The sequence below is a fragment of the Dendrobates tinctorius genome, unplaced genomic scaffold (assembly GCF_039654945.1).
Source record: "Dendrobates tinctorius isolate UK_male_01 unplaced genomic scaffold, ASM3965494v1 ptg000022l, whole genome shotgun sequence".
NCBI lineage: Eukaryota > Metazoa > Chordata > Amphibia > Anura > Dendrobatidae > Dendrobates > Dendrobates tinctorius.
Genome location: NW_027361690.1, coordinates 9,548,521 through 9,609,468, shown reverse-complemented (window position 1 = coordinate 9,609,468; position 60,948 = coordinate 9,548,521). Strand labels below are relative to the sequence as shown.

Genomic DNA, 60,948 nt, shown 5'->3' with positions numbered 1-60,948 from the left:
ATATCACACCCACACATGCACAGGAGCACTTTACTGTCTTTGATTATATCTTGAAGCCAAGAAAAAATTCGCTACTGTTGATTACATCATAAAGCCAAGTATTAATTGGTTTAGTATGTACTCCTGATGAACCTACTGAGAAAGGCGTCCAGTCTTCACTTATCCTGTAACGAGCCATGCCACATAACTTAGGATAAATGTCAAAACCAGAATCTCAATTTTCAGACACTGTTTCGGGCTACTGCCCCAGTGCAAAGTGTTAGAGGCGTCTGACCTGGATCCAAGAAGTAACATGTCAGTTTCTGCAAGGAGAAACGATAAGTATGCCGAGATGAGGAGACTTAGAGCCGCAATGTTCCTCTGGGAAATATGCTAACTGTCTCTTCAGAGAGAAGAGGACTAGAACTCTAGCGCCACCTATTGGATATTGCCAAGAGAAGCATTGCAGCTTTATGTCTCCTCATCTCGGCATATTTAACATGTCAGTCTCCGCAATGAGAAACAATACTTCTTGGATCCCGTATTATTGTGTGGGAATTATAAGATAATGAATCAATAAAATAAAATAAAAACCTCAGAACCAGGATATTTTATGGTTTTTAATCAATATAGCACACGCACACAAAACTGCATCCTCTCGGCAAATTTAAAAGTAAGAATAATAAAACAAATGAACAAACAGTGGCTAAAAGTAAAAATTCCCAGTAATGTCTTCCTCATTCTTCTCAGGTTGTGCGCCCATGATCAGGAACAGCAGCGTTTTGGGCATTTCCGCCGAGTCCAAAAACACGGCATTCTACATTACAAGCACAGTGAATGGGACTTACAGAAATCTCAGGCCCACTGTGCTTCTTTTTAACGCTGCATAAACTCACCTGACCAAGAAACTGTCATTAGATGCCGTAAATCCGCATAGTTCCAGAAGACATGTGCGTACTGTAGAACGCAACGTTTTGGAAGCATCAAAAATACGGAGCATCCTAAACGCTACTATTCCTGATCGTGGGCTCGCAGTCTCACCGAGTCAAGTTGTTACTAATTCCCTACTGCCTTTCTTCCCCTCACCATCTTCTGAAAGGAACAACTGGAAGTGTTTAACATTACCAGTAGTCTGTAATCTTACCCACCTTGGAACAACAAGTGGTGGCGGCGAAGGTTGTACAGGAGAGTTGTTAGGCAAGAAAACCCTACAAGCAATCCTTGCTTCTCCAGCGCTGCCACTCCGCTGGTCTGTATATACAGGGCTGCAGCAGTGATGTCACTTCTACAATGTGTCCCATGCAGGGACTAAGCGGTGAGCATAGGACTGTTTAGACCAATGATTGTCTGCAGTGGTCACATGTCGTATACATGACAACATCGCTGCAGCCCTTTCTACAAAAGACTGTCGAGGAGCAGCAGGAGTGGCGCCTGAGTAGGTGAGCACTGCCGGTTTTGTTCTTTTACGCTATAAATGATGGCACCAGTTATTCATTAAAAACAAGGCCATTTAACGCAATTATTTGTCAAGATTTAAGGACGACAAATTCATTACCATGTTATTTTTACAGTAACATCCACTCCATATTGCCAGTAAAACACTGCGGCTGAGCAGTTATTTTCAGAAACAGTCTTCAGAAATATTTCGCGTCCCTCCCAACCTCACCGGTAAGTCAAGCGCACAAAATTATATTGCAAATAATCTGCTACAAGGTATGTCTGCAGTGAAAAATAATATAGCTGTATAGAGATCAGAAAGGCCGTGACCTGATTGTGAATGCGACCTAATGAGGACACCGAATAGTTGTGAACAAAAGAGTCAGGACTTGATTTCAGTGCAATATAGTAATAAAATATCGGCTATGGATTGCATTTTATAGGAAGTCTCTTAGATATTCTGTTGGTGGGTCTTCAATCAGCTTCCACTGAATGGTAGGTCACACGGGAATGATACTTATCACTCAATGTTGATAGGAAGAAGTTGCATAGGAGTCGTCCTCTTCATGCCTAGAAACAAAGAAATAAACGTGTAAATCATAGAAAAGATGTGTATCAGGATCCGCTGGAGCAGACAGCAATGCAATCCTAGTTAGCAGATGCTAGGACTCCAATGCATCATTTTTTTATTTCCTCCTTCAATATAAGGTAAGATGTTAATAGTTTACAGAATGACATGCCAGAGTAAGGCCGGAGTCACACTAGCGATAAAATCGGACGAATGCAATGCGATAAAAATAAATAAATAAAATCGCATTGCATTCGTCCCAATGTTATTCTATGGTGCTGCTCCCATCATGCGTTTTTTTTATCTGATCCGTTCCTCGGACCGAGACAATCGCAGCATGCTGCGATTGTCACCGATTTTCGGATCGGATTCGACAATGCAAGTCTATGGATGCGATTAAAAAATCGCATTGAAAACGCACCACACGTGTGACTTGCATATAAATCGCAAGACTTCTCCAGGTCAACAGGAAAGAGCATCAGGCATTGGATGTCAATTTGATGCTTAGATGCGAATAAAATCGGTTCATCGCCGGAAAATCGGAGGACAGACGGATCCCTGGACAAGAAATCTTTGTGAGATTTCATACCGTAAAAATCGGATCGAATTTTTATTCGTTGTTTGTGACTCCAGCCTAAGGCTTACATTGGCATGTCACTTTCCACAAGGAGAAACATTATCCCTTAGATCCCAGTCAGAAGCCTCTCATACAGCTAAATCAGACCTCATGGTTTGCACTGAGGAGGGGCAACACCCCGAAACACGTCTGCAAATTGAGATTCTGGTTTGGCTTTTATCCCAAGTCATGTGGCAAGGCTCGTTTAAGGCTCGATATTGACTTTTAGGATTGCTACTTCAAATAGCAAACAGTTCAAGTCTTCTTCCTCTCTGAAGAGGTAATTTGCAGATCATAGAAGGAACTTCATAGCCTTAGAGGTTTTCCATCTTAAATAGGGACACCATCCAAGTGAAAATTTTCAGCAACTACTTTAGCTTCCCAAACCCCCAACAGTGTGTTATATACAGGGTGGGCCATTTATATGGATACACCTGGGTGGGCAGACTTCAAAATGGCTGCCATGGTCACCACCCATCTTGAATAGTTTCCCCCTCCCATATACTAATGTGCCACAAACAGGAAGTTGATATCACCAACCATTCCCATTTTAATTTAGGTGTATCCATATAAATGGCCCACCCTGTACATGTATTGAGTAGTTGTAATGTGGCAGCCAGCATGCAGTTTGCTTACTTATGATCACGTCGACTAGATTCTCTTTTACTTCTCTCAATGTTCCTTTGAGAAAAGTGGATTAGAATCTAGTTGGCATGGGACTGCTAGAACACAAAATACATACTTGAAGTCACGTGACAATAAACAGGGATAAACGGTGTGCATATTATACACTCTTAGGATTCAGCAAGTGGCAGTGGTTGAGGAACGTTTACCCCTATAAACAGAATAACCTCTAAGGTTAACACACTGCGTTCCTTCTGTAATCTGTTAAGAATATTTATACTGAAGAAGGAGAAAATAAAAAATGCTGACAAAATGCATGTTTGGCCCCAAAATCCACAAGATGGACACTGACTGGTATTACGGTATATAGACAAGCGCCAAAAACTAAGTTGGAGCAGTATATATCAAATATATGGGACAAGAATCATAAGATGACCCCAATGATATTACTTTTCATTTGGTGTTATCGCACTCCTTCACATGTACATGGATACCACACATATTCATTATGCACATGTCTTTTTTCTGGCGGCACAGATGACTAGGGCCAATATAAGTCTATGGGTCCGTGAAAAACATGAAAAGCACAGGGATGGCATCTGCTTAACATTGCAAAGTATAGGAGAAGCTTTGTACTTTCATTCTGTTTTATAAACAGAAAAACACAAGTGACACCGGTACTGTTGGTACCGGATTTATAGGCATGTGTGAAGAAGGGGAGTAAGAGACACTTTTACTACCATTGAGTCATCTAATTTTACAGGTGTGCATGATTTTTCCCCAGTGAAATAAGTGATCTGTTGGTCTGGTTTCAGTAAACCTTGTGTTTTAGACAAAGATTTAAAAAGTTTAAGCATAAACGTTTGAGGAGAGCTAACACAGGAGTTTTTCTTTAGGGTCCTCGATTAAAAGATTGATGGAAATTCATCTGTACTGGCTCCTATCTTCCCTAACTCACTGGCCAAGGTAAGATTGCTCCAGGTCTTTAAATGCTCGGCACTTATAAGGACAACGTATAAAGACTTACACCCAGCAGTAAGAAAAAACCTTCAACAAATATTCCAGCTGAAAGACTGATGGATGTTATCAATTCTTGTTCAACAAAGTGGCCAGCACATGAAAGCTATGGAAGAGTGACATTTACACATGGCTCTTACAATGTTGGTCTTCCAGTAGATTTATACACTCTCATTCATTTGATCCGGTCTAGTCTGCTACAGAAAAGCCTGTACAAATAGGATTAGAATTAGATATGAGCTCAGGTGAACACATGCTATAAACAGTATATTGCTTTCTATGTAAGTATTAATGACTGCGAGATGGACATGCTAAGGTGCACTCAAAATACTGAAGAATTAGGAACCCATGGGGATCTGTAAAGAGCTAAAGGGGAGATGACCGGCACAGATTAGTAAGAAATACTGTAATTCTGAGATACAAAGCTGGCTTTAAGACCCACACATTTTATATTACCAGAGAAGCAGGCAATCCGCACCACTGAACCAACCAAGCCAACAGCGGGAACAAAAACACTACAGGCTTACGTGCCCGGACACATGGGTGCTCAATTCAGAAAGAAAGAACCAAAAGTCCATGCACAAAGAATGAATGGGATGGCACTCGCTGTCCTATAAAATCCATGATTTACTGAAGCATTAAAAAATCTTCAGCAGGGGAGCAATGTGTGGGATACAAAGACGACGGCAGTTTCACCTGACTGCGCTTCTACGGGTCATAGTACCAACTTAAGGAGTATTTCCGCCAAAGCATTTATCACCTATCTGCTGGGTGGGTGATATATCTCAGATCTGTGAAATTCCTGACTACTGGAAAACACCTGGATTACCAAGATAGGAACCCGCAGCAGTGTGACTATTTGTGAGAAAAGGGATGCAGTTCTCTGGACAGCACAGCTGGATGGTTGGGAGTACTGCAGCACAAAAGAAAAAAAAGAAAGAAATGAACTGGCATACAGAGCTAAAGGTGTGGCCCCTTAAAAGGGAATGTCACCCTTTTTTTGGGCTATGAGCTGCCGGCATTGACATCAGGCGCTTATCTACAGCATTCTGTATAGAAAACTGATGACAGGTTCACTTTAAAGATTTGTTCACATTGAATATCCTCTACTCAATGGCTGATGGGCTGCCAGTTATCTATGGGGGAAGAGACATCTCAGCAATCAGATTCTAAGCAATCAATGGACTGTCCTTCTAATGCATGACACCTCAAGACTTGCCTGTCTACGAGAGAGCATCTCTTTATTGCAGCTTTATGACACTGGCTGAAAAATGGATGACCATAGAACGGAAATTAAATCAATATTTTGCCAGTTGCATTGGTACAGATTTTATACAGTACATATAATTTGCCGAGGAAAAAGAAAGCCAAGCATCCGATTCACAATAGTGAGAAATCAACAAAGGAGACATCAAGGCCTACTAGGCAGAGGAGAGTGCAGGACTGTAGGCAAAATGCCAAAAAACACTCAGCAAAACATGATGGAGGTTTTAAATAGGAAGCACTAAAAAGGAACTCACGGCAGGGTCCACTCCCGCCTTTCTTCTTTATTGTATGCACTCATCTGCCTCCTCTTACAAAGTGGTTCAATTAGACTTATCTGGACATCTGGTCCTCCAGCCTCTCAGCCAGTCCCTACATGACACATCCATACTGCAGATGACAATGAATGGCTGGAATACAAGTGGGTAAGTACGACACTGCTCACACAGTACAGAGGTAAATGGCTCCTGCTCACCTGGTGAGCATCTGGATGAACATAAGAGATCAGACGCTTATCAAATCACTTATGTGATATTAGACAAGATAGAATAAGTGTGCATCTACACAAGACAGGAAGAAATACAAGGTCTGTTTCAATTCCACCGAACCTCAAAGTATATGTCAGACTTGACACAAATGTGCCTTGGAGAGAACACAGCATGACGGGCATCTCTGCCGATGGCACAAGTGAGGAGCAGTCATCCTCCTGTCAGCTGTGTAATGAATGAATTAGCTAAATTACAGCCTATCACTTCTCTGAATGCCTCCACCTCCGATAATCGCTGACAGGCATTTATATAGGAATGATTATCAAGGCGACACAGCAAGGTAATCAGCACATGTGTCTGAAGACTTCTAGGTGTAGACGTGACAGTCACCATTTGTATCACACATTCAGCAACATACCATAGCGACAAAGCAGACACATCCTGCACTGTATTAGATGGCACTGGCCCGATCCCACAAATGTAGGGTAAGAGAACGGTCTTGCTACCTCATTCCCTAATCAAAGTTAAAGCTGCTTTTGGTGTCCATGCCAGTCTGATATACCATATTTTTCAGATTATAAGATGCAATTTTTCCCCTCCAAATTTGGGGGGAAAATGGGGGTGCGTCTTATAATGCATGAATATACCTTACCGGTACAGTTGCTGCAGGCTGGGATGAGGGGGTGACCGGCGATGCTGCGGGTGCCTGGGGGTGTTCGGCGCTGCGAGGGTGTCAGGCGGTGCTGCTGCAGTGTCTCCGGTGCTCTACCGTCATTTTGTGAGAGGCTCTGGCAGTTCCACGGTTTCCTGTGTGGTGGACTCCGGGAAAATGCCACCAGGGTTAGCGCATGCACAGATGGAGATCTCGGCACCAAGATCCCGGGAGATTACATCTCATCTCCCGAGATCTTGGTGCCGAGATCTCCATCTGCGCATGCGCCGCCCCCCCCCCACAGCTATTTTCCTGGAGTCCACCTCACAGGAAACCATGGAACTGCTGGGGCTCTGGCCTTTCACAAAATGTCAGCAGAGCCCCGGCAGCACCGGAGACACCGCAGCAGCACCAGAGACACCCGCAGCAGCACTGCCGAACACACCCGTAGCACCGCCGGGCACCCGCAGTATCGGACACCTGCAGCAGCACCAGAATGCACATGAAGTACTGTGTATAGTACACAAAATAAGCCCTCACATGGCCATTTTGACCGAAAAATAAAAAAGTTATGGCTCTGAGAAGGAGGGGAGCGAAAAACGAAAACCAAATAGCTCTGGTCATGAAGGGGTTAAAAAACAAGTGTTACTAGTTTACTTTTATCAATAAACAAAATGCAAAGTGAATGAACAAAATTCGAAATATAAATCAAATCAATATTTGGTGTGACCACCCTTTGCCTCTAAAACAGTATTTGAAATGCTCGGGCTAGGAGTGCTCTACATGGAAGCATTACAGGGGAAAAATGCCATATTTCTAACAAGGGAAACAAAGCCAAGCTACTCAAGCGTGAAATTATTGGAAATGAAGTGAAGAAAAATGGCAGTATCTGCTCTGGACCGAGGAGTCAGAACAATGCAGTCTGTTTGCCAAATGAGTGGGGCACGGTACAATAAGAATGTCTGCAGGCAACAGTGCAGGATTGTGCAAGTTCCTAGCAGGTCTGGGGCTGCATTTCAGCAAATACAGATGGGGACTTATGAAAGATGAATGTTGTCCTCAATGCTGACAAATACTTATTTCATCATGCAGTACCATCAGGAGGAGTCGCAAAGGCTCAGAATTTATTCTGCAAGACAACAGCCCCAAACATACAGCTAATGTCCTGAGGAACCATCGTCAGCATAAAGAAGAACATGGAGCCCTGGAATTGAAGATACGGCCCCACAGAGCCCTGATCTCAGCCACCGTCTGGGATTACTCGGAGACAGAAGGATGTGTGTAAGCCGACATCCACAGAAAATCCGTGGTTAGCTCTCCAAGAGGTTTGGACCAACCTGCAAGATTCCTTCAAACACTGTGTGCATGAGCACCTAGAAGATTTTGCCTTCAAAACAGAATCAAAAGGAGGTCACGCCAAATCATCATTTGATTGACATTTCTCTTTTGTTCATCCACTTTGCATTTTGTAAATTGATGAAAATAAATTAATACATCTACAGGGTGGGCCATTTATATGGATACACCTAAATTAAATGGGAATGGTTGGTGATATCAGCTTCCTGTTTGCTGCACATTAGTATATGGGAGGGGGGAACTTTTCAAGATGGGTGGTGACCATGGCGGCCATTTTGAAGTTGGCCATTTTGGATCGAACTTTATTTTTTCCAATGGGAAGAGGGTCATGTGACACATCAAACTTATTGAGAATGTCACAAGAAAAACAATGGTGTGCTTGGTTTTCACGTAACTTTATTCTTTCATGAGTTATTTGCAAGTTTATGACCAGTTATAAAATGTGTTCAAAGTGCTGCCCATTGTGTTGGAGCAATGCAACCCTCTTCTCCCACTCTTGACACACTGACAGCAACACCGCAGAGTGGGCCGGGCTCTACACTCATATATAATTTGTTATAACTAACCGTAGTCAGTTACTATGCCCGGGCTCTTCAGCTAGTTATAGAAATAAAAAGGTCAGCATGCCAGGCAGAAAACAAGCCCAAAAGTTACAGGTCTTAGAAAACATTTTTTTTTTTTTAATAAATTTCTCACCACTAAAAGGGAATATGTCAGCAAGTTCTTGCTATTTCATCTGAAAGCAACATAATATAGCACAAGTGAGCCAAATTCCAAGGATATGTCACTTATTGGGATGTGTTGTAGTTTCAATACAATCAGAAGATGATCAGCAGAGGACTAGGTCTCATGTGCAGGTCAGTCAGTCTAATCTGACCCCGCCCCCACCACTGATTGTCAGTTTGCTGACACAATGTACATAGGAAGCTGCCAATCAGGGGTGTGGGCGGGGTTATACACAACTTAGCATTCTGACCACTTCAACAGAGAAAACAGGGATTCTATCAAAGCTTCACCAAGCAGCCTACTAAGGGACACATCACTGGAATCAAACTCACTTGCAATATAATATGCAGCTCTCAGATGACATAGTAAAATTTGCTGATATATTGCCTTTAAATACATCTTTTTTTTTTTTTTAAAAAGTATTTTTCTTTGGTTGTAATCATTGTTACTTGGAGAATCATATTGCCAGGTCATTTTTACTACACAAAAGAATGCCATAAAATCAAAAATATATATGTATATTTACAATTCACATTTATTTTCGAGTGCATTGTTTGGTAAAATTAATGACATCATTCAAAACTACAGTTCGTTTGACAAAAAAAAAAAAAAAGCCCGTGTCTAGGGAAAATAAGAAGTTATAGCTCGGAATAAAAGGAGGGAAAAAAAAAGCAAAATAGACCTCATAAACAGAAAATTGCTCAGTCAGGAAAGGGTTGAGTGGTTTTAAGTGAGTCTGTCTATACTGCAAATCTTTTTTTAATAAACAATTGTAATGTTCTGCAATATTCTCTGTATGAGGTGTGTAGTTTGTCAGGTAGGAGAGCAGGATGACGAGACAAAGACGCCACCATCGCATTATTCACTTCTATGGCGGCAGATAAGTCTAAGCTTTGGGAAATGTGGGACAGGTCTGTAATAACATTAGCATATTAGCTGGTATGGGTATTAGAATATAAATGAACAATTTACAGTCAATTGTATCCAAAATTCCTTTTTTTTTCTTGGTCCATTAAAGAAGACATATGGTGACTCACAGGCATGAATTCATATATAAGTAATCTATGCTCTAATCACTTACATTATGCATACGTATGCTGGACACAAGGCACGAAGAGATCAGACATCACCTCAGGCATTAAACTCAAATATTAACTGTTCTCCTTTCTGGGGTGAATAATACACTAGCAATTGCTACCATCTATATCAGCAGAGCCACTGAAATCAATGATTGTCTGCAGTGAGGTCAATGTGACGTCACCGCTGCAGCCAAACATCGGAGACTGGGGCAGCAACAGAGACAGAATGACGGAACTGGGAAAAGTGAGTAAAGCACAGCTAGTTTGTTTCACAATGATCTGTACATTCAGGGAAACATTTTCTGAAAGGTGACAATGTCTTTAGTGTATGTGGACACACCAAAATATCTGCTGCAAATACTGATGTGTTGGAAGCAAAAACAGTGTGTAACATACACGCAGTTTTGCCATGCTTTTCTACTCGGCTTTGTGTGCATTTTTGAGGTGTATTCTTCTAAGTCATAAAAACGTGTGAAAAATGCGGCAAGGACACTGAAACAATTGACGGCTGGAGGTTTGAAGCAGTTTCATATCTGCAAGGAAAAAATAAGCAGCGAGTATGAAATTTCTGAAATCTCATTCACTTTGCTGGTACTGTAAAATGCTGCATTTGTAAGCAGAAGAAAAAAAACACGTGTGCACATACCCTTAATGAACTTGTAAAACAGTACTTCAGAAAACTCGTCCTACTTCATGAGTTACCCCAACTGTGATCACTTCCACGGCCAGGGAGAGCAATCTACTAGTCTTCCGTGTAATGTACTAATGCTGATTGCCCCAAACCAAGCACCTCTTAACTTTGGCTAATAGAAGACTTCAGTCTGAACTTCAACATGCGCTATTAACAAAAAAGCATACAATAAACTTGGTTTAAAGGCCTCCATATACAATATAGGCAGCCAAACTCACCAACAATCTAGTGTGTATGAGGGCCTCCTAAATCTCCCAGACAGATGATGTCTAGGGGAATGATAAGATCCCAAGTGTGGGAATTTTAACGGTCTACCCTTTTCATCAGTAGGAGATAAGCCTTCGCTAGAGTACACACACACACACAACAATAAGAAATACTAAATACCAGGGCTGTGGAGTCGGAGCTCATTTTGGTGGAGTCGGTATAAAATGGTCCGACTCCTAAAATATATCATAAATTGGGTACAGTAGTTCAATGCAGAATGTGCAGAATATTTTTTCATAGGAATTTGGGAAATTCCTGATCTAAGGCTACATTCACACACAGCATTTTTGCTGCGTTTTTTGAGGATACGTTTTTCAGCTGCAAAAGCAGATCAGCTTTTTAAAAAACCGCATCACCTGAAAGGTTTTTGAGCTCATAGATAATGTTTTCAATAGCAAAAGCAAATTAGAAATCTGGTTTATCCATTTATCCATATCTGTCTATCCATATCTTATCTGTACCAAAAAGAATGAAAGCCGGGTAGCACACAGACTAACACTTTTTTTTTAGCACCAGCCAGGTACACCTCATAGCTGCCCAAAAGGACACCCAGGACAGGCATTGCTCGTCTTCAGTAACACATCAACATCAATTGATAGTTGGAATAAATAGACTGCATTCACCACATCTTAAGGTGCAGGCTTTATTTTCAAGTGTAGGGGTGTGCAGTATAAGGTTCTGCAGCAGCTGAGGTGTGCAGTATGAGATTCTGCGGAACAGTATGAGGTTCTGCCCCCCCCAGTTATGATCCTGGCTAAAACCGTTTCTCATAGATATGGCGAACCCTCAGGTAACAATAAATGAAGGTCAATGGACACAGGTGGCTGAATTGAAGGAATTGCTTAATCACCTATTTACCGTTACTAAAAAATTACAAGCTGAGGATTTAACTCCTGGCATTTTCATAAGGGTGTGGAAGAACTTGCTATTTTGCCTGTCCCAAAGAGGAGATTTAATCGCAGATGGCATTTCTGCTTCAATGAAATGGAGAGAGACACAGCTATTGGAAAATAAAATTTTTCTGGCAGCTGTTTATGTGGACCCAAGTCATCGTATATTGCTTGATGATCAACAGCTTACTAAAGGAAAAGAAGCTCTGACTGAGGTAGCAGTTAGGATGAGTGGCCTACAGGAGGACTGCCAGGCGCAAGAGGACTTGGGTCCTGACAGTGCTACTGCTACCATATCTTCATCCTCATCAGATGAGTTTGACTTTGACAAGTATTTGGATGACATGGAGCAGGCAAAGCGTTGCTGCAAGGAAAAAGATTTCACTCCGTCTCCTATAGCAAGCAGATTGACCATATTTCAGCAAAATGTTTCACTTGCTCTCAAAGAAAAATTCAACCATTCATCAAAACTGACTGTGCGTGAGGCAATTCCTTTATACCCGGAAATTGTTAGAGATGTTGGCCATGTGGTTACGGCTTTGCCTCCAACCCAAGTTAGTGTAGAGAGGTTGTTCTCTGGCCATAAAATTATTAGGTCAGATTTTAGGTCATCTATGAAGGAGGATCTGAAGGAGGCAATTCTATTTCTTAGAACAAATTCATAGACTGCACAAATGTTATTTAGTATGTTTTTGTTGAAAACTGTTTTTTGCCACTTACATAGTTTATTACATAGTGATAGAGATTATATATATATATATATATATATATATATATATATATATATATATACACACACATACATACATACATACACTATAAAAAAATAATAATAAAGTAAAGTGCAATAGGCAAAGATTGGCAATGGAGACTGTACCTTTAAAGGTCCGCCGGTCCAAGAACAGCACAGCCCCGACGTGCGTTTCGGATACAGCGATCCATCAACGAAGGATCGCTGTATCCGAAACGCACGTCGGGGCTGTGCTGTACTTGGACCGGCGGACCTTAAAGGTACAGTCTCCATTGCCAATCCTTGCCTATTGCACTTTACTTTATTAGCGCTTTGGCTCTTTTTTGCATAAATATACTGCCATCTTCTATTTGGCCCCACTTTGCACCTTAGTATATAATGCGAGCGCCCTACATATATATGTGTTAGGTTTCTGTCCATCTTGTGTCTACCACTATGTCATTTTCTCTACATAACTGTTAGCTTTGCATAATAAATTTTTTCACCACTTTTTTGCACTATATATTTTGTACACACATTTGTGAGTCTAGTGTTGCATTATTTTTCACAAAGGATTTATTTATATTTATTTTTTACTTTCATTATAGTATGCAAAAAATTTTTTATTCACCATACACATTATGCCCATTGAATTTTGGCATTTTTTGTATGTTATTTCTTTTATTTAGTATATTTATACATTTTCTCGACACACATTTTTTTCTTTTAATATATATATATATATATATACACTCACTGGCCACTTTATTAGGTACACCATGCTAGTAAGGGGTTGGACCCCTTTTGCCTTCAGAACTGCCTCAATTCTTCGTGGCAGAGATTCAACAAGGTGCTGGAAGCATTCCTCAGAGATTTTGGACCATATTGACATGATGGCATCACACAGTTGGCGCAGATTTGTCGGCTGCACATCCCTGATGCGAATCTCCCGTTCCACCACATCCCAAAGATGCTCTATTGGATTGAGATCTGGTGACTGAGGAGGCCATTTGAGTACAGTAAACTCATTGTCATGTTCAAGAAACCAATCTGAGATGATTCGAGCTTTATGACATGGCGCATTATCCTGCTGAAAGTAGCCATCAGATGTTGGGTACATTGTGGTCATAAAGGGATGGACATGGTCAGCAACAATACTCAGGTAGGCTGTGGCGTTGCAACGATGCTCAATTGGTACCAAGGGGCCCAAAGAGTGCCCAGAAAAAATTCCCCACACCATGACACCACCACCACCAGCCTGAACCGTTGATACAAGGCAGGATGGATCCATGCTTTCATGTTGTTTACGCCAAATTCTGACCCTACCATCCGAATGTCGCAGCAGAAATCGAGACTCATCAGACCAGGCAACGTTTTTCCAATCTTCTACTGTCCAATTTCGATGAGCTTGTGCAAATTGTAGCCTCAGTTTCCTGTTCTTAGCTGAGAGGAGTGGTACCCAGTGTGGTCTTCTGCTGCTGTAGCCCATCTGCCTCAAAGTTCGACGCACTGTGCGTTCAGAGATGCTCTTCTGCCTACCTTGGTTGTAACGGGTGGCAATTTGAGTCACTGTTGCCTTTCTATCAGCTCGAACCAGTCTGCCCATTCTCCTCTGACCTCTGGCATCAACATGGCATTTCCGGCCACAGAACTGCCGCTCACTGGATTTTTTTTCTTTTTCGGACCATTCTCTGTAAACCCTAGAGATGGTTGTGCGTGAAAATCCCAGTAGATCAGCAGTTTCTGAAATTCTCAGACCAGCCCTTCTGGCACCAACAATCATGCCACGTTCAAAGGCACTCAAATCACCTTTCTTCCCCATACTGATGCTCGGTTTGAACTGCAGGAGATTGTCTTGACCATGTCTACATGCCTAAATGCACTGAGTTGCCGCCATGTGATTGGCTGATTAGAAATTAAGTCTTAACACACAGTTGGACAGGTGTACCTAATAAAGTGGCCAGTGAGTGTATATATTTTTTTTTTTTTTTTTTTTTTTTTTTTTTTTTAAGGTTGGCGTAGTGGATTCTATACATATTTTGATTTATGTTACACATGCTTTTAATATAGACCATTTACTATGTATTTTTATTTTGCATGTGTTTTTCATCTATATACCCTGTAAATGTTTGGTCCGCCGAGTTATTTGTATTCATCATTATCCATTCTGATTAATTATATAAATCCAAGTACCGGCACGTTCTGTTTTTTAGTACTATTGTATACCAATTATGTCTAATAAAGGTTGATTATTTTATTCTGTACATCTCTGATGGACTGCAGTGGCTACCAGTAATCTTGGCAACAAGTACTAGACTACTGAATTAGAAATCCCTTCTTTCTAATAAATAAATTGCAAAGTGCTTGTAAAAACAATGTTAGCCATTAATGAAGCTTAGACAATGCCGTTAGCTGTGCCCATACAGCTGAGACAGACCTCGGATGCAGCCATTGGAGAATTTAAGCTTGTATCTGCTCTCCCCTAATACATTAGGGGTCCAAGAAGGAGACCACTTGTATGATAAAAAGAAAATCCATACATATGTATATTATTTTTATAAGTGCCCTCATAATAATTACCTGAGGTATTCCTCTTCTTTCAGCCTTTTGGCTGCCTGTGTGGATCTCTTTATCTGCAAGTCCAATCTTTGAAGGAAGTCTTTGGCAGATAGCTCTTCATCTTGTGTAACCACAGGCCGGCCCGATACAGGAGAGGTGGGTGGAGAAGTGCGATTTGCCGGAGGTGACACCTCTTCTTCAACCAGCGCACCACTGTCCTCTGGACAGTCATTTTCTGGTGAGTCCAACAAGTTAAGTCCGTTAAATAGAGAAGGCTTCTCTAATATCACTGGGATATTTAGTGACTGCCTCAGGAAAATACAATCAGTAGAAAACAGTTTGTTTGCCCTTTTCACCTGTTCCATCTGAAAAATAATGGAGAAAACAGTGTGGAATTACCATTTATTGCAGAATAAATTGTAACTTTAACGTTTAGCAACAGGTTTTGCTTTTTTTTTTTTTCTTCGTTTTTTTAAAATATGTTGTAACTGCTGAAACTATTTGCAGTAGAGGTCTGCATAACGAGACCCCCACTGATCGCTCAGCCCCTGTATGAATGTGCCTTGTACAGGCTCATTAGAAGGTCTACCAGCCTGGACACTGGTCCGTGCCCGAACATCCCTTCCGGTGGCATTACACGATTGCCATGGCAAGCTACTGTTTCTCAGTCGTGCTATAGCTGGCAATTCAGGATATATGGCTTTTCAAGGTTTACATTTTTCTGTTTCAATAGGAATTCTGTGTGTAAAAATAACAAGATGGGCATAAGGCCACGTGCACACGTTGAGTATTGGGTGAGGTTTTTACCTCAGTATGTGGAACAATCCGGAAAAGTATAGTAGAAACACGTCACCACTTCTGGATTTATCACCCAATACTCAACATGCGCACGTGGCCTTAATTATCCACGTGGCTTTAGCATTTCTGCTCAGTGTTTGTTGAGATGACAGCCGCCATCACGACTACGGCACATACCTGCTGCAACCAATCACTGTGCTCTGCAGTCTGTGCCATCGCCTACACTGGCATCACCACGGAGCTCAGAGAATAACTTCAGCTGTAGTAACGTCACTGCTGCCATGTCAACTACGAAGTAATTAAACCAAGCTCTCTGACGCCCACACATCGCTTCTACTGAAGAAAATACTAATAATAAAGTGCATCTACGCATGGACATGAAATGCCCTATTTTTAGTCCATATAATGTAGCGTCTCACATCCATATTTCAATACACTCGTCTGTATGAGCGCTTATCCAAAAGAGTAAACAAGAAAAACAAAGCACTGGCTTTATCAGAGCTTGGAAACATACTTTTATTTTGCTTTGGAATATTTTTATTTCAAGATCTAATTGATTAAAATGTACAAAGGTACATAATATGACAAATAAAAAACCCTATCCCTGTGCTGAGAATCTTATAAATGTGCCCCTGCTATGTACTGCGCAATGGCAGTATCAGACCATGTCCCTGTATGGTCAGACCATACCACATCTCCTGGGCAGGGGAGGAACCAAAGAGCACAGGACAGCATGATCACAGCTGATGCTTTCTGTAAAAATACTTTTCCCTCCCTGTTTAAAAACACATTTTACATCACTGAAGGAATCAGCTGTGATCCCATGCCATCTTGCCTGTATACTCTCTTCTCCTTCCTCCCCTGGCCAGCATCTTTGCTACGTTTGGACAATGAACTGGAGCAGTTCTGCAGTGTCAGACACAGCCATTATACAGTACACAGCAGGGACACACACATTTAGAAGATTATCTCAGCACGGGGACATTTTATTTATTCCCATCCAATTGTGCAGCTTGTATTTACTCCAATATCTATTAATTAAAATTTAGTTTATTCATGGGAATGCCTCTTAAGTAAGTTATTTCAATTACGTAAGTAAATTCACAAAATCCTCAACACAATCACTGTATAAACGAGTGGGACAGGACAAAAATGATTGCTTGAAGCTGTACATTTGAATGTGACATCAGAATAAAAAGCAGACCTGAAAGAAGACCCATCACCAAATCCAAAGTGGACGGTTTCGCAGTTATCTTATTTCTGCCATTCCTGAGCATATTGTTTTGTTATTTTTTTAAATCTATCATATGGGCCTTTAGATTTGGTGCATTACTATCCTGTGAACCATGCCCCTTTAGCAAAGACTAACATGTAGCACTAAATAAAAAGGCCCATATCTCTGCAACCGTAAGGTGGATTTAAAAAACAAAATACATAGCAGAATACTAAAGGGAGCAAGTAACGATAATGTAAAGTATGACGTAAGATTACCCCGATTATCACATTGCAGAATCTTCTATTCACATACTGAACACTGCTATGTCAGTGGTGTGGGTTTGACCCCCCTTCCTTTCCCCTCTTGTTAGCCTGCCAGCAGCTTGTAACACTCTCACACACGCTGCAGATGTGACCCCCTCCACCCCTCAGCACACTCATTGTAATGTGAAACTCCAGTGTGAGCTCCTTCCCACCTCACAGCAGGGGGTCTCTGTCTCCAAAATGTGCTAAGCTACTGTCAGACAATAATGAGAATCTAATCATTTGGTCATAAAACACTGCGAGTTTATCATAAAAATATGAAAGTTACATCTCTGCGACGTGCGCCGACTAAGCTTCATAGCCCATGTTTTCACTGTTCCAGCGCCAACAGAGCCAGAGAAATGGATTTCTCCTGAACGGTGTGAAGTAACTAGTTTTAATTTGGTTTTGGAGGAATTCCAGCGACAAGCTGGAAAAGATGATACTATGTGCGTTTCTATACAAGGTACCCTCTGCGAGTTATGATTATTATAAGTTTTTTAGCCAGATAGTAACCAGGGCTGTGGAGTCGGAGTCGGAGTCATGGAGTCGGAGTCGGTGCTCATTTTGGTGGAGTCGGAATAAAATGGACTGACTCCTAAAATATATAATAAATTGGGTACAGTAATTCAATGCAGGATGTGCTGAATATTTTTTCATAGGAGTTTGGGAAAGTTATGAAATGTCCTATAAATGGCTGTTATATTCCTGATCTAAGGCTACATTCACACACAGCGTTTTTCCTGTGTTTTTTGAGGATACGTTTTTCAGCTGCAAAAGCTGATCATCTTTTTAAAAAACTGCATCACCTGAAAGGTTTTTGAGCTCATAGATAATGTTTTCAATAGCAAAAGCAGATTAGAAATCTGCTCTATCCATATCTGTCTATCCATATCATATCTGTACCAAAAAGAATGAAAACCGGGTAGTACACCAATATATATTCTGTTCTATCTAAATATCTTGATTATTGGATCATAAAAATGATTAAATGTCTGAGGTTCACATTGTACTACAATAAATTTTTCACTTAAATATAAGCAATGTGTGTGGGAGTCGGAGTCGTGGAGTCGGAGTTGGTGTAATGGAAATTGAGGAGTCGGAGTCGCAGGTTTGGCTTATCGACTCCACAGCCCTAATAGTAACTGTGAAAGCAGGGGGAGGACTGTCACAAGCCAGCCCCTTTAGTGATGTCACAAGCCCAAAGGTATAAGGTATTTTCCCCTCCCCCCCATTCACTCAAGTTTGGGATGCCGTGGCAATAGGATCTCAAATGCATGGTACCGTTTGGCTCCTCCTACCAGCCTGGTTTTGCCTAAGATGACCTAAGCATAATGTGTGTGTTCATTTTCTGTTTTCAGCCTCCTTTTTATTTGTAATCGTATTGTACATATTTTAATTGTCTCCCATTGTAAGCTTTTTTATATCTCTGTAAACACTGCCTACTTTTTGGAGCAAATATAAAATTTATTAGTTCTGTCTCCTTGCTCTGTGACGAATTCACGTGCCTATAAGCTAATTACGCTACTAATTTGGGTTTGCTTTCTACCACTTTATTAATTTTAAATATTAATAGAGAAAATCAGAAGCTGGTGGCAGCGAAGTGTGTTTTGGTTGGGTGGGCTAGCTGGCAGTGACAGAAGGGGTTTTATAAGCTGATTGTGTGGCTGCAACCAAAGCATTTATAATTCCCCTCGCTGCAGCATGCCTAATAGCCAATGCGCAACAAGTAGCTCAACCGGCGACTAATTATCCTAGGTGCAGTTCTCTAACTGACCTGAGGGTAAGGGGGGCACCGGAGAGCTGCGATTTCCACAGCGGAACTGGGAAGTGGGATATACATAAATACCAACAGCTTAGTGTGGCAGTGATGGGATAACTAAGATAAGCCCCCCTGCACATGTGATAGCCGTGTGCGGCCAAAGGTCACACCCCTAATCATGACAGAGGAGCAGAAATAAAATGAAAGCAAAAATATGATCACTCCAGACCTAGCGACAAGGTCCCTTTTAAGTGAACCTGTCAGCAGTTTTGGCCGATATAAGATACGGCCATCACCTTTCAGGGCTTATCTACAGCATTCTATAATGTTGTATATAAGCCCCCAACCAGACCTGGAAGAACTGAAAAATAACTCACCTGTGGGGCGGTCCGGTCCGAGGGATGTCTCAGGTCTTGGTCTAGCGCTTCCCATCTTCTTATGATCGCCGCCCTCCTGTTCGATTCTTGTGGCCGACGCGACCCTGCATCATCCATACGGGCTCCCCAGCACCGCGCTCCTGCGCAGGTGTACTTCTCTACACTGTTGAGAGCAGAGCAAAGTACTGCAGTGAGCCCCCTTTGACCTTTTCCGACACCTGCGCACTGCAGTACTTTGCTCTGCCCTCAACAGGACAGATAAGTATGTCTGTGCAGGAGCGTGATGCTGGGGAGCCTGCGTGGATGATGCAGCGACGCGTAATCCACAACAAGGAGGATGGCGGCAATCATAAGATTAGAGGCGCCGAACCAAGATTAGCGAGACCCATGGGTCCGACTGTCCCGCAGGTAAGTATAATAAAACTTATTTTTCAGTTCTTCAAGGTCGGGTTGGGGCTTATATACAATATTAAAGAATGCATTGTATAAGCCCTGAAAGGTGGTGGCCGCATGTTATATCCGTCAAAACTGCTGACAGGTTCCCTTTAAGAAAAGTCCACCCTTCCCATTTTTCAATTTAACAAATATTTACTAAATCCCAGTTAAATTACCTTTTTAATGTTTTAAAAATCAAAGCTCAAGCAATTTTTCATCAAATCGACTGGTTGCCAGCACTCACCACTAGGGGGAGCTTGCATACACTTTAGAAGGCCACTTAATGAATACCTTGCCAATCAATACCTTGTCCTGGACAATAGTACCAGTGACACATGGATCTCTGCCCGGTTCGGTGGCCCTAAATGGGTCTGTCTCAACTTTACTGCTTTGCGCCAGGAATTGGACGTTGGCACCATCTCTTTAGGCATGACAGTCACAACAGGTCAGAAATTAGTCTAGTTACACCTTTATGGACCATTTATTGGATGTTAGGAAAGGGTAGAGGGGCTTTATGTATGTCATTTAACTTTGTGGTACAAAAAAAAGTCCAACACCTGCAGCTGGAGAAGGGTGGGAGTGCTGACATGAGCTCTTGGGTTTCTTACTGCCTTGGATTTAACAGCATTTATTCCTCTAAGCACTTAATAGGACAAGATTTACAGCTTATTGTGGCTTTGAACTCCCTGTATGATGACAGGTAGGGGCATGCTGCTCTTTTTGTCTCGCACCGAAATGGAAAGTTATTTACTGCTGTCAACATGAAACCCGACAAATGCTCAGAAACGGAACGTTCTACACCTGGATGCACAATGGTAAGAACAGCAGGACTGAGGAGATTACACAATCAACACCTCCTGGAAAATACCTGACATGTCTGTGGGAAAAGCAAGTACAATCTTCAGCACTAATGGCCATATAGAGAATCCAAGAATACACAAGAAGTTCAAAAATAATACAGGTCACCATCAAAATGACAGCACTGAAAGCACAGCTCCGCCATAAGCAGCTGCACTACCAAGCAGTTGCATATATATTCTAATTTCAAGCCACTTTTCATTTTTAAAAGCGGTTTCTCCAACAACAGAAAGTGTAGCAAATTATATGTTTCAATCTACACTGCTCAAAAAAAATAAAGGGAACACTTAAACAATAGAATATAACTCCAAGTAAATCAAACGTCTGTAAAATCAAACTGTCCACTTAGGAAGCAACACTGATTGACAATCAATTTCACATGCTGTTGTGCAAATGGAATAGACAACAGATGAAAATTATTGGCAATTATCAAGACACCCTCAATAAAGGAGTGGTTCTGCAGGTGGGGACCACAGACCACATCTCAGTATCAATGCTTTCTGGCTGATGTTTTGGTCACTTGAATGTTGGTTGTGCTTTCACACTCGTGGAAGCATGAGACAGATTCTACAACCCACACAAGTGGCTCAGGTAGTGCAGCTCATCCAGGATGGCACATCAGTGCGAGCTGTGGCAAGAAGGTTTACTGTGTCTGTCACCGTAGTGTCCAGAGGCTGGAGGCACTACCAGGCGACAGGCCAGTACACAAGGAGACGTGGAGGGGGCTGTAGGAGGGCAACAACCCAGCAGCAGGACCTCAAAAGAAATGCAACCCCACACCATTACTGACCCACTGCCAAACCGCTCGTGCTGAAGGATGTTGCAGGCAGCAGATCGCTCTCCACGGCATCTCCAGACTCTCACATGTACTCAGTGTGAACCTGCTTTCATCTGTGAAGAGCACAGGGCGCCAGTGGCGAATTTGCCAATCCTGGTGTTCTGTGGCAAATGCCAAGCGTCCTGCACGGTGTTGGGCTGTGAGCACAACCCCCATCTGTGGACGTCAGGCCCTCAGACCATCCTCATGGGGTCTGTTTCTAACAGTTTGTGTAGACACATGCACATTTGTGGCCTGCTGGAGGTCATTTTGCAGGGCTCTGGCAGTACTCCTCTGTTCCTCCTTGCACAAAGGTGGAGGTAGTGGTCCTGCTGCTGGGTTGTTGACCTCCTACGGCCCCCTCCACGTCTCCTGGTGTACTGGCCTGTCTCCTGGTGTACTGGCCCGTCTCCTGGTGTACTGGCCCGTCTCCTGGTGTACTGGCCCGTCTCCTGGTAGCACCTCCAGCCTCTTGACACTACGCTGACAGACACAGCAAACCTTCTTGCCACAGCTCCCATTGATGTGCCATCCTGGATGAGCTGCACTACCTGAGCCGCTTGTGTGGGTTATAGAGTCCGTCTCATGCTACCACGAATGTGAAAGCACAACCAACATTCAAAAGTGACCAAAACATCAGCCAGAAAGCATTGGTACTGAGATGTGGTCTGTGGTCCCCACCTGCAGAACCACTCCTTTATTGAGTGTGTCTTGATAATTGCCAATAATTTCCATCTGTTGTCTATTCCATTTGCACAACAGCATGTAAATACTTATGTCCCAAAAAAATGAGAAAGGTATTCAAGGAGTGATACCTTTAATGGCTAACCAGAGAAATTATATTTGCAAGCTTGCTAATATAATTTCTCTGGTTAGCCATTAAAGTTATCACTCCTTGAATACCTCTCTCATTTTTTTGGGACATAAGTATTTACATCGATTTTTCTGGCTAACACGGTACCACAATATTATTATGTATTGTACACAACAGCATGTGAAATTGATTGTCAATCAGTGTTGCTTGCTAAGTGGACAGTTTGATGTAACAGAAGTTTGATTTACTTGGAGTTATACTCTGTTGTTTAAGTGTTCCCTTTATTTTTTTGAGCAGTGTAGTTTTTTAGGGGGATGCCTAAAAAAAGCAGGACACTGAAGAAACAGAGACCATACGTAAACCTAAGTGACTTTGTCTCGTTATAGTGAATGGTTCTGTTGGGGGTTCCTTTTGGATTGTTTCTTTTGGAGATCCAGACAGAAAACACAATGCAAGTTCTGTGTAGAGCACAGGATAAATGTGAACTTAAAATGATCAAAAAATATTAGGTAGCCCAAAATGATTAAATAGAACTTAAAAGTTAATTCCATAAACAAGCCCCCACTCAGGTCTGTCATCTTTAAGGAGTTTCCATTTTTCTGGTAGCAGAAAGGCAATGGAAAAGACACATTGCACCCCCCCCCCCCCCAAAAAAAAAAAAAACCCATTCTCCCAAAGCCAAATGGTCAGTCCTCCTTTCTGAGCCCCACAGCATGCCCAGACATGAGTTAATTTCTCTTCTCCATAGCAGAGCTATTAGCTTGTAAAGTTTAGGTAATTATTTACTTCACTGCACTCAAACAAGCAACACTCTCATTCAAATCTGCCCTCACCTTTACATCCCTTGTATCTTTCTTTATCCCACAACCCCAAACAGCTGTTCAGTACTTTTAACTCTCTCCTCCGCCTACCACTGCCCCCTCCATCTTCCCTAATCTCTGCTGAGGACTTTGGTCTATCTTCTTTTTGAAGTGTGTGGCAAACAGGCAAGTCTTTATTGTTCAACTACCACAACCCCTTTGTATACCAGACGAATGCCCAAACCCCATAATCTCCTTATCCAACATCACTGAAGGGGAGCTTGCTCATCTTCTCTCCAAACCACACCTCACCACTTGTGCACTCGACTCCATACCATCCCACCTCCTCCCCAACCTCACCACCACTCTTATCCCATCCCTAACCCACCTCTTCAACCTATCACTAACTTCTGGTACCTTCCCTTCTGCTTTCAAACATGCCACAATCACACCTATCGTTAACAAGCCAACCCTCGACCCAAGCGCTATGTCCAGCTATCACTGCTCCCATTCGCTTCCAAACTCCTGGAACAGCACGTCCATGCTGAACTTTCCTCCCACCTAACTTGCTCTTTGACAATCTACAATCTGGTTTCCGTCCCCATCGTTCCACTGACAGTCCTGACCAATAACCTACTTACAGCCAAAGCTAACGGACTATACTCCTCCTCCTAGACCTGTCCTCTGCTTTCAACACAGTTTAACACTGCCTCCTACTACAGATCCTCTCCTCCTTTGGCATCAAAGACCTCGCCCTATCCTGGCTTTCCTCATACCTTTCCAACCGCACATTCAGAGTCTCCCACTCTAACTCCTCATCCCACCCTCTCTCTGTTGGAGTCCCCCAAGGCTCTGTTCTAGGACCCCTACTCTTCTCAATCTATACACTTGGCCTAGGGCAACTCATAAAATCCCATGGATTCCAGTACCACCTTTATGAGGAAGATACTCAGATCTACCTCTCTGGCCCAGACGTCACCTCTCTGCTGTCCAGAATCCCGGAATGTCTATCAGCCATATCCTCCTTCTCCTCTCGCTTCCTCAAACTCAATGTGGACAAATCTGAACTGATAATCTTTCCCCCATCTCACAAATCTTCCTTACCTGACCTAACAATTGACATCACGCTTTCCCCCGTACCAGAGGTCCGCTGCCTCGGAGTAACCCTTGACGCTGCCCTGTCCTTCAAACCGCACATCCAAGCTCTCTCCACCTCCTGTCGCCTCCAGCTCAAAAATATTTCCAGAATCCGTCCCTTCCTCAACCCTCAATCTACTAAAATGCTTGTGCATGCCCTCATCATCTCCCGTCTAGACTACTGCAACATCCTTTTCTGTGACCTCCCTGCTAACACCCTCGCACCTCCCCAGTCCATCCTTAACTCTGCTGCCAGACTAATCTCTCTCCTCGCTACTCCTTCGCTTCTCCCCTCTGCAAATCTCTTCATTGGCTCCCATTCCCTCAGCATATCCAATTCAAATTACTAATATTGACCTACAAGGCTATCTAAAATCTGTCTCCTCCATATATCTCTGAACTAATCTCCCGATATCTTCCCTCACGTAATCTCCGGTCCTCCCAAGACCTCCTTCTCTCCACACTTATTTGTTTCTCACCCAACCGCCTCCAAAACTTCTCCCAAATATCCCTCGTCCTCTGGAATTCTTTGCCCCCACATGTCCGACTATCAACCACACTCGGATCCTTCAGACGGAACCTGAAAACCCATCTCTTCAGGAAAGCTTACAGCGTGCAATGATCCCCACTGCCCCCCACCACTACTGGAGCTATTGCCTCACCATCACTGGAGCTGCTGCAACCCCCCCCCCCCCCCCAACCTACTGTCTCCTTCCCCACCATCCCATAGAATGTAAGCCCAAAAGGGCAGGGTCCTCTCTCCCCTCTATATCAGTCTGTGATTGTTAGTTTGTTTACTGTAAGTGATACCTGTAATTTGTATGTAACCCCTTCTCTGTAATTTGTATGTAACCCCTTCTCATGTACAGCACCATGGAACCAATGGTGCTTCATAAATAAAAAATATTTACGTTATAGTTCAATTAGGTGTTACCAGATTTCTTCTTTTGGGGGCGTGTACCTCTTCCCCTGCATGACGGTGACCAATCATAAGCAGGCAGCATCATGAATGGGCGCGCGATGGACCGGGGGGCAGGTGAATATCGCCAGTGCGGGGGTCCTGAGCCAGCGGTGACATCGGCACCTGGTCCCCAGCGACGGAGAGGCGAGTATGTCATTTTTTTTTTTATTTGCAGCAGGAGCAGCATATGGGGGCCTAATCTATGGAACATCTTATGGGGCCATTACCTTTATGGAGCATAATATGGGGCATATTATTCTATGGCGCATCTTATGGGGCCATTATTAACCTTTGTGCAGCGTTATATGGGGTGTATTTTGTATGGAGTATTTTATGGGGCCATCATGAACTGTATGAAGCATTATATGGGGCTTCTGATTCAATATGGATATTCAAAAACATTTAACCTACTGATGTCTCAATTAATTTTACTTTTATTGGTATCTATTTTTATTTTTGAAATTTACCAGTAGCTGCTGCATTTCCCACCCTAGGCTTATACGCAAGTCAATAAGTTTTCCCCAGGTTTTTGTGGCAAAATTAGGGGGGGGTCAGCTTATACACGAGTATATACGGTATATAAATTTATTTGCATTTTGCAGTGATTAATAAGTATTTGATCCCTCTGGCAAACAATACTTAATACTTGGTGGCAAAACAAACCCTTGTTGGCAAGCACAGCAGTCAGACGTTTTTTGTAGTTGATGGTGAGGTTTGTGCACGTCAGGAGGAATTTTGGTCCACTCCTCTTTGTGCATCATATCTAAAACATTAAAATTTTGAGGCTGTCGCTTGGCAACTTGGAGCTTCAACTCCCTCCATAAGTTTTCTATGGGATTGAGGTCTGGAGACTGGCTACACCACTCCATGACCTTAATGTGCTTCTTTTAGAGATGCTCCTTTGTTGCCTTGGCTGTATGGAACCCATTTTTAAAGTCCTGGTGGAAGGAAGGAGGTTGTCATTCAGGGTTTTACGGTACATGGCTCCATCCATTCTCCCATTGATGCGGTGAAGTAGTCCTGTTCCCTTAGCAGAGAAACACCAAAACAATGCTTCCACCTCCATGCTTGACAGTGGGGACGGTGTTCTTTCGGTCACAGGCAGCATTTCTCTTCCTCCAATTAATAAAAAATAACCTTGACATGTTTGGTGTCTATGAACTCATAATGACCTGGAGAATCATAATGGCAGGTCAGTTTTAGCATTTAATGAACATGGTATTTAAAAAAAAAAAAAAAAAGTTATGGCACTGGGAAGAAGGAGAGCAAAAAATGAAAATACCTCTGGTCATGAAGTGGTTAACAATAGATGTAAAACATTTCACCTACTGGTCCTAATAAGAAAAAAAATTGGATGTGCTTGTCCTGGTCTATAGTTCGATCAGCTAATGCTTGCTTCACAATGGTGCTATTAATTTGACTATTCTGTATTATAGGTACTCTGCCAATGTTTTTGCTACCTAATTACCTAATCTGAGAGAGGCATAATGTAGGGAGAGAGACCCTGGTTCCAGCAGTTGTGACAGTTTTTAGACGCAGCCGAGCTCAAAAAGAAAACCCTGTCCACATATGGCTCTGCATTTATAGTGTCTATTGACAGTGAGCTGCTTATCACAGGAGAAGGCAGAGTCAGTCTAGCAGTCCAGCAATAATATGCTGGTGATAAAGCCTTCAGTGTAAAGCCCCCGTCACACATAGCAATCTCACCAGCGAAATCGCTTCTGAGTCACAAGTTTTGTGACACAACAGCGATCTCACCAGCGAAATCGCTGCATGTGACACCTATGAGCGACTGACCCCCCCGCCAGTTATCGCTGATCGTTGTTGGAAAGCCCTGGACATTTTTTTGATCGCTGGTCTCCCGCTGGCCAGCACGCATCGCTGCGTGTGACAGGCGGGAGACCAGTGATCAGCGTGCTGGTAACTAAGGTAAACGCAGGGTTTCTAAGCAGCGCTCCGTGCTTAGAAACCCTCTGTGTACCTTAGTTACCAGCGCGCTGATGCAGGGAGCTGGTAACCAAGGTACACATTGGGTTTCTAAGTGACGCGCGCTGCTTAGAAACCCGATGTATACCTTAGTTACCAGCTCCCTGCATCAGGCGCTGGTAACTAAAGTACACAGCGACGCCGCGTGCTCGGCGTCGCTGGTGCTGATCGCTGGTGAAGCTGTCTGTGTGTCAGCTCACCAGCGATCATGTAGCGACTCACCAGCGATCCTGACAAGTTGATATCGTTGTCGGGATCGCTGGTGAGTCGCTATGTGTGACGGGACCCTAAGGAAACAACAACCTGATGTGTTACACATTGCCGAATTTAGTGTCTTAACCGCTAGATTATGCTGTCCTCGGATTACATAGCAAAAACCTGCTGATGTCTACAAATTGCCCAATGAATCAGTGTTTTGAAATTCGGTGCAACTCACATGAAATCATCATTTTCAGCCGTTCTTCACCCTGTGTAACCAAGACTAGCATTGCCAAGAACAATGGCAGCTTATGTACACTGAGCAACCTATAGATTATTCAGTGGGAAACATTTACTTTATTCTTACACAGCATCGTCTGTATTGTGCCGCCGATCGGTCTGTGTGAACAAACTCGTACGGCCACGAGTAGGCTATATAAGCGCATTTTCTAATCCCACACGTAATAAATGGCTATGGGTGAGACTATGCAATTCAGACGCGTCTCCACTGCAGATAAATGACACGCTGCGACTTTTACACCCACACAACGTGTGAGTCTACACAGCGTCTGATAGAAGCACAGTGAACATGAGATTTCTAGAAATCCCATCCATGGTGCTTGGAACCTAGAAAGCAGCGTTGTGGATGCAGCGAAGGTGAGCTGCATCCAAAACGCTACTATTCCGGATAATGGGCACATACCCTTAGGAAAAGAAAAAGGTAATTCAGTCCAGGAAGGATTGCGCCACATCAAAAAGATAATCTGTGTGACCAGCCAGTACAAACAATATCGAGTAGAAACAAATGACACGGCAAACACCACTCCATCTGGAACGACACATGACGAATAGCTTCACACAAACAACCACATAATAATAGAACTGTTAGGCTATGTGCACACGCTGCGGATTGGTCTGCAGATTTTTTATCTGCGGAACCGCAGGTAAAATGACCTGCGGATTGGCCTGCGGTTTATCACCTCTACAATGGAGGAGATGGTAAACCGCAGCAGAATCCGCAGAAAAGAAGTCACATGTCATTTATTTCTGAGGATTCAAAACCGCAGCTTTTGTATCCATGTACATAGCAGAATAACAGTGTTCCCATTTGCTGACCACACACAGGGCAGCCATGGCCTCCCTGATTCTACCCTATGGATATGTGCACAGTCTTTTTGCCGAGTTTCTGGAGTAGAAAAACCAAGGTTTTTGAGTTTCTAAGTAGGATTTGGAGTTTTGAGTTTGACTTTCTGGAAAAAAAAAAAAATCTAAAGGGTGGGCTTGGTGTATTAAACCTTTCACACCAGGATTTTAGCATAGAAGTTTTTAAGAGTTGCAAAATGTTGGCGCATCTTGGAGAGGTGCCTAAATTTTGCCATTTTCACGGTGACAGGGGTGTAACAGGTTGTGATTCCACAGCCCATCTGATGCATGAGGAGCTGCGATGTTCTGCATGTCTCACTCCGGTCCCTGACTGGAGTAAGATTTTTGGTGTAGCGAAAGGAGGCACACGCCACTAGACTGATGCTCCAGATATATTAACAGGCGTGCGCCACTTCAAGACTCAGGAGCGTATGACCCCACCACATCACCTCATCAAGAATGGTGTGAACGCTGGGATAGAAGAATCTGATCCTCAGTGTGCCCATATCCTGCCACCCTCCAAGCAAAATGGTATCACCGCAGAGATGAATGACAGAAAAACAAGTCACTTGGATCACCTGAAAAACACAAAAGAACAGAGCGAGGAGCCGGGTTATCAGAGAAGGGAGGAGATGTCGGTGCCATCTCACGTTTCACACTCTCCAGAACGTAAACCATCCCCCGCCAGCTGGGAGAGGGTGAGGGGATTTGCAGCGCCGGGTTTTTTTCCATTTGAATGAGTGAAAAAAAGCTGCAAAAAACACTGAAGGGATGGACATGCTAAAACAAAAAAAAAAAAAAACCCAGCAGGACAGAGGAAAAAAAGCTGAATTTGCATTTGAGAAGATGCATTGATTTTGCTGGTGATAAATGCTGCATATTTTACACGCCGAATATCTTGCAACTATATCACACGTGTGGACAAACACTAAAGCTGTGGCCCCATGAAAATAAACCTTGTCCACACGCCGTTTATTAGGAAGAAAATGCCAAATACTACAAACAGCTCTGCTGAATGCCGTAAAGTGGTGCAAATTATGGCAGAAATGGGGCCCGGTTCAGGTAGAAGGAGGCGGTAAGTTTAAGATGCGACTAAGTCACCAAAAGGTCCAAACTCCCTAACGAAGCGACGCAGCTGGGCCTTCATTAACACCGGGTACTAAACGCCAATCTTGGCGAATCGGACCCATACTCTCCATCCAGCTCTACAAAGAGCGGGAGAAACGGCCGGGTCCAGAATAAGTAGCACAGACCCCCGACACGCTGCCCGCGGCTCAGGAGCCTGACGACGTTGTGTTCCCTATACAATCCGCTTCCTACTCCAGAGCTTCAGAAAGGTGGCCGTCCATGGTGGTGGAAGGGAGATCAGCTGCCATGTGGGACCACCCTCGCTCTGCTGAATACAAGGCCCGCACGGCCGAGTGTGCACGTGGATGGGGCTCGAAGAAAAAAAACCACGTACAGTATACATTCTCATGCCCAAGCTCTCATGATCCAGTGCCATTTCACAAGAGGGCGAGAATTATTGCCTCGACAGATACCAGTCTGTAGACCCCAGCATAAGCCTGCAGCTGCTGCCGCAGATCTACACCCCGGACTGAGAGAAATATTCGGAATTTATAATAGACCAGAAATCCCTCACTCAGCAGGTGAGTAAGACTGGCCCACCCAGAGGGCACCCGTGTCCTGTTATTTTACCACTTGGTGGGGGACGCTCGGGAATCATCCTTCACAAAAAAAAGGTCGTTACATAGAAGTGTGCCGTACTTCGTGTAAACCGGACACGTGAATAACGGGCACAAGGCCTTGGGCTGCGGTCACACCAGCACCGTCTGGTCAAAAAGACCCCCACATGATGGACCCCACTGTCTTATAATGGGGGGGCACGCAACATCCGCCTTCTTGTCACAGTAATGACAGCAGCGCCTAATGGACGCCATGACCGGTCAGAGGGGTCATCTCCTAGGTACAACCACAGAGACGGGGACTTCCACTGTGAGAGACCCATGATGTGTGGCAGGCAGGTCTGTGGATTATATACAGGGGTGTATACACACACGGCCTCCACACTCCATGCCCTGTGCCATCACGGCCTCCCCTGCAGACAGCACCGGTGGTGGGCTCCCACACTCCCCTGCTTACCGTCACCCCGTACTTGAGAGCGATGCCCTGCAGGGTGTCCCCGGGGCTGACCGGGTGCTCTATGTACCGCTCGGCCCAGGGCGCCGTCACGCTGGCCGTGCTCCCGTACGAGCGTGTTTTGGTCCGGGCCAGGCTCAGAGACAGTTCGGCTTCAGATTCGCACTCCGAGCTGGGAAACATGGTGTATCCGAGCCGGCTCCCGGCATCCCTGTGCGGCTGTAGCACCGGGGACAGTCCCGCCATCTTCTGCTGAGGAATACACGCTCCGGTAGCGGTAAGAGCACAGCATGTACTGGAGCCTCCACCGCCTGCATCACCGGCAGCCGCCAGCAGGGGGCGCGCCTCTGATCCAGCACAGGGAGGAGCGGCCGTGTTATCCCGGGCGCTCCGGTGTGGAGCACGTGTCCGGGAAGTCTCCGCCCCTGGCGGCATCTCCAGGCTGCACGGTCGGTGTGCACTGCGGTCATGCTGCGACCTCCATGACACATTAGTATCATTTACTGTTATTATCAGTATTATTATTCTATTTTGTACTATTATTTATTGTACACTTGCTGTATAGGAGGTGGCTTCTGGGATTTAGCCTCCACTTATTACAGAACACCTCCTAAGGCTGTGTTCACACACAGCGGTTTTTCCCGCGGATTTGGCAAAAAATCAGCGGGAAAAACGTGGAAAAGAAGCTTCCCAGTCACTTCTATGCATTTTGCACTTTTTGTGCACATTGATGCGGTTTTTACCGCAAAAAAACGACGCATTGCGACGTGCGTCGCACGACGCTAGTGTGAAAGTAGCCTTACATTGGTCATTTTCTATGTTATGACAGGACAGAATCCGAGACATGGTGACACAAAAGTGAATATTCGGCCTTCAGTGTCAGCCCCTGGTTGTCAGACCGGCCCCTTCCACCACAGCTGGGTATCCTGCTTTGCCTGATCCGCAGGACTTCTATTGTGCAGCATAAAACCTCCCACCCGTCCAGGTCCATCATTTTTAAGTAGAAAGTTGCTTCTAAAACACACTTTACTTTTTTCTTTGTTGTTGCATTCAAGAATAAATGTTATTGACATTATCCTGTTTTCTTGCAAAATTCTGGACATACTAAACTCTAAGCCTTTGTTCACATTCACTAACATGAAATGAGCTGTGATATTTTGCTTCTCTGTGTGATATGCTCTTTGTGTGACTGACATTCAGCAATCACATACAGTATATTTACTATAGATGTCCAAAGGAAACCCCAATCTGCTCTGGAATATTTGCCTGGGAGACACCTTGCTGATGCAGTATAACTACCTTGTTTCTTATTGCTGTGTTCATTATTGCCATGGCATATGACCTGACATATGAATCTGTTTGGTTGTTCCTCACCTTTATAGCAGAGTTTGCCTGTTCCTCTCCCAGTTTTAGATCTGTTACACAGCTGTTTCTGTTAATGACTGTGTTACTATCTACATATGAAAATGATGATCATTGTCATTGCTATAATTGGTTACTCCTACACCTGACCACAGTCCTACAAAATCCCTGAATTTCTGCAACTGTACCTAGAAGAATTGAGACTGCTTTGAAGGCAAAGGGCAGTCACACCAAATATATATAAAGCTATAAGTTCCCCCTTGGTCAAAATAATGAAAATAAGCATTTTGAGTGCAGTAAATAAAATGTACCAACTCTCTGGAACCGAGTGACAGTTATTTTATACACTGCTCCAAAAAATAAAGGGAACACTCAAATAACACATCCTAGATCTGAATGAATGAAATATTCTCATTGAATACTTTGTTCTGTACAAAGTTGAATGTGCTGACAACAAAATCACACAAAAATCATCAATGGAAATCAAATTTATTAACCAATGGAGGCCTGGATTTGGAGTCACACACAAAATTAAAGTGGAATGTAATGTCCTTAATACAAGTCAAAATGAGGCTCAGTATTGTGTGTGGCCTCCACGTGCCTGTATGACCTCCTTACAATGCCTGGGCATGCACCTGATGAGGCGGCGGATGGTCTGACGGATCTCTTCCCAGACATGGACTAAAGCATCCGCCAACTCCTGGACAGTCTGTGGTGCAACGTGACGTTGGTGGATGGAGCGAGACATGATGTCCCAGATGTGCTCAATCGGATTCAGGTCTGGGGAACGGATGGGCCAGTTCATAGCTTCAATGCCTTTATCTTGCAGGAACTGCTGACACACTCCAGCCACATGAGGTCTGGCATTGTCCTGCATTAGGAGGAACCCAGGGCCAATTGCACCAGCATATGGTCTCACAAGGGGTCAGGGGTCTGAGGATCTCATCTCGGTACCTAATGGCAGTCAGGCTACCTCTAGCAAGCACATGGAGGGCTGTGTAGCCCTCCAAAGAAATGCCACTCCACACCATTACTGACCCACTGCCAAACTGGTCATGCTGAAGGATGTTGCAGGCAGCAGATCGCTATGAGCACAACCCCCCATCTGTGGATGTCGGGCCCTCAGACCATCCTCATGGAGTCGGTTTCTAACCGTTTGTGCAGACACATGCACATTTGTGGCCTGCTGGAGGTCATTTTGCAGGGCTCTGGCAGTGCTCCTCCTATTCCTTGCACAAAAGCGGAGGTAGCGGTCCTACTGCTGGGTTGTTGCCCTCCTACGACCCCCTCCACGTCTCCTGTTGTACTGGCCTGTCTCCTGGTAGCGCCTCCAGCCTCTGGACACTATGCTGACAGACACAGCAAACCTTCTTGCCACAGCTCGCATTGATATGCCATCCTGGAAGAGCTGCACTACCTGAGCCACTTGTGTGGGTTGTAGAGTCCGTCTCATGCTACCACGAGTGTGAAAGCACAACCAAGATTCAAAAGTGACCAAAATATCAGCCAGAAAGCACTGGTACTGAGATGAGGTCTGTGGTCCCCACCTGCAGAACCACTCCTTTATTGAGGGTGTCTTGATAATTGCCAATAATTTTCATCTGTTGTCTATTCCATTTGCACAACAGCATGTGAAATTGATTGTCAATCTGTGTTGCTTCCTAAGTGGACAGTTTGATTTCACAGAAGTTTGATTTACTTGGAGTTATATTCTGTTGTTTAAGTGTTCCCTTTATTTTTTTGAGCAGTGTATATTTACCCCTTAGTGACGGAGCTAATTTGGTACTTAATGACAGGCCAATTTTTACAATTCTGACCACTGTCACTTTATGAGGTTATAGCTCTGGAACGTTTTAATGTATACCGCTGATTCTGAGAATCTTTTTTTGTGACATATTGTACTTCTTGTTAGTGGTAACATTTCTTCAATATAACTTGCATTTATTCATGAAAAAAAAACAGAAATTTGGCAAAAATTTTGAACATTTTGCAATTTTCAAAATTTAATTTTTGTACCCTTAAATAAGAGAGTGGTGTCACACAAAATAGTTAATAAATAACATTTCCCATATGTATACTTTACATCAGCACAATTTTGGAAACATAATTTTTTTGTTAGGACGTTATAAAGGTTAACAGTTGACCAGCGATTTCTCATTTTTCCAACAAAATTTACAAAACCAATTTTTTAGGGACCACCTCACATTTTAAGTGAGTTTGGGAGTCAATATAACAGAAAATACATACCCAAAAGTGACACCATTCTAAAAACTGCACCCCTCTATGCACGCAAAACTACATTCAAGAAGTTTATTAACCCTTTAGGTGCTTCACGAGAACTAAAGCAATGTGGAAGGAAAAAAAACTTTTACTTTTTATGCAAAAAGTTTACCGTACTTTGGAACGATTTTTTTTTATTTTCACAAGGGTATCAGGAGAAAGTGGATGATAAAATTTGTTGTGCAATTTCTCCTGAGTAGACCAATACTCCGTATGTGGGGGAAAGCCACTGTTTGGGCGCACGGCAGGGCTCAGAAGGGAGGGAGCGCCGTTTGACTTTTCGAACGCAAAATTGGTTGGAATCAATGGTGGCGCCATGTCACGTGTGGAGACCCCCTGATGTACCTAAATAGTGGAAACCCCCCAATTCTAACTCCAACTTTAACCTCAGCACACCCCTAAGCCTAATTCCGACCCTAACCACAACCCTAGCCCCAACACACCCCTAACCCTAATCCCAACCCTAACCATAATCCTAAACATAACCACAACCCCAACCCTAACTTTAGCCCAACCCTTACTTTAGCTCAGCTCCAACTATAAGCCCAACCATAACCCTAACCCTAATGGAAAAATGGAAATAATTTTTTTTTAATTTTATTAGTTTTACCTATCTAAGTGGGTTAAAGGGGGGTTTGGTTTACTATTTTTTTTTAGTTTGAACTTATATAATCCTCATTTTTATTTCAGCATTATACTGACATTGTGGCATGGATTTTGAAAGCAAGAACACTGGCCTGATGAGGCTTAATAGTTCTGTTTGAAGTGTGGAATCTGGTGATAAATCTTTTTCAAATTAGCCATAATATCAGAAGTGACTGGGGAGCAAAGAAAGCGCAATTAGGGTCTTATCCGATAGCAATATTCATTAAAAAGTGAGTACTTGCTCATCTGATAATGTTGCAATTGTAACAATCTCTTGGCATATACCAGCTGCTGCAAACCATGGGTCGTCAGGCCAGAAGGTAAGCTGTGTGGAAATAAGTGTTTTTTTTCCCTGTGCTGCTGGTAAAATCTCAAATGCAGAAATGTTGCAAACAGAAGAGTTTTTTTTTGTAATAATTATCACTCTTCTCCATTATTTTGTATCTTTTGGACAACGTATCCTACAGCCGCTTATGACAGCGAATGCTTCCACCATAGTTTGACTATCGATTTAGTGAATATTTCCCCAATTCAATCAGCTCTTAGCCTCTCCTCACAGTCTACTGAGACATTCCCAGTACTGTTCATGGGGAGAGCATTTCATTAATAGTTGATGGCCCAGGCATTTACCACTGCACTGTTACACATAACGCTCAGTCCTGGGGGCGGAGGGTCGTCTTTTTTAATGTCAAAAGTTTTCCATTTACCCCTGTATAAGTGTAATGAGATATAGTGACAGCTTGGATACAGTTCATTTTACCCTTGTGTATAACCTCAACACTACAGAGCTTTTTATTGTTACAGTATAAGAATCTAAGCCCATTAACTGCCCCCCAGACTGCTGAATGGATAGAGACCCCTACTATCTTTTTGCACTCCTGATTCTCAATTTTCAATATTCATTGTGTACATGAGTTATCAGGACGGATCGTGTTATTTGGATTGATCATGTCATGATTATACCATTATGATTTGAACCTTTGGATTTGCCTTCTCCGATTGTATCTGAGGAAGAAATCAGACCAATTTCACAATTAGTTTGCAAATAAAGACTTCCCTATTTATTTAAAATAAGCTTTGGAGGCAGAGTTATCTTCCAGAAAGTGATAAAAGATTTATCAGGAACAAAACATCTAGTGGCCACATGACCTCCCGCATCCTCCTCGTACGTCCTGAGACACACAGGTAGGCATTTTTCAGCATTCTATAACCTGTATACCCATATTAATAAGTGGTGACATATTCCCTTTAAATTAAGCTCTGGAGGCAGACTCTTGAATAGATCTTTGTCTGGACCATAGATCTTAACAGCTCATTTAAGAAAAACAGAAGCCACACTTGTGAATGGTCACCTCCTCACCTTATATACTGGTTCTTAGAGTGCCAGACAGTAGACTTCTGTTATGTCAATATCTGGGGCTCCAAATGGCCACAGATCATTAGTACTTATTCATGTCACTCCTCTCTGACATGAAACTGCATTGTGAGTTAGGCTGGGTTCACACTGCGTTAGGGTGCAATGCGCTGACGGATCTGTTACATAGCGGCAGTAACGCTATGTAACGGATCCGTTAACGCACCCATTGCCCGCAATGATACTAACGCATGCCAAAATCGACATGCGTTAGCAAGTATGCGTTAATTCATGACGTACCCTCGAACGCTGCTTGCAGCGTTTTTGGGTGCGTTGGCAGTAACGCACAGCGAACGGACCCGTTCGCTGTGCATAGAACTGTATGGGCTAACGCTAGGTAGCGCATGGTACCTGAGCGTTACCTAGCGTTAATGCATACCGTTAGTGCTAGGTCACAAAAGATGTAAAAAATGAAATTAGAGTTAGCGCATCCGTTTAACGGATCCTTTAAACGGATGCCCTAATACAATGTGAACCTAGCCTTAGCCCCCAGACACAGATAAGCATGTCTGTGATCAGCTAGTTGGGGCATGTGCAAAATGGCCTGTAAGGCTACAGGTTGTGCTACAAAATGGCATGGCAAGCTACAGGTTGTGGTACAAAATGGTATGGACATAGCTTGGAGAGTTTCCCATAAATATTAAAATATAACCTTTAATTGGATAATATTAAAATAAACACTTTGGACAAAAAAGTGACACAAAAATAATAACCGCATACATATATAAAGTTCTCGTGCATACCGGTGCTCAGTATAAAATAGTTTGGTCTCACCAGTATAATAGAAGTACACTTGTATCAGATTTGCCTCAGATAGGAGCAGGGAATATACCGTAGTCCATTTCCTCTCATTCCCTGTCGCGTCACTGCATTGCTCCTGTCCTCACAAGGACAGTCCCCAAGTGTATGCTGCTACTGGTTACCCACCATCAGTATATAGAATAATTCTCCTTATACGCTTCTTCCACAATGGAAGAGATTCATCGGGGAGCAAAATAGACAAAATAGACAAAATAGAAATAGTGGGGAAAGAACAAAGATATACGGTAGTTAATCTTTCTCATAATGCTGAGTAGGACCTTTCCATAGGGGACTACTACATCTCTTTATTGCACTCCATCTTTATCTCTCATTTTCTTAACACACAATTTTTTGTCGCTTTTCTGTTCTAGGATTAAAGTTATTTTAAACAAGTTTATCGTGAAAGTAGTTCTGTGAGAAAGTAAAAATTCACGCAAATAAGCATATCTGGCTTTTTAGTTGGCATGATTTTTACATTGTAAATGCCTTATCAATGCTGTGGAGTCCTCAATTTCTCCGAATCAGACTCCTCAACACTGCTTTCACGGGTTTACTGCACCAGAGAAGAACCAGAAGACGGCAACGTCTGATTTCTCCTACTGCTGCACCGATTAGAAGCACTTCACCTTCTTATTAAATGGTGTAAATTTCGTTTGGCAGTGCAGGGGTTAATCTGCTCTGAGAGCTCCTGGAGGGTTAAGGCTCTTGGCTGTGCACTGTTAGCCACTCCCATCTCCTATATAAACTAGGTCCTAGCTAGCACTCCTTGTCAGAGTTAGCTTATACTGCATGGCTGGAGGTTTTTGGTGGTTATTATTGAAGAAGGATTTGGTGGGTTTATCTGTGACTGTTGCTAGGTTTTGAGTGTGTGATAATTCCCTTTCTTTTCCTACTTTGGTTTAACTCCATGCTCCACTCCCTGATGCATTCCTCTGTTATATGTGTGTGTATGTTTGGTATTTTTCGTTACCTCTGTTTGTATTACCTTGTTGGTCTGTTGATGTAGTATGGTATACTACTACTCCCCTCTACCCTGAGTGGGGGATGGGTACTGTCACGATCCAGGTTGGATCTGACAGATTAAATGCACAAAGTAACCTTTTTTTTTTCCTTTGGCTGTGTGCCAAAGGTGGTTTTGCCCCCGGTGGCCATTAGGCTCATTGCACTGTGGTGATTTCAGTTGTAGTTTTCCCCCCCGGTGGCCATTAGGGTCATTGCACTTTGGTTACCTTAGTTTGTGCACGTAATTATGTAACAGGTGTGTTTGCTGTATAAGAGAGTATCAGGTGTGTTAATCACTGTTGGTGAGAAGTTTCTCATTTGCAAGCAAGCCTGGGTAAAGAATGGAGCTGAAGGAGAGTCACGGGCAGCCCAGTCAGAGTGCTGGAGTAGCAGCTATGGTGTCTGCAAGGAGGGCTGGCATGGATTGGTGGAGTGTCAGCTATGGTGTCTGCAAGGAGGGCTGGCATTGCTTGGTGGAGTGGCACCTATGGTGTAGAGCTGCACTCAGAATGCTGGACCTGGTTGCGGAAAGCTGGACTCAAAATGTTGGACTCTTTGGCAGAAAAGCTGGACTCATTTGCTGGACTCTGTTTCGGGACAGCTGCACGCAGGTGTGGACTCTGTTTGCTCCAAGGCTGCACTATGGTGCTGAGAAGATCTGTTTCTGGACAGTGCACCCAGATGTTGGACTCGGTGGAGGAAAAGATGCACGCAGGTGGTGGGCTCTGTTGCTGGGAGCGTAAGCAACAGAGCAAAGCTAAGTGGTGTTCCCCTGTTTTGTCACTTTTCCTTATGTGTGTTTAGTGCAGTGGTGGGATTAGTTTCCGCACCGACCATTTCCCTAGTGAGGTTTTAGGTGCAGGGCGAGTCAGGGTTTTTAGGTTCCTGATCGGCGCCCGGTGCGGAACCGGCCTAGGGTACGTTAGGAGTGTAGAGACACTTACTCAGGGGAGTGCAGGAGGTCTCCACTTCCCCGTTCCCTATCGCAGGGCCACCATTGTTATTGTTACCCAGGTTTTCCCTATTCCCTTTGTCTTATTGTATTAGTTACCGGCCTGCGGGCCGCGTCACATAGGACAATTACACGTGCCGCGTCCTGTTGTATCAGTTACCGGCCTGCTGGCCGTGTCACTCAGGACAGGGCACGTGACAGGTACAGAGTGAGGGCAGATTCAGGAGCTAAGGCAAGGTACGTGGCCCCGTGGTATCTTCACCATCAGAAGTAATCTGGGAAACGGCGAGCTAGGGCGCCCCTAGTATTAGGGACAGGGAAGGAGCTCCTGGTCCCGGGACACGTGACAACAGAGCTGTGACAACTGCCTCACTACTCAGTATGTACATAAAGTGCAGCACAGATTTATCTCAACTGAAAGCTTAGATCAGGAACAGAACAGACTTTTATAGGACATTTCAGAACTTTCCCAAATTTTTCTAAAAGCATTTACAGCACATCCTGCAATGTATTACTGTACCCAATTATTTATTTTAGGAGTCGGTCCATTTTATATAAGCTCTGACTCCACCAAAATGGACACTGACTCCACAGCCCTATGCCTAACTACAGGTGAGTGCCCTTTATGCTGCTTTTAATAAATGTGTCACAACTTGTGCAATTGTGGCGCCCCTGAGGCTCGGTCGCCACAGAGGTACTGCACCTTCTCCTAAGGTGTGGTGACCCACCATCCAGGTAAGTTGGAGGCTCCTGACCACGCTCCAACACTCGTACCCCACACAATAGAGTAGTTTAGCATAACCACATTGCGGCTCTTTGCTTAGAGAGAGGCAGAGCACCTTTGGTGGTTCCCTGCTTGGAACACTAGACGTGCTGGGAGGTGGGTGGAGTTCAGAGTATATATATGAGCGGGATGGTTTAGGATGACAGGTCCATCTGACAGGAGGTCAGTGAGAGGAAGCCACCCGGGAGGAGTGGGGATCCCTGGAAGAAGGGATGGAGGAAGGAGTGCTGCAGCTGTCTCAGTGACCTGAGCCAGCTGGCACGGGAAAAGAAAGGAAAGGAAAAGGACATTGATCTGAAGCCTGAGCGTCCATAGAAGGGAAAGGACAATTACGGAACGTAGGAGTAAAGGGAACACAGAGGGCGTGGGTTAGAGGAAGAACCCTGCCTAGAAGTCTAAGCGCAAGGCCGGGGCCCGGTCCCCGAGGTTGTATGGACACTAATGGTTCTGCAGCAGACACCGGTGGAGTAGTGGACTGTAAATGCACTACTCCCATCTAAGACTTGAGGGCACAACAGTAATACGGATAGAGAGCCGGGACTTAGGAGTAGAGAGTCCCTGAAGCAGGCTACAGCTGTCTGCCGTGCAAGTAGAGTTCTTGGGAACATCTGTCAGGAGGAACTCCAGTGTAACACGGTACTGGAGATCTTCACACTTAAAGGCGCTATAGAGGAGACGTTCAGGAAAGGCACATAAGTTGGCGGAGTGTGGAAGGGAGCTTTCCATCTTGCCTGGAGTTTGACTTTGTCCCTGACCCGGAGGACACGGCACAGAAGCAGGCACTACAGACTGTGAGTAAAGCTTTGGAACTACATGCCCTGGTGTCCTCTATTCCTTCCAGCGTCCGTCCGCCTGACACTGCTATATCCCCTGCACCAGACACTACACCACCTAAGTGTCTCCACATCTACACTGCCCTGGGACAACAGCCCTGTCTGTGGAGGGCTATACCATCCTTGCACCACACCATCTGTCCCAGAGGATCTGTCTGCAGCGTCGGCTTAACACCTCCCTTGCCGAACACCACAGGTGGCGTTACGAACTATTCATTTAATAACATCTACATCTTCCTATTACTTGGGCGCCCAGGGCCATGGTCCGGGTCAACGCTGCTGTGACACATCCCCACTGATACCGGCCCAGTACCGAGAACCCCACAGCCCTGGGAGGGCGACCCACAATTGTATAACTGATCGTGTATATTTTACAGAAACTAATTTAGGTCCATTTCAGATTAGGAACGCACTTGTGCTTCTGTATTACGGATGAAATAACCGGCTTAACCATGGCTCCCATAAACATTAGATTGAACTTTCCACTATCGTTAGTTGTGGCTGACAGCCTAATGTGCTTGGGGGTCTCTGACAGATAGTTGTCCGGGTAGATAAGAATCCAGCATGTCCAATTTCGGACTGATGATCCTTTTGTTCTCCCTGAGATAGGCCACCGCCAGATATGTGGCAGAGGAAGCGCTTCTGTGAATGTTAGAGATGGACAAGACAACAATCATTTGGCCAACAGATTTCTAAAGTATATTGGAAGCTTACTAATTGCTAAATCTAATGGTAGCTACTCTCTGTTAATCATTCTGGATCTTTCTGCAGCGTTTGATCCTGTAGGTCACCTTCTGCTCTCTTAGTGATTCACCTACCTCTCTGACCTCACATCTTCTCATTAGGCCGGATTCACACGTCCGTATTTCACAATTTGAGTAGGAACTGTAATGCACAGACCGGGCTGTGGGTCTCCTTACCAAAACAACAACCTCATTTATGGCTATGAGACTGTTAAGTTAAGATTGGGAGACCTTAGGCCAGTCTGGTCATGGTGGTCCATAATCAGACTGTGCTACATGGATTTGAGAATCCAGGCTTACTGTCAGAGTTCCTCAGGGTTCAGTTCTAGGTTCCTCCTCTTTTCAACCCCTATTAGGCAAGCTATCAGCAGATTTGGCTTTCAATATCATAAAGTGCTGTGGAATATCTTGGAGCTATATCTATTAAAAATATATATTTTTTATTATTAATATTAGGTTGTCCAGGTATGACTCATTGATATACCTGCAAAATCAAATTTCTGCGCATAATATGTGTTCGTTCGTAAATGTAAAAAAAAAAAGATAATTCCTTGGTAAACTTCTAGTATGTAATATGCCTTCATTTAGCAAACTGATAAATGAGCTAATTAGTATGTTCAGGACCTGCATATTGATGACCTAGCTAAAGGATAGGTGATCAATATGAAATCGGTGGGGTCCCACACACGGCATCCCAACCAATCAGCTCAAGTCCTCTCCAACTGTGGCCTGAATTAGGTGATGTATGGGGCCAAACTCTGCAGCTCCGTACTTTGTTTAGTGGCCACTGCCGAATACTGCACCTCCTCTCCTATTCAATTGTACAGATGATATGGGCAGTGCTTAGAGCGAATTTCAGCTGTTAAATGAGGGTACCTTGTGTCAGACCCCCACCAATTTAATCAGTATGTCAGTTCTGGCTAACTCCTTTTAAGGAACCAAACCGGCAGCTTTATAGGGATCTGTGATCAGTTCGGTCCTTAGACCCATGGTCAGGCTACAACTTGCACCTGTAATACATTTTCATACATTTTTTCATGGTTACCTTGATAATAATAATGTTTCTAATACTGTGTCCCTTTATTTGCAGGGAATCTGTTTAGCCTGACAATGCAGTTATTGCTATCGCTATTCTGTAATTTTGAAAATGTGTCTGTCACACAATAGATAGAACCCCAAGGTGCACAATAATAGCATTTATTACATCGTACGGAAACCTATGAATGGGTAAAACAGAAACTGTAGCATAGGACATCCAGAAGAACCACGTCACGGAGGCGATCTCCACGGCAACGCTACCCACTCACACTGAGTCACTGTCTGTGTCTCGCTCTGTTGATCCGATAGGAACTCTGTCATCTTTGTGTAATTAAACTATATTTTGTCTCCCGCTCCCCAGTTAGTAGCAAACACAAAACACTAGCTTAGGAGAAGACGTACAACAGGAAGGTTTTAAGAGTTAAAGGTATTTTGCTATGTAATCTGAAGACAATATTAGGTAGGGATTAAACCAGAGATTTCAGTTTATCAGGCTGTGTGCTATTTACACAGAAGGTTTTATCACTAGGACATTATGATTGCTGTGGCTTGCTGGCTCGCGCTTGCAATTGCGATTCCGCTCCCAAACTGTGATAAGCAACTCACTGTCTATCGACATTGTGTATACAGATCCAGGAGGGGGTGGGGCTAGCTTCCTCAGCTCTGCTGCACTGCTAAATCTAAGAACTCTGATTGTGTCAGAATGGCTATACCTAATAACCTAAGTGATGCTTCGTTGGATTCAGAGTTTCTTTTGCTACATTATGCTGCTCTCAGATGAGGTAACAATTTCCTGACAGATTCCCTTTAGATGTAGATTATAAACAAACTCATATTTTTATACTTCTTTAAAGAGTCACAATTTTTTTTCCCATAAATCACTATTACAGACAAAAATTAGAATCCTTGCAATACATCCTATTAATGAAATTTGCTTCTTTCTCTTGAATTGATCATTCTCAAAATTCACGAGTAAAATCTGTCTGTAGTGGATACAGATTTTCTCCTTAAGGAGATAGGAGATAATAGTTGGTGATCATAAAGTTCTAAATAGATTGTGTCTGACGCTAGCTTCTCCCTCCTTCAGATAGTACATTAGAGTGTGAACAACCCTTTAGGGATGAAATATTCTAATCAAATTAACCAAAGGGTAACTAATCCCTAATTACGGGATGCAATAAAACAATAATTTTATTTACCGTAATTTTATTAAAAAGTAGTCTAGATTTAAAATGACTACAGTGAATCTGTACTGTCCCAATGTCTATATACGGTTCCTAATACTGAAACTCTTACTTAGCTGAGAATGTTCAATTTCTGAGCCTATGCTTTCTCCTCTAGATCATGGCTGCAGTCCATGAATATATATGGCACTTTTCAGATATATTCACTTAATTTCCTTTCATACATGTAGCACTCAAGATACTGAAAGACAACCATATAGTCTCCTCAACATGTTTCGCCAATACAGGCTTCCTCAGGGGGCTGGGATGTACTCTAGACCACTTTTTTAATAAGATTAAATAAAAGTCATGTTTTATTGCATCCCTTAATTAGGGTTTATTTAGCCTTTGGGTAATTTGCACTGAAAATGTGTGTACATTTTTCAGTGTACTTATGGCAGTTTTTTGGTTGAGATGCACAAAACGATATAATAGTGTCACATTTATATATTATATTTATTTAATAAGCTCTGCTCCAATTTTTCCCACATTGAAGTGTATCTTCAGGCATTTTACAATGTTTGTTTCTGTATTTATTTATTTATTTATTTTTTATAAATTCTTTATTTAAGAATGTCATTACAGAAATATCAGAATACAAGTCAGTATAATCAACATTCATTGTGAAGAGAAAGAAAAAATAGGATGGCACTCACCGTTCATGTGAATCAAATCACTTTATTTCACATACACAAGGCATCGGCATAGGCACGGGAGCAATGTGCTGGAAGACGGACAACAGCCGTTTCGCGCTCAATACGCTTCAACAGGACCTGTTGAAGCGTATTGAGCGTGAAACGGCTGTTGTCCGTCTTCCAGCACATTGCTCCCGTGCCTATGCCGATGCCTTGTGTATGTGAAATAAAGTGATTTGATTCACATGAACGGTGAGTGCCATCCTATTTTTTCTTTCTCTTCACAATGAAATGTTCTGTTTTTTCAACATGGGATTGAGCACCCGTTCCAAGTGGGATTAAGGTGTTTTTTTATTAATGTGAAAAATATATGTGCAGACATCCAGGGTATTTTTCCACACAAGGGTGCCGGATATCTATTTTCTCAATTTGTGGATAATCAACATTCAATTTTCTTTATGAGAAGGTTCAGGAGGGGAGTTAGGGAGAGGGAGAGGAGGGGGGAAACATGAAGGTGGGTAGAATTAGAAAGGAAGGGAGGAGTATGGGTGGTAGTCCCGTTGGATGATGGCCTCCATCGTTTAAGAGGTGAGAAAAAAGAGCAAGGTGAATACAGTCACATATAGCATAAATAATATACATTAACCAGATTCCTTGCATTAAAACATAATGTTATTTTGGTACAAGAACCATTGCTGCCATTTATCTTGTAGTTTTCCTTGTTTAAAATAAGTCAGTCGAATTTTTTCGAGAGAGTAGAAGCTATTGACTTTGTTAACCCATTCTGATAAGGAGGGAGGTTCACTATCCTTCCAATGTCTAGCTATGAGGATTTTAGCTGCATTGAGCAAATGAGAGCTTACAATATATTCGTTTACACATTTGTGATAAGGACGAACATTTAGGAGGATTTGCTTGGGTGTCAAAGGGGGTAATGTTCGAAAAACACTTTTTATATGCCCATATATCATTTTCCAGTAGGGACTAATTTTAGAGCATTCAAACCAAATATGAGAGGGCGTGCCTGGTAGTAGGTTGCATCTCCACCAGCTAGATGAGTAGGATTTATCAATCTTACAGAGAGTATCTGGGGTTTTATACCAGCGAGAAATAATCTTATAATTTAGCTCTGTGTATCTCGTTGAAGGAGTGATGGAAAGTATCTCCTTCCAAAGTCTAGAGGTTTCCTCTAGTGTCAATAATATATTTAATTCTTTCTCCCATTTGCTTATGAAGTTGGGAGGTTCCCCTGTGTCACAGAGTATTTTGTAGATTTTTGATATGATTTTTTTATTTGTTTTTAAGTAAAAAAAAATGCTTGGGTAGGTTTCTCAATAAGGTTATTGGAGATATTGGGAATCTGTATTCTGACTGATTCTTTTATTATTTCAAATTCTGCTTCTGACATTTTAACACCACTAAATATGGTCTTAAATTCATTCATAGAGATAATATTATTCTTATGAATAAAGTGGCCAATATGTATATAGGAAATAGACCCTAAGGTTTTGAGTTTGTTTTTGATGGTTCTATATCTGTTTGGAATCAGGTGTATCAGAGGCATAGCTAGGGTTTTGGTTCGGGGGGGCGAAACTTCTGCGTGGGCCCCTAACCAGGTAACCTTGATTATAACTGGGTGACACACCCTAATAGTGGAGGAGAACCTCAGCAGATGACCGCGCTGTTACTGAAAATAATTGCTATATAAAGACCAACATTGATATTACCGCCATATGGTCAGTGGTAGATACCCGTCCTACAGAACATACTGTATAAGAGATCACAGCACAGCTACAGATAATAACCTACCGCTGACGTTCTTTCTGAAGGAACCGTTCACTTTTCACGTCTTTTCCATCTGGCCCAGACTGACATGACAACTTCTCCAGCCAGGACTCGGCTGCAGAGAATACAACAAGGATATGTTTCACTTCTCACATTTTCAGCACTCTCCAAAACGGGACTATCCCCAACCTGCACAAACTCCTCATCCTGCTGATGCCCCAATGCTGATCCGCTGCTGTCGTATGTGACCCTATTAATGCACCTGCTGTGTGGCCCTGTGTGACCTCTAAATTTTAAAGCAACCCTCTAGAAAATACTAAGGCCGGATGCAAGTGCCCTAGAAAACAGTGCCCACATTTTGTCCCCTAGAACGTAATAATGCTTTTTTTTTTTTTTTTTCTACTCTATATTCTATAATGCACTCTCCATAGGCAGACTCTATACTGTACATAGTGTACTCCCCATAGGCATACTCTATAACAGGGGTCCCCAACCGCCAGTCCGCGGCCCAGCACCGGGCCGCTGCAGTGCCCTTACCGGTCCGCGGACACAAGGGGAGCCAGGGGCGGTCAGTGGCGTAGCGGGGGCTGGGGCGGCGCGCAGCAGTTCTTAGGCTGCCCTCATGTGTAGCGGCGGCCAGGGAGCGATCTAAGCAGCTCCGCTGCCTGCAAGAGGGAATAGCAGGAGCGGAGCTGCAAGGACCCGTCCAGCTTCCTGCCCGCCGCCCGCGCTTCCTGTCTCTGACTGACACAGAGAGGAGCGCGCCGCTGCTGTGTCAGAGCGAGGAAGCGCGGGCGATGCTGCGGACAGGTGAGAGGAGAGAGGTGGTGTCTGTGTGTATGTATAATGTGTGTGTGCATGTATGTCTGTGTGTGCGTGTGTGTGTTTGTGTAGGTGGAGCCTGGCCCTGGAGGAGATGGGGACATGAGGAGAAGACCGTGATGAGGAGAGAAGGCCATGAGGGGGTAATGGGAGAAGGCCATGATGGGAGTGATGGAGAGACGGCAGTGATGGGGTGAAGGCAATGATGGAGAGACAGCAGTGATGAGGTGAAGGCAATGATGGAGAGACAGCAGTGATGGGGTGAAGGCAATGATGGAGAGACAGCAGTGATGGGGTGAAGGCAATGATGGAGAGACAGCAGTGATGGGGTGAAGGCAATGATGGAGAGACAGCAGTGATGGGGTGAAGGCAATGATGGAGAGACAGCAGTGATGGGGTGAAGGCAATGATGGAGAGACAGCAGTGATGGGGTGAAGGCAATGATGGGGAGAAGGGAGTGATGGGGTGAAGGCAATGATGGGGAGAAGGGAGTGATGGGGTGAAGGCAGTGATGGAGAGACAGCAGTGATGGGGTGAAGGCAATGATGGGGAGAAGGGAGTGATGGGGTGAAGGCAATGATGGGGAGAAGGGAGTGATGGGGTGAAGGCAATGATGGGGAGAAGGGAGTGATGGGGTGAAGGCAGTGATGGAGAGACAGCAGTGATGGGGTGAAGGCAATGATGGAGAGACGGCAGTGATGGGGTGAAGGCAATGATGGGGAGAAGGGAGTGATGGGGTGAAGGCAATGATGGGGAGAAGGGGGTGATGGAGCACTCATTCAAAACCTATGGTGAGTTGAGTCACATTATAAATGTTATTTAATTATAAGTATGCACTGCTACACTACAACCGTGTTCATAGCCCCGCCCCCTTATGACCAAAGCCCCGCCCCTGCCACACCTCCATCCCCGCCCTGCCGGGCCATGGAAGAATGGTCTTGCTTGAAACCGATCCCTGGTGCAAAAAAGGTTGGGGACCACTGCTCTATAGTATAATGAATTCCACATAGGCAGCCTCTGTAGTGTAATGCACTCCTATAGGCTGCCTCTACAATGTAATGCACCCCCATAGCCACCGTCTGTAGTATATAGCAATGTGCAGCGCTGCTGCGGGGGGCTCTTTCCCTGCAGGCCCCCGAATCCAAGATGGCGACGGGGGCCTTCGGGGGCCTGCAGGGAGCTGGCTTCCTTAGTGCCTGCAAAGCATGAGGAAGTCTGCAGTAGTGCCTGTGACAGATTGCTGATCTGTCACAGTGATCTGTGATGTGACAGATCAGCGATCTGTCACAGGACAGTGATGTCCCACCTGGGACTATGTAATAAAGTTAAAAAAAAATAAAAAAAGTGTTAAAATTATTTTAAAAAAATCGCCAAATAAATTAGAAAAAAAAAAAAATATTCCCCCAATAAATCCATTTTTTGGAAATAAAAAGAAAACAATAAAAGTACACATATTAGGTATCGCCGCGTCCGTAACGACCCGCCCTATAAAACTGTCCCATTAGTTAACACCTTCAGCGAACCCTTTAAAAAATAAAAATAAAAAACGGAGCAAAAAATAATGATTTATTATCATACCGCCAAACAAAAAGTGTAATAACGCACGATCAAAAAGACGCATATAAATATCCATGGTACCGCTGAAAATGTCATCTTGTCTCGCAAAAAACGAGCTGCCATGCAGCATCATCAGCGAAAAAATTAAAAAGTTATAGCTCGCAGAATAAAGCGATGCAAAAATAATTATTTTTTATATAAAATAGTTTTCATTGCATAAAACCACCAAAACATAAAAAAATGACCTAAATGAGGTATCGCTGTAACCGTACTGACCCGAAGAATAAAACCACTTTATCAATTTTAACACACCCCCCCAAAAGAGATTCATGAAACGCAGGTTTTTGTTCATTCTGCGTCCCAAAAATCGGAATAAAAAGCGATCAAAAAATGTCACATGCCCGAAAATGGTACCAATAAAAACGTCAACTCGTCCCGCAAAAAATAAGACCCTACATGACTCGGTGGGTCAAAATATGGAAAAATTATAGCTCTCAATATGTGGTGATGGAAAAACTATTTTTACAATAAAAAGTGTCTTTTAGCGTGCGACAGCTGCCAAACATAAAAACCGCCATAAATAGTAAATCAAACCCCCCGTTATCACCCCCTTAGTTAGGGAAAAATAATGAAATAAAAAAAATGTATGTATTTCCATTTTCCCGTTAGGTCCAGGGCTAGGGTTAGGTCCAGGGTTAGGGCTAGGGTTAGGAATAGGGCTACAGTTAGGGCTGAGATTAGGGTTAGGGGTGTGTTGGGGTTCGGGTTGGAGTTAGAATTGGGGGTTCCACTGTTTGGGCGCATCAGGGGCTCTCCAAATGCAACATGGCGTCTGATCTCAATTCCAGCCAATTCGGAGTTGAAAAAGTCAAATGGTGCTCCTTCCCTTCCAAGCTCTGCCATGCGCCCAAACAGTGTTTTACCCCCACATGTAGGGTATAAGCCTACTCAGGACAAACTGCAAAACAACTTTTGGGGTCCAATTTCTCCTGTTACCCTTAGGAAAATAAAAAATTGGGGGCAAAAATATCATTTTTGTGGAAAAAAATGATTTTTTATCTTCACGTCCGAGCGTTATAAACTAATGTGAAGCACTTGGGGGTTCAAAGTGCTCACCACACATCTAGATAAGTTCCGTGGGGGGTCTAGTTTCCAAAATGGGGTCACTTGTGGGGAGTTTCAATAGTTTAGGTACATCAGGGGCTCTCCAAACGCACATGACACCCGCAGACCATTCCATCAAAGTCTGCATTCCAAAACGTCACTACTTCCCTTCCGATCCCCGACGTGTGTCCATACAGTAGTTTTCTCCCACATATGGGGTGTCAACGTACTCAGGACAAATTTGACAACAACTTTTGGGGTTCAATTTCTCCTGTTACCCTTGGGAAAATAAAAAATTGGGGACTAATTGATCATGTTTGTGGAAAAAATACAATTTTTTTATTTTCATGCCCAGGCATTATAAACTTCTGTGAAGCCCTTGGGGGTTCAAAATGCTCACCACACATCTAGATAAGTTCCTTAGGGGGTCTAGTTTCCAAAATGGGGTCATTTGTGGGGGTTTCCACTGTTTAGGTACATTAGGGGCTCTCCAAAGGCAACATGACACCCGCAGACCATTCCATCAAAGTCTGCATTCCAAAACGTCACTGCTTCCCTTCCGAGCCCCGACGTGTGTCCATACAGTAGTTTTCTCCCACATATGGGGTGTCAGCGTACTCAGGACAAATTGGACAACAACTTTTGGGGTTCAATTTCTCCTGGTACCCTTGGGAAAATAAAAAAAATGGTGACTAAAAGATCATGTTTGTGGAAAAAATACGAATTTTTTATTTTCACGCCCGGGCGTTATAAACTTCTGTGAAGCACTGGGGTGTCAAAGTGCTCACCACACATCTAGATAAGTTCCTTGGGGGGTCTAGTTTACAAAATGGTGTTATTTGTGGGGGGTTTCCACTGTTTTGGTACATCAGGGGTTTTCCAATCGCGACATGGTGTCCGATCTCAATTCCAGCCAAAAACATCAAATGGCGCTGCTTCCCTTCCGAGCTCTGCCATGCGCCCAAATAGTGGTTTAGCCCCACATGTGGGGTATCAGCGTACTCAGGACAAATTGCACAATAACTTTTAGGGTCCTGTTACCCTTGGGAAAATAAAAATTGGGGTGAAAAGATCATTTTTGTGAAAAAAATATGATTTTTTAATTGTACCGCTGTACGTTATAAACTTCTGTGAAGCCCTTGTGGGTTCAAAGTTCTCACCACATATCTAGATAAGTTCCTTGGGGGGTCTATTTTCCAAAATGGGGTCACTTGTAGGGGGTTTCCACTGTTTAGGTACATCAGGGACTCTCCAAACGTGACATGGCGTCCGATCTGAATTCCAGCCAATTTTGCATTGAAAAAGTCAAACGGCACTCCTTCCATTCTGAGCTCTGCCATGCGCCGAAACAGTCGTTCCCCCCCACATATCAGGTATCAGCGTACTCAGGACAAATTGCACAATAACTTTTGCAGTCCAATTTATCCTGTTACCCTTGGTAAAATAAAAAAAATTGAACCTGAAGTATTTTTTTTGTGAAAAAAAGTTAGATGTTCATTTTTTTTTTAAATATTCAAAAAAATTCCTGTGACGCACCTAAAGGGTTAATAAACTTTTTGAATGTGGTTTTGAGCACCTTAAGGTGTGCAGTTTTTAGAATGGTGTCACTTTTGGGTATTTTCTATCATATAGACCCCTCAAAGTGGCTTCAAATGTGATGTGGTCCGTAAAAATATAATGGTGTTGCAAAAATGAGAAATCACTGGTCAATTTTTAAACCTTATAACTTCCTAACAAAAAAAAATTTTGGTTCCAAAATTGTGCTGATGTAAAGTAAACATGTGGGAAATGTTAGTTATCAAGTTTTTTGCGTGCCGTATCTCTGTGATTAAGGGCATAAAAATTCAAAGTTGGAAAATTGCGAAATTTTCAAAATTTTTGCCAAATTTCCGTTTTTCTCACAAGTAAACGCAAGTTATTTGAATGAAATTTTACCACTTTCATGAAGTACAATATGTCACGAGAAAACATTGTCAGAATCATCGGGATCCATGGAAGCGTTCCAGAGTTATGACCTCATAAACGGACAGTGGTCAGAATTGTAAAAATTGGCCCGGTCATGAACGTGCAAACCACCCTTGGGGTGAAGGGGTTAAATTTGTTGTATGGTGTTGACCAGAGATAATGATTGATGTTTTTTATTAAAAGATTAAGTTCAATGTCGACCCATAATTTCCTCAGAGGAAAGATTCTTGTTTCCCTTATTCTAGCCATATGTGAAGCGTGTCTATATGTTTCAAAGTCTGGCAGGCCCAGCCCTCCTTTGCATTTCCTTTTAATTAGTGTTGAATGTTTAATCCTACTACTTTTGTTTTGCCAAATAAATTTGGAAATTAGGGTTTTATTTTTTTGAAAAAAAGGATTGTGGAAGATCAATAGGTAACACTTGAAGGAAATAGAGTATTTTAGGTAGCGTAATCATCTTTATGATATTAATTCTGCCAAACCACGAAATGGGTAACTCCTTCCATGAAAAAACATCACGTTCCAGGTTGTGAATTAGAGGTAAGAAATTAAGATTGTGCAAGGAAGAAATGGAGTTGCCCATCTTGGTCCCCAAGTATGTGATATGGGAACAATTATTTCTGAATGGGGATTTTTTAGATAAGACATTCCAATTTTCCTGGTCAACATTGAGATTAAGCATTTCTGACTTAGAAAAATTTACCTTAAAATTTGATACTAGGCCAATTTCACGTATTTCTTCAATTAATGGTTTGATAGATTGCCAGGGTTTTTTTTTTAGGTAGAAAAGAACATCGTCTGCAGATGCAGCTATTTTATGTTCCTTTTCACCACATCTTACACCTTGAATTCTGGAGTTTTGTCTAATTTTTTGTAGAAACGTTTCCATGACTAGTACAAATAAGAGTGGGGAAAGAGGACATCCCTGTCTTGTCCCATTCCCTATCCCAAAGCTAGGGGATAAGTCATTATTAATTTTCAGTCGAGCTGTTGGGTAGGAGTATAGAGCCAAAATCTTCCCAATGAAGGGTTCAGGGAAGCCAAATTTCAGTAAAGTTTTTTCCACGTATTCCCAATCAATTCTGTCGAAAGCTTTTTCGGCATCGGTTGACAAAAGAGCAGTTTGAATATTTTTACATTTTGAAAGGTGGATTATATATAGGGTTTTCATGACATTATCTTTAGCTTCTCTACCCTTCACAAAGCCCACTTGGTCAAGGTTGATGAAATCCGACAAGAGGTTTTGTACCCTTCCGGCCAAGATCCTTGCATACAATTTGATATCATTATTGATTAACGAAATTGGCCTATAGCTGCCACAAAGGGTTGGGTCCTTACCCTCTTTTGGGAGAAGAGCAATATGAGCAGAAAGAGCTTCTGTTTTGAATGGGATTGCTCTGGTTATATTATTAAAATATTTCAATAGGTATGGAGCGAGTTCTTCTTTAAAAATTTTATAGTATTCCGAAGAATATCCGTCTGGGCCTGGCTTTTTCCTTTATGGCTTGTTTTAATGACAAATTCTAGTTCGTCCATTGTGATTGGGTTTTCTAGAGTTTGTGTCATGATCTGACAGTTTTAAATTGCACTGGGTGAACTTTTTTTACTTTGGAAAGTTCAAAGGTGTTTTGACTTCCCCGGTGGTGGTTGTGGTATTGCACCTTAGGTTAGGTTTGTGCACTTAATTATGAATCAGGTGTGACACCCTATAAAGGTGTGCTAGGGGTGTGCAATCACCGCCTGTGATAATGTCATGATCACGTGTGTCAGAACGCAGATGATACCGCAAGGCGGACCCATAACACACGTGACCCTGGATACACCGCCTCCAGTGGAGCGCATTTAAATAATAACACGTGCAGGTGGATACGCCGCCTCCACCTGGTGAATTTAGGTATTACACGTTATACAATAATTCTGGAAACCCCGCCTCCAGAAAGGCGAATTTAAATAATAAAGGGGGAACCTGGGAAACTTTAACAATGGTGGGCCCTGCAATAGGGAATGGGGGACATGGAGACCTCCTAAGCTCCCCTGAGCCAGTGTCCCTGCACTCCTAACATTCCCTAAACAGGCTCCGCACCTGTCGCCGCACGCGTACCTTAACGCCCTTGCTCACCCTGACCCTAAACCCTCACTAGGGAATGGGTCGGTGCAGAGACTAATCCCACCACTGCACTAATAACACACATGAGGAAAGAGACAATACAGGGGGAACACCACTTAGCTTTGCTCTGTTGCGTGCGCTCCCAGCAACAGAGCCCACCACCTGTGTGCATCTTCTCCTCCACCCTGATCCATCACCATAACTGGATCCATCACCATTGTGCAGCCTGGGAGCAGAGTCCATCACCACTTGCAGCAGTCCAGTACACAGAGTCCCAAGATGAGTCCAGCCTCTGCCAAGAATCCAAGCATGCTCGAGTCCAGTTCTCAGCAACCAAGTAGAGCATGCTGAGTGTAACTCTCTTCCTAGTCGCCACTCCTCTAAGCCATGCCCGCACTTCCCGCCGACACCATAAACTGCGACTCCACCAAGCCATGCCAGTCCTTCCTGCAGACACCATTAGCTGGCACTCATTCTCTCTGGCTGACTGCGCAGGACTCCTATCCCGCTCCATCCTTCCACCAGGCTCTTCAACTCAAAGTGAACACAATCTCACAATATCACAGGCCGTGACTTTTTTTTCTGGTGAGCTTTGGCCATGTGGAGACCTGTGGTAATTGCTGCCGGGCCTCACTGAGGTGCAGTGGGGAGCGGCAAGGTGTGTTTAAGCCGCTGCAGCAGCAGTTATCAGGGTCTGGGGCCTCTGCTCAGATAACCAGAGAAACAAAGATGGCGGCTGCGGTCTGGCAAAAGCCCCTAGAGTCGCTGCTGGGGAGCGGGACTTGCTCTTACAGGGGACGCTCCCAGGCAGGTGGGAGGAATGGTGCCCCACGGAGCTGCCTGGTATTCCCCGAGGTGAAGGGGTACGTCCCTGTAGTGAGCAGATTGGTGAATAGTCCGCGGGGCTCATGCCAAATCTTCGATGCCGCCCCTCCTGGTCGTGTGGAGGCGACCAGCGAGTATATATATTTTCCTCCATATTCCTGCGGCTATGGTACTAAAACCCCCTAGAGTCGCTGCTGGGGAGCAGGACTGGTTCATGCAGGCGGGCGCACCCAGGCAGGTGGGAGGAATGGTGCCCCACGGAGCTGCCTGGTATTCCCCGAGGTGAAGGGGTACGCCCCTGTGGTGAGCTGACTGGTGTGATAGTCCGCAGGGTTTTACGCCAAATCTTCAAATACCACCGAAGAAGCCGCCCCTCCTGGTCGTGTGGAGGCGACCAGTGAGTGTATATTTCCTCCATATCCGGTCCCCTTCTCCTCCTGGTGTGTGCAGCAGGTGTGCTGCGGGGGAGTAGGGACAAATCTCAACCCTCGCCATTAACCAACCCTGGGAGGTGCAGACCTCATGGTGAAGAGGGTTGGAGGGTGGTGACCCTTGGTGATTTGCGGGGGTGTGAGTGTGGTGATGCAGGGGGACGCCTCTGCTATCTAGTTCAGAATGAGTTCACCAATTATGACAAACGAATGTATGCAATAAACGTTCAGGTCCGGACCTGTGTGTGAACGAGCGTGTATGGTGCCACCAAAAAACATCTTGTGGAAATGTGTTGTGGAGTCTGATCAGCTCTTAACAAACATACACTTACATAAACTCGTTCCCCAGGCCGGCGCTGTGGAGATGAGTGGTGCCTCCAAAACGAACTTTATTGCCAATACTAGCGGTGTGTTTGTCATAAACCTGAAGTGTCAGGTAGTGGTGGGGTGAACTCAGGATCTGGGCGTCCCTGCTGTAGGTGTTTCCCTAATGAGGGGTGGTCTTGAGGGTCCAGAGGCCCCTCATTAAGGAGGGGGTACTGTCATGATCTGACAGTTTTAAATTGCACTGGGTGAACTTTTTTTACTTTGGAAAGTTCAAAGGTGTTTTGACTTCCCCGGTGGTGGTTGTGGTATTGCACCTTAGGTTAGGTTTGTGCACTTAATTATGAATCAGGTGTGACACCTATAAAGGTGTGCTAGGGGTGTGCAATCACTGACTGATATTGTGAGATTGTGTTCACTTTGAGTTGAAGAGCCTGGTGGAAGGATGGAGCGGGATATGAGTCCTGCTCAGTCAGCCAGAGAGAATGAGTGCCAGCTAATGGTGTCTGCAGGAAGGACTGGCATGGCTTGGTGGAGTCGCAGTTTATGGTGTCGGCGGGAAGTGCGGGCATGGCTTAGAGGAGTGGCGACTAGGAAGAGAGTTGCACTCAGCATGCTCTACTTGGTTGCTGAGAACTGGACTCGAGCATGCTTGGATTCTTGGCAGAGGCTGGACTCATCTTGGGACTCTGTGTACTGGACTGCTGCAAGTGGTGATGGACTCTGCTCCCAGGCTGCACGATGGTGATGGATCCAGTTATGGTGATGGATCAGGGTGGAGGAGAAGATGCACACAGGTGGTGGGCTCTGTTGCTGGGAGCGCACGCAACAGAGCAAAGCTAAGTGGTGTTCCCCCTGTATTGTCTCTTTCCTCATGTGTGTTATTAGTGCAGTGGTGGGATTAGTCTCCGCACCGACCCATTCCCTAGTGAGGGTTTAGGGTCAGGGTGAGCAAGGGCGTTAAGGTACGCGTGCGGCGACAGGTGCGGAGCCTGTTTAGGGAATGTTAGGAGTGCAGGGACACTGGCTCAGGGGAGCTTAGGAGGTCTCCATGTCCCCCATTCCCTATCGCAGGGCCCACAATTGTTAAAGTTTCCCAGGTTCCCCCTTTATTATTTAAATTCGCCTTTCTGGAGGCGGGGTTTCCAGAATTATTGTATAACGTGTAATACCTAAATTCGCCAGGTGGAGGCGGCGTATCCACCTGCACGTGTTATTATTTAAATGCGCTCCACTGGAGGCGGTGTATCCAGGGTCACGTGTGTTATGGGTCCGCCTCGCGGTATCATCTGCGTCCTGACACACGTGATCATGACAGTTTGTGCTTGCTCAGATGTTAGCTTAGGTAAGTCTATTGTTTGTAAATATTTGTTGATGAGTTCAGATTTTGTTTGTGGGGCTGTGGAGTCTTTTGCATTTAAATTATAAAGGTTTGAGTAAAATGTGCTAAAAATTTTTGCAATATCTTCCGTCTTGTGGTGCATTTGGTCCCGAGAGTCTTTAATCTTTTGTATATATGCTGAGTTAATTTTCTTTTTAACCAAATTCGCCAAGTTTTTACCGCATTTGTTCGCCTGAGTATATATTTTAAATCTAGAATATTGCAAATATTTTTCAGAATCATGTCTCAGCAATTCTCTAAGTTCTGATCTAAAAAGGTCTTTTTCTAATGAGACTTCTTGGGATATTTTAGGTTTCTCCTCTAGAGCTTTAATTTGAGAGAGTAATGAGGCTGTAAATTTCTCTTTTACTTTTTTTTTCCTAGAGCCCTGTTCCATAAGATAACCCCTGAGCACCGCTTTGTGTGCCTCCCAAATATTACAATCAGAAATGTCGTCACTGCTGTTCTCGATAAAAAATTGTTTAATGTTCTCCCTTATGGATTTCTGAGAATCGATGTCATATATTAAGTTATTATTTAGTTTCCAGTTAAAGGCGCATTTTCTTGTGTTGCTTAAGGAGATGTTGGTGAACAATGGGGCATGATCAGAGTAAACTATATTATCATAAAAAGTATTTTTAACCAGACCCAGTAGACAATGTGGAATGAATAAATAGTCGATTCTTGAGTATTTTTTTTGTACAGATGAGAAGAATGTGTAATCCTTCTTTGAGCGATGCATAATTCTCCAGGTATCTATCAAAAGGAGATCCATCAGCGATCTTTTAATAAATCTAATTGTTTTGTGTGGAATGGATGATTGTCCATTGGAGGTGTCCAGAGGTGGATGTAGGGGAATGTTGAAGTCGCCTCCCAGAATTGGTATGACTTCGGCGAAATGACTCAGAAGTCTAAATAATTTTTTAAAAAAGGGGAGATGGTTCGCATTATGGAGCGTATATATTAATTAGAGTGTATATCTTGTTGTAAATCATACATTTCAAGAAAATAAATCTCCCATCTCCGTAAAGTAAAACATCTTTAAAAACAAAAGGGAGATTTTTGCTAATAACGATGGAGAGCCCTTTGTTTTTTTTTGTTTGGAGAGGTAGAGTTGTACCATCTAGTGAATGTTTTATTTTTGGTTATGGGGTATATGTTTTCTTGAAATGAGTTTCTTGGAAAAAGACTACATCAACTTTGTTCTTTCCTAAATGCCTCAATATTTGTGATCTTTTCTGTGGGATATTTATGCCTTTAACATTGAAGGTTGCTATATTTAAGTTGGCCATAGGTATAGTTTATGATCAATGATTTTGTTTAAGAGGCTTCCAACAGGACCTAGGGGGAAAAACTTACAACTGGGGATAACAGTTATCAACTTGTTTAAAGAAAACATGTTAACCAGAAAGTTGGGGCGGATCCCCGTCCCAACTTAAAACACAGTTTGCTACTGGTTGGATGACTATCAGTTGGTAACCAACCAGATGAATTAGCAAATAGAGCTCGCCAGATTTGTGGGGACGTGGACCTGTCGAGATCTAATGAGAGAGAAAATTGGAAGAAAAAGAAAGAAAAGAAGAGGATAAGGTAGGAGACAGAAACAGACGTAATTAAATTAAAAAAAAAGAGAGATTGTGAGTGCCAATCCCGACTGAGTCTTCTTTGATGAAGAAGTAAAACCAGAATATATCAATTATTAAACTAATATGTTAACTATTTTATGTTATCAGATATAGTATACTGTAGAAAAAGGAAGTCAAACATATCAACATATTGTTTAGAACCAATGAAGAGTCTGTGATATAAAGTTCCAGATTATTCCTTCTAGATTTAGGATACTTCAGCCTTCACCTTCCTTATTGTTTCCGGTAGGCGTTTTGTTAATGTCCACATTCAGCTTTCTGATTTTCTTAGGTTTATTTGGTGTACTATTGGACCATTTTTCATGTTTTGGTAGTGGTGGAAATTTGAGGAAATCTTCCGCTGTCGTCCAATCTGGTATTTGGAGTTGAGGAAGGTCCAACTTATTCAGGGTAAATCTTCTGGTGTTTTTTTTTTTTTTTTTTTTAAACATCTTCTTTATTGATTTTTTGACAAATACAGCATATTGACCAATGTATACAGTGCCATAGGCTAAAGGACACTTTATACAATCTAAGCGTATATATAAGATTAGGTCAATCAAAAACAATATTGCTCAAACAACAATAACTTAACCCCATATGTCCACAAATCTACTCGCTCAAAGTGGCTATAATCTGACCAGCCAATTTCTGTATCTATCCTTTCTGATATATTTACTAAATGACACATTTAAGTTTACCCAAATTACCACTTAAATCTTCTAACATGTACCAATCTGAGTTAATAAAAGACACCATTATCTCCTGTATTTCTCCAGTAGACAGAAACGATTCCATGAACACTCTCCACTTCCGGTGTTTTTACGATCAAATTTTTATTATGAAGAGAGATAGCGAGCACAAATGGAAACATCCACCTATAGGCTACATTTCTGTCTATGAGGGTCCTAGTCAGAGGCTGAAGTTGTCTTCTAAGGTCTAAAGTGAACTTTGAGAGATCCTGGAAGATTTGGATCTCATTGTCTTCGTATTCAATTTTGCTTGCTTGTCTTGATTTGTGGTACATTTCTTCTTTAGTTTTAAAGCTTTGTATACAGCAGAGTACATCCCTAGGTTTGTCCGGGTTTATATTCTTTGGTTTGTAGACTCTATGAGCCCTTTCAATGCATATAATATTAGAATCCTCCTTGCCCAGCAAATCGTTAAATATGTTGGTGAGGGTTGTAGAAATGTCTTTATCCAAAATTTTTTCCGGAAGCCCTCTGATTCTTAGGTTGTTCCTTCTTGACCTGTTCTCTAGGTCATCTAAATGAATTTTTTATAGAAAGATCTCCTTTTGGTTATCAATTAGAATTTCCGTCACCCGTTCAGAGTGTGTAGATATCTGATCACAGGTATTTTTTTACTGCTTTTATTTGACAAAAATGTAGGGCCAAGTCATTGCTTGCATACAGTAGGGATTTGCGAAATGCATTACATACATTATAAAGGGTTTGGTATGGTTTTTATGATGCATTCATATGCATTTAAGATTTTTGCCTATTTTGTTCCAAATACAGCATGATTTAAGTATGTTTCTTTAATTAAAACACCATGATATGTATAGTGCAAATAGATACACATAAATAGTATATAATTTTAATATTTCACTTTTTATTGACTAATAAAGTGCAGTCACTATAATATTCTTAGCACTGTAAATACTAAATGCCAACATCACATCTGTCTATCATGTCAGCAGACTCCAGTTTTCCCTCTTTTATTCTCTTATCCTTTTTTTTTCTCTATTTTGTGTCCTATGTGTCATCCTATCCATATGTCTGGAGTCAAGAAAATCAATTGGCCTTTCACTGTCAATGTTGAGGCTCCATCAACTCCATCACCTAAGAGCCCAGAGTAGCTTATTTATCATTTTGCTAGTGAGGGCTTAGATGATAGGAGCTTACATATGAGCAGTTGATCAGAGATTTAAAGGGAATCTGTCACCTATTTTTAGCCCTATGAGCTGCTGCCATCGGGGGCTTATCTACAGCATTCTGTAATGCTGTAGATAAGCCCCTGATGAAACCTGAAAGAGAAGAAAAACACGTTATATTATACTCACCGGGGGGCGCAGTTGGGTGTGGTGGGTGTCGTGGTCCGGTCCGGCGCCTCTCATCTTCATACAATGATGTCCTCCTCCTTGCTTCTCCCTTGGCTGCGGCGCAGGCATACTTTATCTGCCCTGTTGAGGCAGAGCAGAGTACTGCAGTGTGCAGGCACCGGGAAAGGTCAGAGAGGTCCCGCGCACCTCAGTACTTGGCTCTGCCCTCAACAGGCAGATTAAGGTACGCCTGCGCAGGAGCCGAGGGAGAAGCAAGGAGGAGGACATCATCATATGAAGATGAGAGGCGCCGGGCGGGACGGCGACACCCATCGGACCGGACCGAACGGCGGGGTGAGTATAATCTAACTCTTCTTTCTTCTCTTTCAGGTTACATCGGGGACTTATCTACAGCTTTACAGAATGCTCTAGATAAGCCCCTGATGGCGGTGGCCGCAGCTGATAGGGCTAAAATGGGGTGACAGATTCCCTTTAAGCTTGTACTTGTTTTTTGAACCAGCACACATTAGACAAAGTACAGTAATTAGATTTTGCTGGTATAATAATAGGTTTACTTATTT

The 60,948-nt window shown here is 43.3% G+C and overlaps 1 protein-coding gene and 1 long non-coding RNA gene across 2 annotated transcripts; one reads left to right on the top strand and one right to left on the bottom strand.

Moving 5' to 3' along the window:
• Nucleotides 1–584: 584 nt before the first annotated feature.
• On the bottom strand, nt 585–31,154 carry LYSMD2 (LysM domain containing 2). Its single transcript, XM_073568427.1, has 3 exons — nt 30,689–31,154; nt 14,964–15,307; nt 585–1,986 (listed from the first exon to the last, which is right to left on the bottom strand). The coding sequence occupies exons 1-3, from the start codon at nt 31,118–31,120 to the stop codon at nt 1,941–1,943; spliced, it is 822 nt and encodes a 273-aa protein (XP_073424528.1). The 5' UTR covers nt 31,121–31,154; the 3' UTR covers nt 585–1,940.
• LOC141084040 (uncharacterized) lies at nt 30,826–31,760 on the top strand. Its single transcript, XR_012230910.1, has 2 exons — nt 30,826–30,962; nt 31,515–31,760. It is a non-coding gene; the product is annotated as an uncharacterized lncRNA (long non-coding RNA).
• Nucleotides 31,761–60,948: the final 29,188 nt, after the last annotated feature.

Coding starts and splice junctions, on each gene's coding strand:
- LYSMD2 (XM_073568427.1), bottom strand. CDS start 31,120: ATGCCGCCAGGGGCGGAGACTTCCCGGACACGTGCTCCACACCGGAGC. Junction 15,308..30,688: donor CTCTCAAGTACGGGGTGACG/GTAAGCAGGGGA, acceptor ATTATTTTTCAG/ATGGAACAGGTGAAAAGGGC. Junction 1,987..14,963: donor AAAGAAGAGGAATACCTCAG/GTAATTATTATG, acceptor CTTTGTTTCTAG/GCATGAAGAGGACGACTCCT.